This window comes from Magnolia sinica, chromosome 15 (assembly GCF_029962835.1).
Source record: "Magnolia sinica isolate HGM2019 chromosome 15, MsV1, whole genome shotgun sequence".
Classification (NCBI taxonomy): Eukaryota; Viridiplantae; Streptophyta; class Magnoliopsida; order Magnoliales; family Magnoliaceae; genus Magnolia; species Magnolia sinica.
Window position 1 is genome coordinate 37,847,078 of NC_080587.1, and position 72,089 is coordinate 37,919,166.

A 72,089-nucleotide genomic window follows, 5' to 3' on the forward strand; every position below is an offset into this window, starting at 1 on the left:
CATTCAAGTTATGAACCAAAACTTTGTACGACTGGATCGTTTTGACGGTCAATTCTTCTCAAGATGGCAGTAGAAGATGCTTTTCTTTCTGACAACTCTGAAGTTATCTTACATCCTAGATGATGATCTGCCTTCTCTGACCGAGCCAAAAGACGATGACTCAGAACAAGTGAAGGCAGAACGGAAGAAAAGGAAGGAGGACGATTTTCTATGCAAAGGTCATATCTTAAACGCCCCCTCTAATTCCATCTATAACTTATACCGTAAAATATCCTCTGCTAAAGATCTGTGGACAAAATTAGATGAAAAATATAAAATTAAAGAGATCAGTACTCAAAAATTTCTGATTGACAATTATGTCCACTTCAAGTTTAAAAATGATCAGCCAATTCTCTCCCAAGTAACCGAACTACAAAACTTGGTTGATGAATTGAAGATTGGTGGGATAGATCTTCCTGAAGAATTCTTGGTCGGTGTAGTAATTACAAAATTACCCTCATCTGGTTTGATTATAAAAAGAAACTGAAACATGATGAAAGGAAGTACACTCTTGAAGGGCTTCAACGACATCTTCGTATAGAAGAAGAGTCCAGAAACCGAGACAAGAAAGAAAGTGCTTCGAAAAATCATTTCAAAAGTGCTTTGAAAAATCATTCCAAAGCAAATATAATAGAAGATGACAAGCAAAAATCTCAAAACTTCAAATCTATTCCCCTAAAGAAAGATACAGAGTTTAAGAAAAAGGGCAAGTGTCACTTCTGCAATAAGCCAGGACACTACATAAAGGAATGTCGACATAGGAAGAAGCAACTGAAAGCTCAGGCTAACATGACAGAAGACCAACTTGTAGCAATGGTTACTGAAGCTAACACAGTAATATCCGATGGTGGATGGTGGATAGATACTGGTGCAACCATTCACATATCGAAGGACCGAAACATCTTCAAAACCTACGAAGGTGTTACAACTGGACAAGACGTGAAAATGGGTAATAACGTTCGTGTGAACGTTATTGGAAAAGGAACAGTCGAGCTTCAGTTTACATCAGGCAAAAGACTGACACTAACAAATGTATTGCTTGTACCTGACATGTCTAAAAATCTTGTGTCAGGTGATCTTCTCAATAAGAGAGGATTCAAAATAGTGATTGAATCTGATAAGTTGGTTATCACCAAGAATGGTATGTTTGTTGGCAAAGGATATTCATGTAATGATATGATTAAAGTAAATATTAATAATAATAATGATATTTCCGATTATATAGTGGATTCAGTATCTTTATGGCATGCTAGACTAGGTCATGTTAATTATCATTCAATGAAAAGAATGATGATCTTGGGACTTATACCTAAATATGAAATATAACAAGAAGGGAAATGTGATGTGTGTGCCCATTCTAAAATAACCAGAAAACCGTTTGGAACTGGCATGAGAAAAACACAACCCTTGGAGTTAATTCATTCTGATATTTGTGATTTAAATAATACCTTAACTCGTAGAGAAAAAATGTATTTTATCACATTTATCGATGACTTCACTAGATTTTCATATGTATATTTGATAAAATCTAAAGATGAAGCATTTGAAAAGTTTAAGCTTTATAAGGCCGAAGTGGAAAATCAGTTGAATGTAAAGATTAAAGCCCTCCGAAGTGATAGAGGAGGTGAGTACTCTTCTAATGAATTCAATGAATTCTGTGAATCAAATGGTATAATCCATGAATTTACGACACCTTACACACCTCAACAAAATGGCCTAGCGGAACGCAAAAATAAGACATTAGTTGAGATGATCAACTGTATGATATCAAATTCTGAATTACCACTGAATTTGTGGGGGAAAGTATTATTAACAGCAAACCGTATTTTAAATATTATCCCACAAAAAAAAAATTGGATATCTCCCCATATGAATTATGGAAAAAGAATAAACTATATCTTCATTACTTCAAAGTGTGGATAAGTATATCAGAAGTCAGGATTATTGATTCTAAGAGAGTAAAATTAGGTCCTAGAGGAATCTGGTGTGCCTTTGTGGGTTATGGGATTAATAGTCCCGTATATAGATTCCTGGTTCTAGAACAAACTTCTTTAGCTGACAAAAACATGATTATAGAGTCTAGGGATGCTATATTTTTTGAAAATACAGTATACAAAGACTATATGAATAATTATACAAAAAGAGAAGTTGATGAAAATATAATAGAACCAATGAACGAAGAGCTTAATAACTTTCATGATAAATCTAATACTCATCCAGAAGGAAATGAACCAAAGAGATCGAAAAGGGCAAGAAAAGAAATATCTTTTGACCCAGATTTCTATATGTTCCTTATAGAAGGGGATAGAAATGAAATAAGAAAGGAGATTACTCTACCACTAAGTATTGAAAGTGATCCATCAACACTTAGTGAAGCTCTCTCATCTCCTGATGTACAGTTTTGGAGGGAAGCCATTGACGATGAAATGGATTCCATAGTCTCCAATAACACATGGTGTTTGGTCGATCTTCCACCAGGTTCAAAGCCTATAGGATGTAAATGGATTTTTAAAAGAAAGTTCAATCCTGATGGAACCATAAATAAGTTTAAAGTTCGATTGGTAGCCAAAGGATTTAGACAAAAGGAAGGTATCGATTTTTTCGATACATATTCTCTTGTTGCTCGAATATCTACCATTAGGACTTTAATTACTCTTGTAGCAATTCACCACCTAGTAATCCATCAAATGGATGTCAAAACGACATTCTTAAATGGTGATCTAGATGAGGGAGTCTATATAGAACAGCCTGAAGGGTTTGTTCAACCCGGGCAAGAGAAGAAAGTGTGTAAACTGGTCAAATCTCTCTATGGGCTCAAGCAAGCTCTTAAACAATGGGATGATAAGTTGGATCAAGTATTACAATGTAATGGTTTTAGAGTAAACCAAGTAGATAAGTGCATATATATTAAAGGTCAAATAATTATCTGCCTATACGTAAATGATATACTAATATTTGGACCAAATGAGGACTGTGTGAAAGAAACTAAAAAGTTTCTAAGTACCAACTTCGACATGAAGGATATGGGCAAAGCCGATGTTATATTAGGTATTAAGATTTATAATCTTAATGATGGAATAGCCTTAACACAATCTCATTACCTAGAGAAAGTGTTAAAGAAGTTTAATCATAATGATGATAAACCGGTTTCAACCCCATTTGATCTAAGTATTAAATTGGTTAAAAATACTGGTAGATGTAAAGCACAACAAGAATATGCAAGTGCTATTGGGAGTTTAATGTATGCAATGAATTGCACTAGACCTGATATAACATTCACAGTAGGAATGCTAAGCAGATATACCGATAATCCAGGATAAGTATACTAGAATGCGATTTCGAGAGTTTTAAAGCATCTAAGAGAAACCATAGACTATGGACTGCATTATAAATCATATCCCGCTGTTCTTGAAGGGTACAACGATGCAAGCTGGAATGTAGATAGCATAGAATCTAAGTCTACAAGTGGCTGAATATTCACTCTTGGAGGAGGAGCAATATCTTGGGCATGTAAGAAACAAACGTGCATATCTCACTCTACAATGAAAAGTGAGTTTATAGCACTTGGTGCTGCTTGTAAAGAAGGTGAATGGCTAAGATATCTACTATTAGAAATCCCGTATTGGCCAAAACCTACTCCTACCATATCTATCTTTTGTGATAGTCAAGCTACTCTTTGTTGTGATATGAGTAAGACTTATAATGATAAGTCTAAAAATGTATGTCTAAGGCATAACTTTGTTAAAGGATTGCTCAGAGATGGGTAATCACAGTGAAATATGTTAAATCTATCCTGAACTTAGCAGATCCCTTAACAAAAGGTTTATCTAGAGATCAAATAAGAAGAACCACTAAAAGAATGGGACTAAGATCCATAAAGATGTAACTTTCACTCTTGATGGCAACCCTACCTATGTTTTGAAATATAAGCTAGGTTCAAAGGGAAAAACAAGTCAAGTATGTGACTGAAATATACACTAGAAAAAAAAATTGAGTCTCATTCCTAAAAAGTCTAGTGTTTAGTTTCTGCATTTCATAAGAGGCTGAGTACTAACTCTTAATAGATGTAAGCCCCGTATCCTAAACCGTACCATTCCATAGACTTCCGCGGTCTTTCCGGTCAAATTCCGGCAACCTTCGACCCTTAACCGGTATTTACGCGTGACCCTGATTCACATGCCGTCAACCTGAATCGACTCAACCCAGGATTTGTACCTTAGCGACCGTGTCGTCGCCGCGGTTCCGATGCCGCGACTCGCGCGCCAAGGCGATACCGTGGTTAGGAGATGTGGGCCAGCGTTCGGTGTGAGGAAAACCCCCCGCGTGTGAATTTCGAGAGAATCTCTACAAGATGTCACATCAATCAATCAACCCATCAATCCCATCATGTCAAGTACACATCACCTTTCACCTATTCCCAAGCAACCACAAAAGTCAAAAAGATCTTACAAGCCCATACCTTTCTTACACCAAAAACTCCTAAAGTCAAAAAGTCTCTTACACACCCATCCCTCTCTCTCCCATCCATCACTCCATCACACATCACCTATCTCTCTTTACAACTCTCTCTTTCCTTCATTTTTAAATTTTAATCCAAGCAATCCAAGAGCACCATCCGTCCAAGCCTCTCCCATTCCTCCCAAGCTTCAAGTGTGGCCCATTTCCTACCCTTTCATCTCCCATCTCAACCATCCAAACCTCATCTCCTCTGTTGGAATCAAAGCTAAGGAGCTAAGGAAGCCAAGGGAGCAAGAAGATCAAGTGGTGGGGTGCTTTGATAGGATAGTTTTAATCTTTTTTTAGATGGGCCAAGTGAGGCCAACCGATCAATAGTTTGGATCTCACTTTGGACCCTAAGATGTGGCCGATGGCCCACTTGGATCATCATGATCATTCCATGATGGGGCCATTCTCCATGGACCCCATCATGATGTTTATTTTCCTTGCATACTTAGGGTCATCTAGACCGTTTATTTTAGTGTAGAAGGGATCTCCACCTTTGGATTTTGATTTAATGGGCCCATGTGTAATGGGACCCACTTGATGTATGTTTGGTTGCAAGGGAGGGCCCATAGTGTTGGGGTCCCTCCATCACGCGTGTCCCACTCTCTCTTTCCCTCTCTTGTTTCTTTTTTTTCTCTTCTTATGTTAATATGGTCTTGTGGCCCATTAGGTTGGACCCCACCATGAGGTAGGTATTTTATCCAAACCATTTATAAGTGGGGCCCACCTTATATGTGTAGCACCCACACCATCCATCATTTGGTGGCCCACCTAAGCAGGGCCCACCCCAATGCATGTGGACTGCCAAACCGTCCAGCGTCCCTGGACGCTGGACAAAAAAAAAGGGAAAACACATATTTTAACTTGTTAACAAGCATTTGGGGTGGCCCACTCTTATAGGCCCCACCTCGATGTATGTAATCAATCCACGCCGTCCATTCCTTTTCCAAGCTTGTTTTAGGCGTTGAGCCGAAAGATGGAACCAATCAGACTTTCAGGTGGGCCATAACATGGCAAATAGCGGGTTTACCGTTGAAATACCCCCTGTTGTTTCTATACACCGAAACAGGCCCAATATTGGGCTTGTTTTGTTTGTTTTGAGTCGTGGAGGGCCATTGGACGGGGTAGATTTACCTAATGTGGGCCCCACATGAGCAAAATCGTAGAAAAACCAGAAAAAAAAAATATATAACAGCAGCAGCAGGCGCTGCTGCTGTGTCAGAAGGCAGTAGGTGCTGCCTGCGCACCAGTGGGGGGGTGGAAAGCAGGAACCCACAGCCCCTGCCGTGGGCCCCACCATGATGTATATTTTATATCCACTCTGTTCATCGTGTAGGCCACTTCCTGAAGTGGGCCTACTCCAAAAATCAACCTGATCTAGAGCTCAGGTGGCCCACACCGTAGGGAACAGTGGGATTAAACATCTGCCCTTGAAACCCTTTTTGGGTCCACAGAAGTTTTGGATCAGGGTGAAATTTGTTTTTACCCTTCATCTAGGTCTATGTGACCTTATCAACGGGTTGGATGGCGTATCAACATTATGGTGGGCCCCACGTGGAGCCCACAGTGATATATGTGTTTTATTACCACCATCCAGGCGGACGGTGGAGCCCACTGTGATATATGTGTTCTGTCCCCACCGTCCAGGGAACGGTGGGTGTGTGAGTGTGCGTGTGTGTGCGTGTGCGTGTGTGTGTGGGTGTGTGTATATATATATATATAATATTATATTATATATATAATATTGTATATACTATATATAAAATATATATTATATTATATAAAATATGTGATGGTTGGCCTTCATGTGGACCCCCCACCATGAGGCAGGTGCTGCATCCAATCTGTCCATCCATTTTAAAAAAGTTATTTTATGGCATGGGCTTAGAGAATGGGCCAGATCCATAGTCCAAGTGGACCCCACCTTGGCATGTTGTAAGGCCCATTAGATGTATTTATGGCCCATGGGTTAAGGCCCATTAAGATGTATTGGGGCTTATGAGTTGAGGCCCATTTGATGTACATATAAGGCCCAATTGGTGTGGCCCATTTGATACACATAAGACACATGAGATTAGGCCCATTTGATGCATTCTAAGGCCCACGCGTTATGGCCCAATGCAATGTACATAAGGCCCATTGGTGTGGCCCATTGATGTGGCCCACTTGGTGAATATAAGGCCCATGTGATTTGGCCCATTTGATGTATTTAAGGCCCAATGGGATGTACCTAAGGTCCATTGCAATGTGTGATCCCAACATGGTTTAGGTAATGATGTTTATGACGGTCGTGCCTTGGGAGCAATGTTGGTTTGACGTCCACATTGCAAGTATAATGTTGGTTAAATATCCACATTACAACTCTCCCTAGGGCCCATTGTTTGGCCCATACTTGTTGTGTGTAGGCCGTCTAGGCCATCTGCGTTGTAAGGATAGTGTATTATTTTATAACATGTGTAGTATAGCTACATAACTCATGATCATACGCATCATATGTATGCTTGATATGAGAAGTGACTGATCATAGCATATGCCTTCGGGCAGATTATTTAGGGGCTCCCGGATAGGGGGTGTTGCCCTACATGAGCACATGATATGCGCAAGATTGCTGTATGACTGGATAGTATGATTCATGCATTCACATCGTGTGATATGGTTACTGTACGCCCTAGTGACATCAGGGCCGTAGCCTCCACTGACATATCATGGTTGGCTGGATTGGATACCGAAAATATTGTTCTACATGGGGTGCTATAGATATCCTTGGGTGAAAGTCCCTAAACCTTTATTGTACCAAGAGGTTGCTCCAACGTCTAGACCGAGTGGGTGCATGAGCGCCGAGTGCCGATTACCAGATGGTTGCGCTTTCCACTATGTCGTGGTCGATTGGAAGGGGGTGCGGCCTTACCCGCCCGAGAGTAAGGGGTAATGCTAGGCTGAGTCTGACTAGCTCGAGGAATGGGTCTACTATTGACGAGCTGAACTTGATATTGGCAGGTGGATAGTGAGGTCTTTTCCACTCACGTTATTGCATGCGATGGGGCGGCAATCTAGCTTGGAGTGTACTAGACCCCGGTGATATTCCAGATTTTGAGCTGTATCGATATGTGGACTTAGATGAGGATTTGTATGCTTGAGTTGTATTTCGCATTGCATGGCCTTGGTATGGCCGACATCATTCATGCTTTGCACCGCATGGCCTTGGTACGGCTATGGTATTCTTAGCTTTCATCAGCATGTTCCGCATTACTCTGATACTGCATAACTACATTACCACCTTCAGCACACACTTTCACCACCCTCTAAGCTTTCTATAAGCTTATGCACGACTGTTGCGTGTAGGTGACGTTGGATCGTAGCAGCGCTGAGGCTTGAGCACGTGGCAGATTATTTTGGAGTTTTGTTCATCATCATTGTATTTCCCTTTATGCTCATTGTACTTGTAAAGTTTTTTATCATAGTGAAAATGTGATAGAGTTTTTGGTTGTTGTTTGTGGGTTATGCCTTTGGTTATGCTTATTATGAATCAAACTGATGTTGAAAATTCTCCTCGTAGCATCCCAGGATCGGAACCTGGCGAATGGGCGCTGGGAACCGAGAATGGGGTTCTACGGAGGCTGTCGGCGCCAGATTCGGCGATGGGGAATTTTGTGAGCCCGATTTCTGAGTTTGGGGCGTGACAATAGATCTATAAGCAGACTTTACTAAGATGAAGCAAAATCATCTTTGATAGATCTACCTATATGAGTAGAGAAGTGAGGCCGCTTTTGAAGAGATTGGGATCGTCTCTAGAATACTCATGAAATAAGGATACGCACAAGACTAGAAATGTGCGAACTTTTAGATCTCCAGTTATATAGGAATAGATGTGTGTTATGTGTCCGGTGAGTCATATAAGGTCTTTAGTTCAAGACTAATGGGTCACTAAGTACCTGGCATAACTTTGATACATATACACTAAAGTAAATGTTTAAATCCAAAAGATACCTTTACTTATGCACCTATTTATACTGATATGCCATTCGTTCTAGAATCTGATTTTATTTTTGAAATTGTGGGGGATTGTTGTGTTTTTTAGAATAAAAATAAATTTCAAAAATAAAAATTATTTTTAGAAAGTAAATAAATATATTAATTATTTAAACTTTCCATAAATAGTGTGTATAGCCAGTCGGTAAGAGAAGGAGTTTTTGCTTATGCAACTAGGGTTCAAATCTCCTCGAGGACGGTGCGAAGCACTGTTCGCGCACGCGCGTGGCGTGGGCTGTAGGGCTGCTTGGGCGCTTTTTGGCACTTTATTAGGCGCACTTAGCACTTCGCATCGTCGCAAGGAACAATAAGAGCCTTAGTCTTTTTGGCACACGGTTCAATTTTTTGGGCCATGGTACCCTGATGTTTTATTACATTTTTTGCTAATTGAGAGTAATTGTGACATGATTGTACATGTGGCACCTATGCCATGTGTCGCTTATGTGGATACAGTTTTTCCTGTTGGATAACTGCTCCTGTCTGAATGGGTACAGAAATAACTGCCATAGGACAGAGTCATGTCCTTTCATGGAAAGGTAATTATTTGCTGTGAATGGGTATGGATTTCTTGAAGAGGCTCTTTAGCACCTCTTCAGGAAGAAATCCATAACCTTTTAGTTAATATAAATCCTGGATACTATAATCCAGAAGAACAAACTCTTAATTCTTAATATTATATCATCTTTTGTGCAATTACTCTCGATCTTATCTCTTGTTGAGTTTTTTCTGAACATCTTCAGGCATATCGGTGTCAAAACTAGAGATCTGTTCAACACTTAAATGTGCAAATTTTCATGTTGAAAATTGGATTGAGAGTTCATTGTATCCTGAAGACAATTTGCAGATTTCCTTCGTTTGCACTTGCTGAAAATTCCAGAAAAAGGGCAGCAAATCTGTCTTGAGAAATTGACTATTCAAGTCGAGCCTTGAACCCGATAGAGCTGATTGTTTTCTTCTATCCTCCGTTGTGTATTGGATTTCTAACATGGTCCACCCCATATTTGGATGTGGAGAAACGAATGAGGGTAACACATAAGCCGCTCCCCAGGTTTCACAATGATAGCATGGTTAGTGCTGGACGAGCACGGTAACCTATTCATCTATTTTGCTAGCTCATTTAAAAACATGAGTTCAAGAACCAAGCCAATCAAAATCTCTGGTGAACCACACCATAAGAAATAACAGTGATTGAATGTCCACCATTAAGAATTTTCTGGGGCCACAAAAGTTTTATATCAAGCTAATATTTGTGTTTGGATTATCTATTTCTTTGTGACCTAATCAATATGTTTGATGGCAAATAAACATTACATTACAAATAAACATTACACTCCACCATTAAGAATAGCAAATAAACATTACACTCCACCGTTAAGAATTCTCCGAGGCCACAAAAGTTTTATATAAAGCTAATGTTTGTGTTCCAAATATCTATTTCTGTGTGACCTAATTAATATGATGGTAAGAAGTTTTTAATGATAGGCGTTCAATCACCAGTTCACCCCTACTTCATATGTTGTAGTAATTTGCCTTGATTTTCAGCTCCTACAATAAAACGATATGAAAATTTCATATACGTGATGATATGGTCTACATATCTTTTTTGGCACCGACCTTACGGACTTGGTATTAGAAGGGTCAGACGGGATGTCCATCTAAGGAGCGAATGGTGTAAATTGTAGCTTATTTATAATCGGATGTACTGGATGAACGGTTTGGATCAACGAATGTGGACTGCATCTACCAACTGCTGAGTCAAGCAAGCAAACATCACGTGATCATGCCCATTAGATCCGTGCCATTCATCAGGTGGACCGCCCCACCCATGCTCTGCCTGAAAGTCAGAATTTGCCCATCATGAGATGGAACGTACTAGCAAAAGATGAACGAATAAAAACTGCTCGGCGGTCCAAAGTGCCCCCACCCCATCAGCAGTTGGGCCTGATATTTAGGCCAGTGCGCTAGACGATTGGGAGTGAATTAGATATTGCCCGGGTAACCATGGGCCCACGTTGATATATGGTTTGTATATCCACACCGTCCAAATCTCAAGTGGACCACACCTTAGGAAACCACCATGATTAACCATTGAAAACTTATTGTAGACCACAGAAGTTTAAGATCAATATGATATTTGTGTTTTCCCTTCGTCCAAGTATGAGTGACATTTTCAACAGGTTGGATGGAAAATAAACTTTACTGTGGGCCTTAACAAGTTTTTAATGGTTAGTGTTCAATCACCAATGTTCTTCATGGTGTGGTTCACTTGAGGTTTAGATCTGCTTCATTTTGGAACCATGCCCTAAAATGAGTTGAAAAATAATGGTGGACGAGGTGAATATGTAATATATATATATTGAAGGTGGGCCCCATGGTCATAAACATTTCTTGCAATGTTCTGACTATTGATAACCTCGAATACAACAGTCTACTCGCCCCATTTATATTAACATGACATACCCAGAGCATCAGAAAACAAGCAAAGCAATTCTTCTCTACAAACGAACATGAATTCTATCTTCTCTTTTGACAAGTTAATAACAATTTGAGTTTATAACTCACTAAGTTTCTCAGTTCCAAAGCTCACTGAGTCCACCGGATACTAACTACATTAGCCAAGTTCTTATAGTGGTCCCTTCGTGAATGTTGCATGCAGTACCAATAAAAGGCCTATCATATTCTGTAAGAAATTTGTCAATAACCTGTTAGTGATCTTTAATATGAGAGGAGAAGTGGCAAATCACACTTTAAGAACAACATATCTAACACGTATTTTCGGTCTAATTGAATTATTTTTCTATTTTTTTTCAATATCCAATTTATCATTTTTTTTTCTCAACAATCTTAGAGCGTAATTTGGAGGATGAATATTGAATCCGTTGCATCAATCAACTGATGAACCAGGACCTAGTATGGCTTGACCGGTTCGATAGCACAAACTTCACCAGATAGCAAGACAGGTTGAAATCCATTCTCAATGCTTTTAAGATATTATACATCTTAGACCTGTACCTACCATCACTTTCAGAAGTGACTTACAACGATACTGTAAAAACAAATAGTTGCCAAAACCAAGCAACGAGAAGATGAGTTGTCATGTCGCGGACACATCCTAAACGCCTTGTCCAACTGCCTCTATGACTTGTACACGGAAAAATCTTCAGCCAGAGAAATATATAACGAACTAGAATTTGAATATAGGGCTGAAGAAGAGGGAACATCGAAATTTCTAATTGCCAGGTACTTCGATTTCACGATAGTAGACAATAGGTCACTTTTGACATAAGTCTAAGAATTGCAATTGATCTTAAGTAAGATAAATGTCTAAAAAAAGACCTGCGTGAATCTTTTTAAATTGGGGTATAATAGCCAAATTGCCTCCAAATTTGAAAGATTACAAGAAGAAACTATTGCACAATCTGAAAAATTCAATTTGGAATATTCAAAAGCATATCTGAATTAATGAAGAATCTTGCAATCGAGACAAGAAATATGATGCAAATGGTATATCCTTATACAAAGTGAATGCAGTAGAAATGCCATTCCAAAATAATAACATTGAGAGAATGAATCCTTAAAACCCAATAAAGATAATGAGAAATTCAAAAAGTCCAAAAAGAAAAAGAACAACAAACCCAGTGGTCATTGCTATGTCCGCAGAAAGACCAGGTATTTCACTTGAGTCTATAGGGAACACAAATGACCTAAGAAAGAGGCTAGTGCAGTGGAAGACAATACTATTGCAAATGATCACTGAGGTTAACATGGTTCAAGGAAAAGTCCCCGGTTGGTGGTACAATACAGCTGCCACAACCATTGTATGTTATAACAAATTTGTATTTAAGACCCATGAAGACATAATCAATGGTTAAGATGTCCAAATGGGGAACGAAGGTCGTCGACAAAGGAAACATGGAACTTATGTTTGCCTTTGGAAAGTAAAATTGCGCATGGTGGGCCCACGAGCTATGCATGTAGAAGCTTAGCAGAGCTAGAGAATTAATGGTTATGTCATAGAGGGGTGAGGTGAATATAATGACTTAAAAAGTTTACCAATTAAACAATAATTACTTAATTAAACTAATATTTCAATTTAAAATAAAGCAAATAATATTAAAGCTTCTAAGCTATAGTGGGTCCAATCACATAAACTATAATAGATATGTCAACGAAGCAAGTAATATATAATTAATGGTGTGCTTGTGTCTGCTTTACAAGTTAACTGGCTTAACATACAATCAAATTCAAGTATTCAACTGATTTAACTAATTAAACACATAAGCATGAATTAAACATGTACGCAATTCACGATCTCAAACACAAGCATATATGGTGGTTTTGTTTTCTTGCTCCACTTTCGGTGGATGTACTCTCACTGAGTGTATCGATATTCACTATCAGATATTTTAAATAAGGTTCATCTATGACGTATACAACTATACACTCCTGCTAGAGGCCTACACAAAGACTTGTCAAGCATACACTCCCGCTGTCAGAGGCTCCCACAGGAGACTTTAGTTGGTTTTTCATCAACTAACCAATAACCTCGATCATAGTATAAAAACATACGTTAACTCCCACTGAAGACTCCCATTGATATTAACACATACACACCTATGTCTGGTGTATTCAGCAATACACAAAAGCCCAGGTCCTACACAAGAATCTATCAAGTTTGGGTCACATACTCTTATCCTCAATCATACACAATGAGAGTATGTATTCATACATGTCACTTATCGGATTGAACTCCATTGATGCGCCTTCTTGGGTTGCTTTTCAAAGCTCTCCCATGATTGAATCCGCTCCCCTTTTGCTCTCCTGATTGTTGATGTCGATGTTTGCCAGTGCTTCAGCTCAAAGATCAAACACCTTGCATATGATTCTCCATTACGGTAACGAAGGTTATGGGAGGGTTGAATCTCGTACAATACATGGAAAGGTTGTAATCCTATCGGATTCACCTATATGCGTCTTATAAATTATTTAAATAAAGGATTTGCCAAGAGGCTTGCGTCTAAACTCAAAAAAAAATATGATCGAGTTCAATATCATATTCAAAGTAAATATTAAATTCTTATTATGGTAAAATTTTTAAAGAAGATGGCTTGAAACTCATGGGATTAGAGGTATAAGATGTGTAGTATGATTGAAAAAACTACGCCCTAAAAGATTATTATAGGTGTTCTGTTTAGGAATACTCCTGAAAGATTACAGAGGTTCACTTTCGTATTTGAAATTATTTTGAGATTGTTGGATTTTAATTACTTGTTTACGCGATTTAGTGAGATATTACTTATAATGAACTCCTTTCGTTATATTGAAATTGTGGTTGGTATTGATGTAACATTTTTAATTTGGAACAATATGACCCTACAAGTCATCACATTCACACACATTTAAATTGTTTTGCAATGTTTGAATATGAAGAGCCAGCTTGACAAGACCGGAGGTTTTCTTTTTGTTTATTTGAGAATTAGTTGATTTTTAATGTATTTGTTGATTAGGTTAAATTGAATTGAATTTCAATGTAATGACTATGATTGGTGATAGTTAATAATAAATTTGTGAACATTTTGTTAATGGTTGACTTCAGTTATTTTCCATATTAGTTTGGATATGATTCATATGAAAATGAATGAAAAACCGTGTGAAATGCAATTAAATATGATTTAATATACATCGTTATTTCAGAATTCGAATTTGGGTCTGGCCAACTCAGGTACCGAAATTTGGGGTGTAACAGCCTATAACAGCAAATATAATGGAAATTCAAGACACATGAGTCCGAGACATAACGATATAAGTTAGTTGATTCGAAATGGAATCATTGCAATCTCATATGTGAAAAGTATTGGGGGACTGTAGAAGTATACAGAGATGGATCAAGTGAAGTAATCCAATTGCACCAATCAAGCACAATGTAAACACACCGAATTTAACGTGGAAAAACTCTTTCGAAAAAAAACCACGACACAAAGCGACAAGTAATCACTATGAAAGCATAAATTACAAGACTTTAGAGAATACCTGATCCGAACAAGCCTCGAATTACCCCAAGCTACGCCATTGAAACCCTAGGAATGAATTGGAAAAGTTATGAGATACACCCCAATCCCGATTACACCCATATGTATAACCTTAGGAAGAATCACAACCGAAATCATAAATAAAGTCCGCGGATACGCAACTCTGCGATACGTTCGATGACTCATTCGATGAGACTTCGATGTCATCGACAAACCGTCAATGGCATCGAACCCACTTCGATGACATCGAAATAACACCAAAACAGTCTGAAGACAAAACATATAAAATTAGATTTTATCTATTGCACTTCAATGAGTCTCGATGGCATCGAATTTAAGTATCGATGTCATCGAAACTAAGCTCAATGGCATCGAACAAGTACCCAAATAGTCCAGCAACCAACTGGAGAAATTATGAATTTCTTCGATGGGGATCGATCAACTATTCAATGGCATCAAATGATCTGTCGATGACATTGACAAATCCTGATTCTGAATTGATTTGAGACATTAAAAACAACAAAAAGTAATAACTTGATTGTTCATTTCACTCAATCTATAATAAAAGAGGTAGTAAGGATGTCGTCTTGAAGAATGAGGTTAAAATTATTCATTAAAAGTTCCACCAGTGATGGAAATCTAACATAGCATTAGAAAATATCAAAATTCGAGTTCAATGAATGAGAACAAGTCACTGATAAGTGAAAAATTTCAGTACCAAGTACAATTAATACCTTCATCCGCAATGAATAGTACTGGTCGTTAAAATTTGAGGGATGAGTTATAGAACTCTTAATGAAATTCAGTTTAAAGAATAAGTGTTTTAATTATAACAGGGCCACTAAAAATATTTTCCTTATGTTAACGTAAAGGCGGTACCACTTCTCATGAGAGTTAGAGTTTCTATAGGGATCGCTCATGAAAAATGATAAGCATATAACCATTAAATGTGTTAAACGATAAATATGAGGGAGACCATATAACACAAATGTGATTATATATGTGGTATCTCTGAACTCTGGTTATGTCATTAAGAAATAACTTGTTCAAGGTTACAGCTATCGGAGATGTTGATAGAATTCTGAAATACTTACACTATGGGAAGATTCAAATTGAAATATATATTCATTCATGCATAAGAACTATATTTATTCTCTGCTAAGATTTTCTATTATTTAATTTACCCAAGTAGATGATTGTTGAGATTTTGGTTAAAATCAAAATAATTGAAAATTTTAATTTGTTTTTCATTTTCCTCCCCAAATGTTTTAAAAAACTATAAAAAAGCTTCATCCCACAACGCTTAGAGATGAAATTTTTTTTCCCTAGCTTATGAGTTATCTTGTGGTGTGTTTACTTAGAGAAATGGAGAGAGAAAACTTAGGTTGCATGTTTTAATGCGGAACTCTAGAACACACGTATGCGCACATGCTCGTGATGGCGCGGTTGCTAGAGCGGACGAGGGTATTGGCAGTAAGGCGGTGTAGTTGTAGAGGCACTAGTGGCACACCTGCATCGTCTCACAAGTGAGCGCTCCCTTACGAATAGTTGCGAGAGATGCTTAGTATGAGAAGTGCAATCACGGTGTGAGAGGGGCTAAGTATGAGAAGACAAGCTTCAAGAAGTCGTTCCCTGACGACCTTATGCAAACCATCGTGAGATGGTACGATCGTGGTGAGAGATGTGCTGAGTTTGAGAAGACTAGCTTATATAGTCTATGTCAAACAGTCAGATCCGTCAATTGCAGAGAACAACTAGAAACTGACGTTGGTTAATGTTGACGGTAGAAAAAAAGAAGAAGAAGGCTAGCCATTTAGTGATCCAAGTGGTTGGATCAATGATCCAACAGATCTAAACGGATAAATGATTGATCCAACGGTATGGAACGTTTGGATTAATGAGCCAATGGTTGGAAACATTTCTCGCAACATTATAACCATTGATAGCCTCAAATACAATGGTCCACTTGTCCTATCTGTATAAACATGGCCTCTCTAGGTACAGAGCAACAAAAAATCAGCAAACCAATCATTCTCTATAGAAATACAAGCTCTCTATTCTCTTTTGATAAGTTAGTAACAAATTAAGTTCTAGAACTCCTGGAGTTTCTAATTCCAATAAGTCACCAAGTCTTCCCAAAACTGACTGCGTTAGCCGAATTCCTACTGAGGTTCCTTTAGGATTGTTGCACACAAGACCATTAGAAAGCTTGTAGTATCCTAAAAGAAATTCATCAATAACCCATCAACGATTTCTACTTTGAGAGAAGAGGGGGACAAATCACCCTTCAAGGACAATGTATCTAATATGTGCCTGATTGAATTAATTTTTTAATATTATTTTTGGTATCTATGTAATCATTTCAATTTTTTCCAACACTGAGCTAATTGGATCTCGCATTTGGGCTTCATATCAGGTCACTAAGCCTATTTGGGCGGGCAGTAGGGCTGCAACTCAGGTAGGTTGGGTTGTGTTGAAGGTCAATCCAAGCTCAACCAGCCCTTAAAATGAATCCACTTATAAGCACAACCCAAAATCCAAATCAAAGTGACCAACCCAGATTCCTTTGTATTTATAAACTTAAACTCGTTCAACCCGATGCATTTTTCAATCCAAGCTTGGCCCGAGGACTTAAACAACCTTACCAGACTGGTCAATTAGGTTAGGGTTGACCCAAACCTAAGTTATAGCCATACGCCCCGACCCTACCTCAGTCATTTTAAATACTAAAAAATGGAAGTATATTAGGTGAGACCCCTATCCACTTGGGTGAGAGAGACCCTTAACTGCGGGGTTCATAGTGATGTATGTGCCCTGTCTAACCATTTTAAAAGATCATCTTAGGGCATAATTCCAAAAAATAAAGCAGATTAAAATCTTACGCAAAACGTACCACATGAAACAATAGTGATTGAATCCCCACCATTAAAAACTTCATGGGGCCATCGTGATGTTTATTTTCCATAAAGCCGGTTGATAAGGTCACAAAAATCTGGATGAAGAGACCACACAAATAACTATTTGATCCAAAACTTTTGTGGCCCATGAGAAGTTTTTAATGGTCAATTACCATTGTTTCCTATGTTATGGTTTACATGGTATTTAGATCTACTTCATTTTTTGAATCATACCTAATTTGAACTTTCAATATGGATGAATAGTGTGGATGTAATCACATATATCACAATGGGCCCTATGGGCTCCCCTAGAAAATAGAGTGGATTAGGTGAGACCCTGGCTTCACCCAAGACGGTGTGATCCTCATCGTGGGCTATCGTGGAGTCCACCATAATGTAGGAATTATGTATCCACATTGTCCATTCATTTTTCCATATCATCAAGGCATTTTCTCAAAAATGAAGTTGATGCAATTATTAGGTCGACCATACCATAGGAAACAGTGGCGTTCGACCGTCATACCATTAAAAACTTCTTAAGGTGTACCTTAATATTTTAGTAGGGTTTATTTACCATCCAATATGAAGATAAGGTCATAGAAGCCTGGATGAACTAAAAAAATAAACATCAGCTTGATCTAAATCAACACTGTTTGTTTTCCATGGTACAGTTCACATAATTGAATCTATTTTTTTTGGACAATGTTATAAGATGATTTAGAAAAACTGATGGACAACGTGTATACATGATACATACATGAAGGTAGGTCCCACAATAACCCCATTTTAAGGGCTGGACTGTCTTTGGTGAGGCCGGGTTCTCACCTAATCCACTCTCTAGAAAAGAAGAGTGGTTTCGTGGAAAACCATGCTGAAGGTCCCACAGAAGGAGCCCGGGAAGGAATCTAAAGGTGTATAGTAGATAGATAATATACTGTATTATTTGGTCCTCGGAGGGTTTTGATGGACACAACCCAATTTTAGAGGGTCCACACCCATTATTTAGGACCCATCAAATGGGTTCAGATTCAGGTCCACTTCATATGGTGTGGTCCACTCAAGCCTTTGATGCCTCCTTTTTGGGCTTATCCCCTAAAATGATATTTCAAAATGGATGGACCGTGGGGATAAAACACATAAATCACAGTGGGCCCCACAGAACCCCTATCAGGACCATCCGTCTCTAGCCAGGTCCTAGTGGGGTAGTATCCATGTCTGTTAATATGATCACCAGTCCACATCAGCACACACGTGTAGCTTGCCAGTGGGAAGACCAGCTTGGGACTTCCTAATCCAACCGTTAATTGCTCGGATCTTGCACGGATGAACACCGCACACAGCCAAGGGCGTGCGCGATATGGCCGCACGTGCAAGCTCACTCTCGTGAGTCCACTTCCACTTCCTGTTCCCCGTTTTACCCAACCATACCAAGCTTTCGCGCCATCTCTTATTGTCATCTCTCTTCTTTCAAATCTGCATTTTTGTCATTCTAGAAAAAATCAAACCCTAACCCTAAAACCTCAATCCCATGCCTCCTCTTTTCCCCACCAAAACCCTAACCCTAGATTCTTCCACCCTCTTCATCTCCTCTTGCAAATCCTTCTCCGCCCTCTCTTCCCAAACCACCCCTCCTATCTCCTTCAATCTCCTCTCTGTCGAATCCCCTCTCCCTCCAATCCCTCCCAACTTCCCCCAATCAAAAATCATCCCCAAAACTCGATTCGTGATTGACAGCTTCAAATCATCTAGGGATTTCTTCGTCTCCTATTTCCTCTCCCACTTCCACGCTGACCACTATGCAGGCCTCGGCCTCACCTAGTCGAAAGGCATGATTTTTTGCTCCGATACCACGGCCTACCTCCTCGTTGAAATCCTCAAAGTTACTCCTCTCTTTGTTGTCTCACTGACTCTCAACGAAAGCATCAAGATAGACGGCTGTGATGTCACTCTCATCGATGCTAATCACTGCCTAGGCACTGTTCAATTCATGTTCAAGGTTCAGGGTGAGAGGTATGTTCATACTGGTGACTTCCGTTTCTGTAACTCAATGAGAGCAGACCTAGCTCTCAAGGGTTTTGTGGGCGCAGATGCGGTTTTCCTGGACACGACATATTGTCATCCGAAATGGGTTTTTCCATTGCAAGATGAATCTATTGAATACGTGGCAAAAACGATAGAAAGAATTAGAACTGAAAATAAGGGGCTGGGCAATTCTATCTTGTTTCTTGTCTCAACATATGTTGTTGGGAAAGAGAGAATTTTGCTTGAAATCTCACGTCGGTGTGATTGTTTATTGCATGTAGATGGTAGGAAAATGGAGGTTTTGTGTGTGTTGGGGTTTGCAGATTGTGGGTTTTTTACAGAGGATGCTTCTGGCAGTGATGTTCATGTGATTGGTTGGAATCTGTTGGGCGAGACATGGCCTTACTTTCGACCCAATTTCGTGAAAATGAAGGAGATTATGGTTGAGAGAGGATACTCAAAAGGCTGTGGGATTTGTTCCCACAGGGTGGATGCATGGAGCCAAGAGAGACGGGTTTGCAGTGAGGGCGAAGGATTCATGTGAGATTCATCTCATTCCGTATAGTGAACATTCAAGCTACGATGAGTTGAGAGATTATGTGAGGTTCTTGAAGCCGAAGCGGGTCATTCCTACTGTGGGTTTGGATGTTGAGAAGCTTGATAGCAAGCATGCTGCTTCAATGCAGAAGCATTTTGTGGGTCTGGTTGATGAGATGGCCAATAAACATGAATTCTTGATGGGCTTTCATCGGAAGTTACAGGAGACTGATGACAAGGAAGTGGATGTTGGCGTCGTTGATTCGAACAGGGGAGTTGATATGGAGAAAGAGGATAACACACCTTCAACAGATATGGAAAATGTCAATGGTTTGGAGGATTCAATTGCACTGAATGAGAAATATATAGGATTGTTAGAAGAGCTTCAAGATTGTTTGCCGAAATGGGTCACCCGGGAGCAGATGTTAGATCTACTTACTAGATCTCGTGGAGACATTGTTGAAGCAGTTTTTGACTTCTATGAACATGAAACAGAATTACGTGAGCAGGCAATTGCCAATACTATGTCTGTCACCAGCTGTCAAACAAGCCTGTGCAAAGATTCCTCTTCCCTTCCTGAAATAAAATCCATCAATGGCACCCCTAACGAAAACATTACCACAAGTCAAAATAACAAGTCACCTAACACAACTCGCTCTATAAAAAGCACTGTTTCTCTGAGAAAAAAGGGTATGAGCACTGAACATAAACTAAGGAAGAAAGCAAGATCAAGTTCAACTTCAGAATCTAGTGGATGCAAACAATCTACCATAGCAAGGTTTTTTGGTAAACTTGTACCTGATACTTCTCAGGTTGATGGGCTTTCTAGTGCTGCAGCCAAGCAATGTCCTAATAGCTTAGACTTGCCATTGAGTGATGCTTTGGGATCATACAAAGAGTTGGATCAGTTTCTTCAGATAATAAATGGCAATATATTGAGAGATGATGCAACTTCTATATTGGAGAAGGCAAAAGGAGATGTTATTCTGGCACTGGACATTCATTACAGTAATCATGTTGGTGTATCTGACAATAACGAGGGGAGTTCAAAGCTCTGCAGCACATCAGTTCAAACACAATGCGATATTGCTGGGAATGGAAGCAATCGCCCTAAGGAAACAGCAAATGTGCCTAATGTATTTGCACAGGGCCTTTCATCACGAGATATGAATGCAACTTTTGTATCACTACCACTTGAAAAGTATTGTCCTGTTGAGAATGGTTGGTGCTCCCACTGGATTAGCAGTTAGTTGAGAGTGTTGTCTGTAATTGCGTGTATACTCCATAGTCCATAGGTTAGGACTTCCTGTTACAAACCTTGCATGATGGTGTGATGCATTTGCAGCATGCTGGAGGGCTGGACAGCCTGCTCCCTATTTACATCTTGCTCGGACATTTGATTTGGTGGAGCGAGAAAGAGGCAAGATAAAAGCCACTGGTATGCTGTGCAACATGTTCAGAAGGTTTGTCCTGATGGGTTGCTTTGTCATTTTTGACCTAGTTGTCTTATTTGTTGATATGGAAGTCAATCTTTTTGTTTTCAAGGGAGTCCAATGTAATATTATTGATGTATTTTAAGGCAACGTGTTTGCTGCATTGCCTCATAACACAGCTTGCTTGCCTTATCGCCTGAAGATGTGCTACCTGCCGTGTATCTGTGCACAAATAAAATTGCTGCAGACCATGAAAACATGGTTCGTTTACATCCATCCTAACATGTATACTATCGTTTGACAACAATGTTTTGTTTTCTTCCTTCTTTTGTATTCCATGTCAATTATTTTCTTTCTTTTGTATTCCATGTGAATTATTTTCTTTGACAACACCAGATTTCTTGTGCACATGCTATTAAGAGCTTCGTTTTAGGAGCTTGTATGGTTTTTTTTTTTTTTTTTTGTACCAAGATGACTGTGTGGAAATTAAATAAAAGTTTACAAATTTAAATGGGAATTAGCGAGTTTTTTTATACATTACATTGTTTTTTCAGTTAATAATGTACAATTAATGCTCCCCTGCCTACTTTTTCAACTGGATTTCTGCATTTATTCCCTTGCATCTGCGGTATTTTCAGATTGCTGGTGTCTTTTATTTTATCGTTATTTATTCTTGACTAAATTGACCTTCCAATTTTTATTTTTATTTTTTCTTGTCTGAATTGTCATTTGACTAGTGATTTTCACCATCACAAGTTTTTGGAATTCCAAATCCACATGAAAGATCAGAAGAAGATTCAGAACCAAGATTTTTTTTTTCTTTTAATGATAATCACAATCAAGAACCATACATGTTAAAATGTAACCCTAGCAATCCTTCAAAACCTAGCAAATTACAATTCACATCATCTAGTACTATTTGCAAAATATCAACAATCAATCTTAAATTAAGTCAATGAGCAAAGGTACCCTGGAGAGCTGGAGCCTTGCATTTTGATTATAATCCACACGTAGTGAATTCTCATTTAGCCAGAAATCAATTTAACTTATCATGTGTCTCCCCCGTCTAAGATTTCTGGGAACTTTGAGTCAGCACCAAGAATTATAACGAATGCGAATAGTTACCTTTTCCAGCCTTACCGAATTACAGTTCATGTTATTAAGGCGCCATAGCCTTGCCATTCCCATTTCAGATGCCTATTTAGCATAAGAAATCCTAGTAACAGGAGCCTCACATTTAAAGTAAGAGTGTTTTTGAATCGATGAGTTTCTTAGCTGCCGTCTATTATGGAGCAGAGTTATACCTATGAGGCTACTGATTGAAGAATACCAATTGCTTGTTGAGTTTGGAACTAAAATGTATGTTATGAACAAGGCAAGAGATCTACTATAACTTGAACTGTTATGTTGCTGCTCTAGGTCAAAACATTCTCTTAGCAAGAAAGAAAGCAATGCGATGCTCCAAGATAATTTTGTTGCATCTTTTTATTTATTTATATATTTAAAATTTATTTTTAATTTTCATTTTCGAGAAGTAAAGTTTTGTTGCAGTATTTATAAGTACAGAAATTAGGACTATAATCTTATCAGTGCAAGTGACTAGTGCTCACTCAATGCGCGAAGTTTTTTTTTTTTTTTTTGGAAGGATCTCAACGGTCAAAGGTTGTAATGTACTTTATTATTATTGTTGTTGTTGTTGTTGTTGTTGTTATTGTTATTATTTATATTCATATTTAATTTGACCGTGGTGTCATGTGTATTATTCCCAAAATTGCTCTTCAAGCCATCTGAATCCCGTCCCTATACTAGTTTTTAATTGATTACCATAATGCCTTCTTTATATATCTTCAGTTCAATAAAATCAGTGTGATTATTCTTTCATAACATGCTACTTAACTTTTTGACGATTAAGGAATTCGAAGTTTTCTCCAGTTTGAGCTTTGTTTATTTATTTCTTCATATTTATCACGAGCTGTTAAACTGTAGTCGAGGCTGTTTGTTACCAAGTTTGTTTCTTTCTTTTGTTTTTTCCTTTTCTTTGGGGAGTTCGTTTTCTGTTTTATGTAACTTTTATCTGGCAGACTTGTAGTTAGACCACTGCCACCACTTATTCTTCTTCTGTATTCTTGGGAATGGTGTTAAACCACTTTGTAATATGTAATCACAATTCCAGGAACTGAACATTGGTGGAAGCCTGGTCTCAGCTGCACTCGAAGAGGCATGTGGAACAAACAGGTCCAAAATAAGAGACATGTACAATAACTTGGGTGATCTGGGTAGAGATGAATAGTTCTCTGCAAAATCTATTTCTTTTTCTTGTCTACATTCTCTTGAATAACTTACTGATGGTCTGTGATCTTTAAAGGTGATGTTGCACAACTATGCCGGCAGACACAATCATTACTTGCTCCCCCTCACCCACTTTCAATCCGAGAAGTATTTGCTGTGCTTCGAAAGATAAGGTATTGAATTATTTTAATTTCAATTCAATTTCCAGCACTAAACCCTGCAGTCTGATGCTGTGTTGGTATATTGAATGTAACCTGTTTTTTAATCTTTGGTAACATGAGAAATTCCACTATTTATAATTTCCTTCTTTCCAGGTGTCCACTTGAATTGGTGAATTAGGCTTATACCTCTGTTTCTGGGTGTTAATGCACGATAATTTTTTATTTGTTTAATAATTGTTATTTTATGAGGACACTACCATCAAAATTGGGAGAGACGAGTATACCTCTGTTTCTGGGTGTTAATGCACGATAATTTTTTGTTTGTTTAATAATTGTTATTCTATGAGGACACTACAATGAAAATTGGGAGAGACGAGTAACAAACAATAACATGGGAGAAGTTTCTTGGTTTGAGTAATTTATTTGTTTGGGTATTATTTGAGACTGGAAACAAACAATCAAAAGGCGGTTAAGAGTATTTTATCTGTATTGGTGTATGCACTATATGCTATTCCTTTACTTTTTCCGATTATGTTGGTCCATTTTTTTAAAAAAGGCAATTGTATGACAATTTTGACATTCATTATTGTTCCACGCTTTTGTACGAACCAGCAAGTCATCTTCAGCTAACACTTGTCTACAAAATGGACCAAATTTAAAGCTCAGCTTGTCGGGTCTGAAGTTAGAAAAGAACTTCAAGGATCCGAAAAATCGGGATGACTAAGATGAGTCACATGTCTGACTCACTGAGCCAATGTGATGACTTGCCTGCCTCACGACTTCTTATATTTCCTCAACCTAGAAAACAGTGAGATGGGAAAAAAGAAAAAAAATACAGAAAGCCTATAGGTCTTCTCACATTCTCTCAAAACGTCCATGGCTTTGGGATTATCATTTTATTTTGCCAGGTAAAAGGAGACATGCTAGCTAAGAACATTCAACTAGGAAAACCTCAATGATCTCTTCTGCATCTTTATCATCATTCATAACGAAAATAACACTTATGTATTTGATGTTTGAGTCAACAAAATTTGCCTCCCAAAAGCTGTGATAGTATGATTTCTTTAATCAGAACAAAATTATGGCATAACCAATTGAACATAAAATTCATATCCGATCAGATCTGGTCAAATTCTGAAGCAGAATGTACATTCTTTTCTATATTCATCTACATTTGTAACAGTCGAAGAAGGTTTTTAGTCGAAAAAGGGAAAATGAGAGTTCCACAAATTTCCATCTATTCATGTTTCCTCTCCCTTCCCTTTGCTCATATTTTCTGTTGCCTTCAATCAGATGAATTGCCATTTTCTTTTCTTTTCTTTTCTTTTCTTTCCTTTCTTTCTTTCATTCTTTCTTTTTTAAATCATCATCATGTGAGCCTTATACCAACCCAACTAATTGGGGTCAGCTACATTAATCCTTTTCCATCATTCTACTCTTTTGAGGGCCATAGCCTGAGTTAGAACATAGGTCATCAGGTCTTTCTTACCACCTCCACTTATGTCCTTTTGGGCCTTTCCCTTGCCCTTTTAGAGCCTTTATCTTCTACCAACTCACTCTTTCAAACCGGTGCAATTCTTAGTCTCCATTGCACATGAGCAATCTAAGTCTACTTTCCATCATCTTATTACCTATTGGTGCTACTCCTATGTTCCCTCATATGCATTCATGTCTAATTCTATCCTTGTCTTGCCACTTATTCATCTCAATATCCTCATTTCAGCTATGCTCATCCTGTGAACATGTTGTTCCTTAACTGCTCAACATTTTATCCCATAAAGCATGGCTGGTCTTATAGCTATCTTATAATATTTCCCAACAGCTTGAGTGGTACATGTCATCACATAAAACTCCCAAGGCATATTTCCATTTCTTACACCCTGCTTGAATTATGTGGATAACGTCCTTCTCAATATCTCCACTCCACTCTCATGAATTATCGATCCAAGATATCCAAGGGGTCATTTTGGGTAAAATTTGGTCAACAATCTTAACTAATTCCTCGTTCCCACTCTTATTGTTACTAATATTGCTCTCTATACACTCTGTTTTAGTGTGTGATTAATTTTAAATTCTTTAAGATTCTAAAGCAACCCTCCATAAATTTATCTTTGTGTTTACACCTTCCTCATCTTGTCAATCAAAACTGTCATCTACAAGCAACATACACCATGGCATCTCTTCCTACAAATGCTTTGTCAACCCATCCATAACCAATGTGAAAAGGTACAAGCTCAATGCCAACCCCTAGTGCAAGCCTATGTAATTGGGAACTCAATGGTCTCTCTACTAGTGGGCCTCACATTTGTTAGTGCTCCTTCATACATATCCTTAATCAAGTCAATCTATCCTCTTGAATCTCCTTTCCCAACACCCATTAGATTAATTCTCTAAGGACCCTATTATAAGCTTTCTCTAAGTATTAAAAAAGAAGAAGTCGGGATCCTTCCTCTCCCTATATTTCTCCATTAATTGTCCAAGTAGAAAGATAGCTTCAGTTGTAGACCTCCCTGCAATGAAAGTAAACTGATTTTCCGATACGTTTGTCTTATGCCTTAGGTGTCGTTTGATAAACCGAAAAATAAGCTATGAAAATAAGTAAAGTGCTGAATTGTAATTCTGAAATAATTTTAGGGATATTTTAGTCAAAAGTGATTTTTTTAAAGCACCATTGCTTTCAGCATTCAGCCTTCAACATTGAGTGAAAGGAGGGGAGCTGAAAAAATGACCCATATTTTTAGTGAAAATTAATTTATGCACTTAATAATTGTGATTCGATAAACGATCTGAATCGTATAAAATTACTGAAAATATCAAATTTCAGTGATAAGTACTATAAATAATTTTTATCAAACAACCCCTTAAGTCTTTTCTCAACCACTTTTTCCCAAAGTTTTATAATCTGGCTCATAAGTTTAATCCCTCAATGATTAGTGCAGGTTTTTCTTATAAATAAGTACCATTGCACTTTTCCTCCGTTCATCTAGCATTTTCTTCGATCTTATAATCTTGTTGAGCAACTTTTAATTTTTATTTTTATTTTTATTTTAGAGATCTAGTTGAACAACTTTATCAACCAAAATATCCCAATATCTCCTATACACTTTGAAATATCTATTAGTATACCATCTGGTCCAAGGGCATTTCTTATTTTCATCTTTCTCAAAGCTTCTTTCACTTTAAATATCCTAATCCTACGGAAGTATCTATGGACTCTTGCATCATTCAAGTTTATGGTTCATTATATCCCTATGTTCTCAAAGTGATTGTCATTAACAACTTATGAAAATAACTTCTTCACCTTTTGACTAATACACTCTGATCATCCCTTTTAATGCATCTCACATGATTCGGGTCCCTACTTTTCTCCTTTCTCATTTTTGCAAGTTTGAAGACATCTTTCTCACATTCTCTTGTTTCTAATTTATTTGTAAAGATCATTATAAGCCTTAAGTATAGCCTCGCCACTTTCTTGGCAATCTTTTTGACAGCTCTATATTGTTCAAGATTTTCATGGTTTCTAGTCCCTTGCTAGGCTTCGAAACATGAACACTTCTCGTTAATAGCTTTTTGTACATTGTCATTCCACCACCAAGTTTCCTCATATGATTGGCTTTTCCCCCTAGATTCTCCTAAAACTCCTCTCTCTCTTCTTCTTCTTCTAGTTCTTCTTCTAAATATAACTAAAAACTATGACTTGATGATTGAATCATAGGGATCAACTTGAATCGAAGTCACGACCTCAAATCAGACACATGAAAAAAGCTTGTCATCTCATAAATGTCTGTAGTTTTTCTATAGAATAGTTTTCTTATTGAAGGGTAACTTTAGAACTGCCATTACCTCTGGTATCTATAATCCATGACATAAAGAAGAGATCAATGATACTAAATGATTCATGTGAATGAGGTAGTGTCTTTTGCAACAAAGATCAGTTAACTATCTTTTAACGATGGTAACCAGGGGCATCAATGTAATCGTCAATATTGATTCATTCTCATTCATTCTCTAGCTGCCTTTTTCAATTCAAGTATGCCTCACCTCATCATGTGTTCACTTCCTAGTCTTTGCATTTCCATTCAATGTCAGTGCGTAACATTCTACCATCAGTTTCGTACCCATTCTCCGTAGGAAATGTGTTTTTTTCATAATTTCTTGTTAGGTAACTATCAGTTCCATTTTACAGCGGCAACTTGCTGGTCTCAATTTCACCAAAAGTTGCCTCTAGGCTTCCACCTATGTCAATCCTTCTAGTTCCCCATCAGTTCTAAAAGTTTCCAATTCCATATCACCGTCTTATTGCTCCTTATCTATCCCAGTCAACACCTTTTCCCTCTGGTCACAAGTCACAACCATTATCATCTGTTTTCTTTTTGTCACTGAATCATTTGACCATACCAAGAGAGAGGAAACTAGTACCCCTGTATCTTCCCAGCCATCAGATCTCTCTCTTAGCCGGTCAGTCTATCGGATGTCTTTTTCATCATTCATCTCCCTTTTATTGCACCAAAAAAAAAACACACACACACACGCATTACACACTAAGTAATACATGCCCTCCATGCAAATACAAGAGAACGAGCATAACAAAATACCCCCACTGGATTGTCCATAATGTCTGTAAAGCACCTTCTGTTTCTTTCCTTCTAGATGGCCCACAACCCCGCTAATAAGAATAATCTTCACTCCTTAGAAGCTTCCCCACCTATACCCCCCCTCTGCCGGTGCCAGAAAAAATAGTTGATGTGATCCGGAAGAACCCAAGCGATGCCAAAGAACTGAAAGTTGAAAGACCACACCTCCTTGAAGAAACTGCAATACATGAACAAATGTGGAACCAACTCCTCATCCTTCAGGCAAAGAGGGCACTCATTGGTAAGGAAGTGGGCCCTCTTAAGAAGGTTGTCAATAGTAAGCACCTTATTCCACCCCACTAGCCAAGCAAAAGCCACCACTTTAGATGGAGCGCCATAGGACCGAAGGTGGAAAGTGTGTGCCTTAGTTACCACTCCGCTTTGGCCAGTAGTAACGAGGGAAGAGTGGAAAGATCTCACTGAAAATATCCCAGACTTGTTACTAATCCAGTGCACTGAATCGACCCCATCCGAAACCGAGACCCCTTCCAACAGGATAAGGAGTGCCAAAAACTCTTGAAGCTCTACCTCTCGGAGGGCTATTCCGCATTACGGATTCCAAACCCCATTGCTACCTATGAGCGAGAAGCAACAGCTGATTGAAATATCTGTATCCAAAGCAGCGAGGGCAAGATTTGGGAAAATGTTTTGCAAGGCTTGCTCACCAAGCCAGATATCCTTCCAAAATCTGACCCCCACCCCATCCCCCACTACCTAAACCACTTTTTGAATTATTGCTTGAGTATTTTCTTAACTTATTAATTAATTCTTCATCCTTTCTAGATATTATTTTTTGTGCTATAACCCACTTTCTTTTGGAACATGTTTTTGTTAATAGTGTTATTAACTGACGGCTTAGTTTATGCTAGTTAATTCATTAACACCTGTGTATTTATCTCGGAATTCATCAGTACTGAAGCAGGCAGTGGAAGTACTGTTCGTAAGAAGAACCTCATTGTAAATCTCATGCGTTCTTGTAGAGAGAGGGAAATGAAGTTCCTTGTTCTAACTTTGGTGAGTTACTCCTGAATTCATTTTATTTGATTTTTAGTGATTCTTTATATTGGCTTACTTGTATAGGGATCCTTACAAACTTTTAAGTAACCAGCTTGTTCTTACTCTATACACTATGGAACAATGTTAAAATCAGTAAGTCAACTTGTCATAACTATTAAAAAAAGGAAAAAAAGAAAAAGAAAACAACTTGGAACTGGTGGCAGTGTACAGGTGGACTGATTTGCCAGAGGTCTCAGGGCTACGAATATGCTGAGTCATTCAATGTTTGAAAGATGGTAAAAAAATAGCACCATAAAGAATAGAAGAGGTAGAAATTTCTTCTTTAGTACCATTTGAAACATGCTGAATTTGTAAATTTTGATTGCACATAACAATAGCACAGTACTGTAATCATACTCCAGTGAGTAAAAATAGATGAAGTATCATTAAATGGGGCCCTTATCTCTCGCTTGTTCCATTGCAACTCTGCTTCAAGTGTGCTTAGGGACTGGTATCTATCAGTATGGCAATGAGTGGGAGGTACTTTAAAAGGCGAGGCCCCATCCCAAGCAAATTTTGGTGGCCTTCCTTGGGCAACCTGGGGCCTTCAGGCATCATATGGTTGCGAAGAGATGACAAGGGATGGTACGAGGTGTCTAACCCTGAACCATGGGAACTGTTTTTCTGTTTAGTTGTAGTGAGATATGGCAGATAGCCTCCAGGCTACTTTTCGTTTACCCATGTTGTAAACAGCTAAATAGTATATTGCTGATTTGCAGATGTGTTGGCTGAGGAAGGCATGAGCAGCCCTACTCTTTGTATCAGGGATTCATTCCTTATTTTAGATTTTTGTTTCTTTCTCATGAAAAGAAAAAAGGAAGATGAAGCACCATATCTTCATTTCATAGTTGTCTTGTGAATTATTTCCTAATAAGAATATGAATCATATATTTCAAACCTTGAACAATTCGTCTTAGGAATTGTGAAATAGGGCATCACTGACATCTTAACCCTTGTCACAAGCACAAATTCACGAGGAGAGGAAGCCAAAAGCCTTAACTTTTTCATCAACGAGTACTGGAGATTTCTTGGACAAGGAATATATAACTTAGCATTATACACGGAAATGATGCAACAAAAACAACAACAAGAATAAATTAAGTTCATAATTTGACCTATGACCTAATAATAATCGGAAAATCCCCTACCACTGTTGGAGGCATATATGAGGAACCGAGGGAAATATGCAAGCCCTATAAATCACTCAAGGCTTTGTTCTCATTTTGGTAAGAATAACTGCTAGCTGATCACTAGACTGAACATATGGAATACAAAGCAATCCAGACAATATCTTCTCATGCACAAAGTGACAATCAACCTCAATATGTTTCTTCCTCTCATGAAAGATCGAATTGAGGGCAATATGAATGGTGGTCTGATTGTTATAATGTAATAGAACAAGAGAGGACATCTCTATGCCCATGTATTGAGGAAGAGTGGAGACTAAAGCCAAACAACTAGTGCTGCAACTTGGTTTCAGGTAAGGTTGTCAGGTTAGGGCTGAAAAAATCCTACCCGACTTGAAATTGGGTTGGGTCTGGGTTGAGCAAATTTGGATCAAGTTAGGTCGGGTTGGGAATAATCATATGTATTTGGGGTTGGGTCGGGTTGGTTCGGTTTAGGGTAAGTATAGAGGAATTTGGGTTTGGGTTCGTGTGAGGCACCTTGGCTTGTAATTTGGGTCAGGTCAGGTTGTGGGTTGGGTCCTCTTGAGGTCTGTCGGGCTCGGGTTGAGCATTAATCCGATCCAAGCTGCCTGAGTTGCACCCTTACAAGTAGTTTCACTGCAACATGAGCCATGGAACAATATTAAACTTTTATAGGCAAGTGAGCGATGGCATACTGCTTCTTGTTATCTTAGAGACAAGATTGCCTCCTATCAATGTGCAATAACCAATTGTGGACCTCCTATCATCAGAAGACCCGTCCCATTGCGTATCACGAAATGCCTAGACGTGAAGATCACCATTATTGGCCTCACAATAACTAGTTGTGGATTTATATTAATTTAAAATTTTAAATAGATGGTATAAAATGAAACATTTTAACCTCTAAATGATTTTTGCATTAAATCGTTATAACTTCCCGAAATCCACCAGAAATCCCGCAGTATCTACTATTGGGACTGGATGAAATGATACCTCAATTACTCCCAACCTTCCTGTCGTTTCCAAACACTGGATGGAATTTGCATGGGACCAAATGCAATTCCATCCCACCTAATCCCACGTTCCAAAAAGCCCCTTAGTATTTTTGGGTATTCGGACTTGCTTCAAATCCACGGATTTATGGAGGTGTGAATATCGAAAATCCATGGATATGGCAAATCCCCAACACAAACAACTATTTAAGTGAGGGATTTGAGGTGGGGATTTGTAAAATCGATGGATTTCAAATCTCCTCTATTGGTGTTTTGATGAGGATTTGTCAATTCATGGATCTCCAAAACCACACCCACATAAATCCATGGATTTGGGGCAAATCCAAATCCCCCAACATACTAAAGACTTTGCAAATCCACAAAATGGGAGACTTGCTTAAAACCAATAAAAGTTTTTCCATTGCAATAAATGCTTTGACATCACCATAAATGCTCTCAAATACAAGGATTTATTGCTTGATTTTCGAACAGTGGATTTTGGGATTTGCCAATTCCAAACGCAATGTAAATCTATGAATTTGACAAGTTCATGGATTTATCAAATCCATAGTCTCATTCCATGACCCTAAACAGGGCCTTAGAGTTTTTCGCCAGCCACTAGCTATTAATGGAACCTTCCACCAACACAACCATATAGTGTATCTCATGATGCCATCTAGCAGAAAGTATAGTCAGCCCAAATTTGAGCACCCCTGGAATGAGACTACATACCTAGGCAACTATACCAAAGCTCAAGTACTTGAACACATTGACAGCATGCTTCCCTAGAGAAAAAAGAACATGCCACTGCAACAGGTATGTAAATTATCAAATTGATCTTTCAATTTCTTAAAACAAGTACACAGCAACTCCATGGTGAGAAAGTTTAAAATGAGTTAGCTATAGGTGAAGGTAGCAATTGAGCTCCTGCGGTAATTATCCATAACAACAAATTGAATCCATCTCAACCAAGCTACACAAAGAAGTTCGCAAGACTTCTCTTCCTAAACCATAACAAACCATGGACCTTGGTAGGTCACTTAACTTTTGAAACTACTAACAAACGACCCTGTTGGTGAACACCTCAAACTAAAAGACATATCCAACAAGTACTGCAACTGCTAAGGCAAGCTCTAACCGGAATTACTAACTGAAGCATTTTAATTCAAAAAGGAGACAAACCTCAGTCATTTGTTTGTGCCCACAAAGAACTGCACCAATGGACAAAGGGTTAGATATTTGTTTGGTACTAGCAAAAGCAACCTGCAGATATTTACTCAAAGATAATTAGCATGATGTAGAAATTATGATTTGCTTCTTATAAGTAGAGCCCAAATGTCGATATCAACTAATAAATTAAAAGATTAAAAATACAACTTGCACATAGCCACTTTTGCCTTTCCAATTATCATCCGGTTGTGGTAATACGGGTACGATTCAAACACCATAAGATTCCTAATCCTTGAACCTATCCTATTGTCAGAGAAAAGTGCAAGAACCTATGTTAGACCTGTAAATAAATAAACATGTATATATATATATATGTAGTTTTTCATGGCTTGCAGAAATCTGTAAATATTTAAGGAATAAATTTATAATATGTTGAATTCTATCTTCCGAACCTGATAGGCCATTCTCTAAAGGTTTCTAGCCCCATAATAAAGCCGTACATCTGATCTCTTATCAGCATTGAAACCTGTCTCGATAAGAGACCGGATTGGACTGCCAACAAGAAATAAAAATAAAAACCAGATCATGAAAGGATGAAACAGAACAGTTACATTCCATGTGTCGGATTCTAACATGTTACAAAATCAAAAGGTTGGAGACATGCCCACATATCTATTCAAACACTATAAGCCCACTAGATAAGAAATACATATCGGCCCCTTTACTTTTATGAATGGTGAAATCTTTTATGAATAACTCTACCAGGTAGCAATGTGTCATCTAGTCCCAGCTTGGATAGAGGAGGGTTGATGTAGGGTAAGCAGCTATCATTTAAATTTTGGCAAGAAATCAAAACCCCAACACCTAAAAGTTAGGACAACTCTATGATGATGAGAATGATGTGAAGATGAGAAGGATACATCAAGGAAAAGATTCCCCAATACAAACCACACTTCTCAATAGACCCTCTCTTCTCTAAAGTATCAGCTATCATGTTAGCGTCTTCATGAACTTGGCAAAAAAGCAGCTTTAGTCCGGAGGATATGTTTGTATGTCATGAATCACATGGAAAATGAATGTACCTCCATGGTTGAGAACCCATGAGAGAACCCAGGAAATGAACTTACTGCAGTCGATAAGCAGGAAACCTCCAAAGGAGGTTTTACTTCTGCCTCGTTATAATCATCATGTACTCGGGCTGATCCAGATGAAGTTTATGTAATGGTGTTTGGAAATGTTGACAAGACAATCTCGAACTTTGGATCTTGCCTCTTTTAGTGGTGGACTGATGAGATAAGAGCTCGATCCAAATGCTAAATAGGATATAACAGCAGGACTTTCCAATTCTTATTCAACTTGAAATTTGATGTGGAAAAAGGTGGAAAAACAGAACCCTTCATAATACAGTGCCCGTTTTCACGCCATATGCGGATACATATTGATTAGGAAGAACAAATTGGTAAGGGAGAAAGACTTCGGCAACAGTTTATAGATAAACTTTAATATGGATCCTTGGAACTCTGCAATGAAGATTCCAATGAAGCGTGTGATTACATACTCTCAAAATTCTAAGGTGAAGATAGTTATGTCAGCTACTGAATTAACTATTTAAGAATGACTGAAGAGGTTATTGAATGGCTGCTCATTGCATCAGACACTGTGCTATTAACTAAATTTATACACCATTTTTTCCAAGATAGTTAGTCAAGCAAATATTTTATTTTCTGACTAAAATACCCTTTTTCAACACCCCGGTGTTGTGGGTCGGGCTAAAGATGGCTACTAAGATGTTGGATCTAATTCTCTAGAAATGTGTTGTAGCGGCTAGTGCATGCAAGCTCTTCATTTAGCTAGCCTTCTGTGACAGTACCATGGCCCAAAAATTAGGCCACTTTGGCTATCAGATGGACCACACATGTATTGAGAGAAATGGATGGCTGCCCAAAGTCCAAATTTACACATGCATTGTACAGATCAGATGTCTTATGTCTGGCCACATGACCACATGTGCTGATCTTTCATCTTTGTAGGACAACATCAGGTAATCCCCACTGTATAGGTGATCTGGCACAAAAACCTTAGGTGAATCCCAAAAATTAGGCCACTTTGTTTTATCAACGCCGTCCATTATTTTTCCATCTCTATTTTTGACATTATCATAAAAGGTAAGTAGATGCAAACCTTAGGTGAATCCCAACACAGGAATCCGTGGTGATTGAAGGCCCACTATTAAAATCTTACTAAGGGTTAAAGAAGTTTTGGTTCAAGCCGATATTTGTGTTTTCCCTTCATCCAAGTCTGCGTGACCTTTTCAATAGGTTGTATGACAGATAAATGTTACAGTGGGCTTTAGGAATTTCTTAATGGTGGCCATTTAATCACCACTTACTTTCCTGTGGCATGGTCCACCTGAGATTTGGATCTTACTCGTTTTAGATTATGCCCTAAAATGAGATGGAAAAGTAAATGGACGGTGTGGATAAAAAAATATTCATTATAGTGGGCCCATGGAATACCGTCCAGTAGCCAGGTGGCTATTGGCACTGTCGGTAGGCAATGTGAGACCCATATCCTAGGCCGTACCATTCCGTATGCTTTCGTGGTCCTCCCGGTCGAATTTCGGTGACCCGTGATATGTTATCGGCATTTGCGCGCAACCTTGAGTCGTATCCTGTATTGCAGAGTCTGCTCAACCCGAGACTTGTACCCTTGCGATCGCGCCATCGCTGCAGTTCTGACGCCGCGTCTCGTGCGCCGAGGCGATACCCGGGCCAGGAGATTATCATGGCCGATTACCGATTCTGAATTGTCATGGCCGATTACCGATTATCGATCAAGGCCGATTATCATCGTAGATTACCGATTCTGATTTGTCATGGCCGATTGCCGATTATCGATCGAGGCCGATTATCGTGGTCGATTACCGATTCTGATTCGTTATGGCCGATTATTGATTATCGATCGAGGCCAATTATCGTGGCCAATTACCGATTCTGATTTGTCGTGGCAGATGACGGGAGAAACTAAAGGTTGAAAAGATAAACATAGCCTATAAGATGAATGATCTAGTTCGCTAAGTGCGAACAACATTACAATGCAACAGTTTCATCTAGTGCATGTTTTGAAAAGAAAACACCATGGTTATGTTTACATCTGGACTTCACGCATTTTTATTGCTTGGCTGCTTCATACAACATTTGCTGTCACACAACGGTCACAACAAATGCCAGGCGTAAGATACCCATTGGACCATCTGGTTCAGCCAAGCTATCACCATCACCCAGCTACAAATCAAGATAAGGAAATCACTTTTCCTTCCACAACATGTGGTGAGGCACGCATCTCATCCGTAAGGTAAGGTCCAACCTCGATGAACCACTTGGCCAGGTTATCAAAGTTTCAATACCCTCACAAGGCAAACATTCGCTTGAAACAACGGTCGGAATCTATCAGATTTCAACACAACAGATCTTGATGATCATAGACCATCCTGAGATGGGCCATTACATGAAAGGATGGATCACAACCTTGAAAAAGATGCAAACCTCCCTGTTAAACCTACTACGTAATAACGAATTTCACAAAAGGTTTCAGCATATCTCAAATGGAAGCTGATAGTAACATGATTGACTAGCTGGGCCGTTGACCTGCAATAGATGTCACTGGGTGGCCTAGCCCCAGCCCTTTCTTTGCATTGTCTAAATTGTCAACAGAAATCAGTTATGCTTAAAAAACCAATTACACCAATAAAACATCCAACCGACTGGCACAAAATAAAAAAGGCACCAGAAGCTAATGTATATGAAAGGGATTCAATGATCCAACACAAGTACTTATGAACATGTCCGCTTCTTTTTTATTAAGATAAAAAGGAGGCGCCCCTGAGGGCCAGCCATCGCTTTTTTCCTGAAACTAACACAATCCTGTCAAAACGAAAATGGAAAGCCAAATAGCAGTGACCTCAAAAATGCAAATTTGGATACAGGCATTGACTGTATCAATCAAATTATTCATTAAAACAGGAAAACTAGCCCATTAGGTCATAGACTCCTTGGCAATCTTTTCAGCCTTAGCGACCTCCTTAATTCCTCCCACCATGTAAAATGACAGTTCGGGAAGATCATCAAATTTCCCATCCAAAACACCCTGTCAACCATGACAAAACCATGTGCATTAAAAGACATGATAAGAAGTGAAGAGCCAAGTGTTAAATTAATAGAATCTGTATGCTATGTATGAAACAATTTGACCAGGAAAAAAAATAGATTCAACACAAGTCTGTGAAAGGAAAGTACTTGTCTGTGGCCAACACACTAACTGATAATTTACTAATAAATTGGGAATGCAAAGCATCCAACACAAAGTGCCAATATATAAGCTCATTATCTGTCAGGCCTACACTGGCTACTGTCAGGTGTGGTCAAAAAGCAATTGCTACAGCAAAAGTGTCACTGAAGCTTAACATTAAAGCTCGTATACTTTAAGCTAGTCATCAAGCACTCTAATATCCGTACATTCAGTCCATTCATCTGGAGGCCCTATTGTGGATGGTGCAGTCACAGAACTAAATAATTGTGGCCAAAATCAGGTTTGGCTACAATCTAAGTGCCACTAAACATAAAAGGTATTGTTGCCACCATCAGAACGCAATGCAGGCGGGACCTACATTGTGTTCAACAGTCACTTAGCTTGCCAGCTACAAATCTTCAAAGGCAATTAAGACACCACTTTTAGCAAGAAATCCTACCCGAGTAACTCCGAACTTTGAGAGAAAAATGTTCCATGGATATGACTAGTCATGGTGATGATGGAGTATGGACCCGACTTGGAGCTACTTTAGCATTTGCAATATTGCTGGTGTGACCCATCATCACAAAATTTAGCAGTGACATTCTTTTCATTGCTATCAAAAAGAGCCACATCGGAACTTTATACTCTTCTTTTTTCTTCCTTTTGTCTTATAGGTAATTGTATACCTCTATAATGCACATACAATGAAATTACAATGCTTCTACAAGTAACATTTTAGAACAATATATATGTTAAATGTAGACAACAGAGAGGGATGAGGATATGCTAATGCTATCTGCCAATCTTCCACTGGTCCAAATTTCTTAATATTCATATTCTAGACAGAAAAAGAAAACTTGAAAATAAATGCCCATTCAACGAGGTAGAATTTCTTTATTCCTTACCTGGAAGCTGACAACAGATTCTGTCAGTTCAACATATTTTCCAGGAGCACCTGTGAACACTTCAGCAACATGGAATGGCTGACTCAGGAACCTTTGAATTTTACGGGCATGAGCCACAGTCAACTTATCATCTTCACTGAGCTCATCCATTCCTAAAATTGCACTAATATCCTGAAGACTCTTGTAGTTCTGGAGAACCTTTTGGACACCACGAGCAGTATTATAGTGCTCTTGTCCTAAAATACGAGGGAAAAGCATACGAGAGGTTGAATCAAGAGGATCGACAACAGGATAGATACCAGGCACTGAGATCTAGGCACAAGTAGAAAATGACCATCAGTGTCACATAGCCTTGTCCCAGCTATTTGGGTCAATTAGAAGATAGCCATAAAATATGGGGGGCCAAACATAGAAGAAATCCTTCAGTGAAACAGCAGCTTAGGATTAGTAGAGAAATAAACAAACCTGTCGTGATGACACAGTCGTGGCGTCAAGATGAGCAAAGGTAGTTGTAGGAGCTGGATCTGTCAAGTCATCAGCGGGCACATAAATAGCTTGGACAGAGGTGATGGAACCTTTCTTTGTTGTGGTAAGACGCTCTTACAGGCCTCCAAGATCAGTAGCCAATGTTGGTTGGTAATCGACAATAGATGGGATACGACCCAACAAAGCAGACACTTCAGAGTTTGCCTGAAAAAGAAAATTCTCATTATGATAATACCATGCAGAAGGATGACCAGATCTTCAATAAATTCATAAATAAGGCAACTTGCTTGGCTGAAATGAAAATGTTGTCAATGAAGAGAAGCACGTTCTGCCCTTCAGCATCTCGAAAGTGCTCAGCTACAGTCAGCCCGGTAAACCCAACACGAGCACGAGCACCAGGGGGCTCATTCATTTGCCCGTACACAAGAGCACACTTGCTTTCGCTCTGCAGCATATGAAACAGAGATGAAGAGAATGAATGCATAACCTATGAGAATAACGAACAGCGGATGGATGTGCCAATCATAACAAATCATGAATAAGATGTAATGATACAGACCTGTTTGTCTCCAAGCTTAATAACACCACTCTCAATCATTTCCCTGTATAGATCATTACCCTCACGGGTACGTTCACCAACACCAGCAATGACAGAGAAACCACCTGATGCGATGAAATTAATTATTTTTTTAAAAATTTTAAAGTAAGCAATAGAGAAATCAAAGAAGCGTTCAAAATGGGCTTCCCCATTATTCCGTGACCCACCATGAGCTTTGGCAACATTGTTAATCAGTTCCATGATAAGCACGGTCTTCCCAACACCAGCACCACCAAACAACCCAATCTTTCCACCTCTCTGGTAAGGTGCAAGCATATCCACGACCTGGGCAGTTACAAAGTCAGATTCAAAGTCATTGAAATAGGCACTAAGATCCAACAACACCGAATGCCATGCTTGTGAAACATGCAAAAAAGGGAGTCAACTACTTGGAACTCTCCAATACGTGCAGTTTTAAGAAATAAATAACAAACATTCAATATATCAGATAGAATATAAAAAAATTGTCAAAAGAAAAGCACACCTTAATTCCAGTCACAAGAATCTGTTGTTCAGTTGCCTGTTCAACAAAGGAAGGAGCTTCACGATGGATGGGCAGAAAGTGGTCGGTCTCTGTTGGACAACCAAACAGCAATATAAAACATGGTGTGCATGAAGCAAAATTACAATAAATAAAACAGCATTTTCCAATTAATAAATGAAACTCAGCAAGGGCACAAAAATCTTACTTATTTCACCCCTCTTATCGATCGGCTCCCCAATGACATTCATGATGCGGCCGAGGGTAGCCCTACCCACAGGCACCTAAACAACAATTAAACATAAACAAGAAAAGGAAAAGAAAATTCATCATTGATATCCCAAGAACAGATGAAGCAAATACAACACAAACAACACATAAACAGCCAGGAAGTCATAAAGTAAAAAACTAAAAGAACCACATCCACACATATCAACAAAGAAAATCAAATAAAAAACTACAGATCAACAGTTTCAAACCTATGAAACTCATGAAACCATTATGTACTTTCTAGTAACAACTTAAAAGGCATAGATCTTTGCCAACATTAAGCCCAAAATTGAAATCCTAAAAGTGTGTTCAGACCGCCTCACATTTTGGACAACAAATGCATCACTGTCCAAATACAGACAATAAAACTTCAAGCCTGAACATACTTTTCTGCGCACTATTTAGGACAGAATCATGTTGACTACCCTGTCCAGATGGCATTTTCTAGACAAATCAAGTGGATTCCATGTGATGGGTAGTGGACATTGAGGGCCCTGCATAAAGGTTGATGGTGGGCCCCACATGATGGATGACATACATTAAAGTGGCCCCAAATAATGGACGGTCCACGTCAAAGGTCAACCCCTAATGATGAATGGTCCACATCTAAGAAGAGCCTTGCATGATGGACAACCCACTTTAAAGGTTTGGCTCACATGATGGACGATCCATTCAAAGGCGGGCTCCAGATGATAGACAATTCACATCCAATGTCCAACATAATGGATTGCACAAATGTCTTAAAACATGAAGATTGTAGCCATCCATTCTTTTGCCATAGGGGGCATGGCCAATCTATGATGAGATCCACTAAAACAACAATCTAGATTGCTATTATAATGGAGTTGTTGTAATCTCTAAAAATGACATCAATTACTTTTTAAAAAAGTGCTCTTATTTGGATTTATTTTTTATTTTTTTATTCGCTTGGACCAAACCAAACAAATCCACTACCAATAAGGCCAACGTTTTGACCCGATTGTAAAATGGGTTGCACCCGAAACTTCCCCTGATCCAACTCAACCTATTTGCACCCCACCCTTTTATTTTTATCCTTTATTCTAGAAATGCACTAGTCAGGTCCTATTTTCCTCTCCCCATGGGCTAATTGTCTTTGTTATATGTAGAATGGGTCTTTGAGATGTTTCAAATAGGGACTTGTTGGTACCATTTACTGAAATTATAGTTGATGGGCTCCATCCAAGTGTTCTTTTGGACTGCATGCTTTTTCCAATTGCAATTTCTGTGCAAGTGGAAAATCACATTTCCTGGATTTAACAAATTTGTGTGTGGATTCGAATTAGGTGCGACCCCCGCCTCACCCAAGACTGTAGCCCTTACCATGGGGCCCACCTTGATGTATGTATTCTATATCTCCATGACTCCATCTATTTTGCCATATCATTTTAGGGCATGAGCCAAAAAAGGGCCCACCTAATGTTTCCATAATGTTTATTTTCCATCCAACATGTTGATAAGGTTACAAAAACCTGGATGAAGGGAAAAAACAAATATTAGCTTGATCAAAAACTTTTATGCCCTGTTAATGGTCAATCACCACTGTTTCCTATAGTATGGTCAACCTGAGGTTTGGATATTCATCATTTTTTAGCTCATGCCCTAAAATGATCTGACAAAATGGATGGACAGCATGAATATAGAATAGATACATCAAGGTGGGCCTCATGGTAAGGGCCAAACCTAATCCGCTCCCTATTTTTTAAGGAAAAAGGTCAAGAGCAAAAGTTAAAAAGAAAATTCAGAGCGCAAAGAAAGGTGATCCTCCGAATGTGTTTCTAAATTGAGGGAGCATACTCTACGACTGTTTTATATCTACTTCCAAAACTCATCCATATGCCTATAGAATCATCATGTTTTAGGTGTTTATCCATTATTTTCTATGGAATGGCCCACCAGATGATTGAACCTGATGTAGAGTGAGTCGCAAACACTTTCATGGCAAAGATAGACTAGAGAAGGCCCAATCATAGGCGGAAACAATTTAGGGTAGGAGAAGCCACTTTAGCCAACCAACCCCACTTCGCCGGGTTGCCCACGGCGGATTTGTGAGATTCCATCATATCAACGGTCAAAAGTCCAATTTATTTTCGTTTTGACTATAAATAGTAAGTTTTAGTTCAGTTATACAAGTTGTGCCCAACATGAAAATGACTTAGAAAAATTAGGAGAATAACATGGTTGGGCCAAATTGGACACTTACTAGTTACTATTTTTGGCCAAAAACCATGAAGTCTAGGAATGGAGGCCATCTATAAATAATAAGTTTAATATTTATAATAAATCATGTTTTTAGGGTGTTTGAGTTGGAGTTTGAGTCTAAAACTCCTTCCTAGGTTAGAGCTCATTATTTAAGGATTGTAATTTCATTTTTTATAATCAATCAATTTATTTTAAAATTATTAGAAATAATTTCTACTTTTATCCCTCATGGATTCGAGGAAGCTCTGTGAAGGGTCCAAAGAGCTCCATGGATTCGGAGTAGTAGATATCCTCTGAGGAAGATCGACCTCATCATGTCCCTCCATGCGTCAAAACCAGCCTGAGTTTTTGGGGCCCTCACTTTCAGGGTTGGCTGACCCTGCTGGACATGTTGGCACATAGCTAGTTTCATAGAGGAACCAAAACCTTGAGAAGAAACCATGCATTCCAAGTGTCATGCAATTGAAAGATTGAAAACAAGGAAATTCATTTCACTGGATCAGGCCCAATTCACCAAGATCAGCAAGTTTCAACCCAATGGCTTGGAATTAGGCTTTAATCAAAAAGTTCTTAGAGACACCAGATAGCCCGACCCACCACGATGAGCAAGTCCCTGACCTAATAGCCTCATATTAAGGCTTTAATCGACTGAGTTCATAGAGATACATTAGATTTGGATATAGACACTCGTATGGTTCTGTGCACTATCTGTTATAGTATGGAAGCCGCGGATTCACTAATGAGGGACCCAGATCAACTTTGAATGGGAATCATTAGCAGTTATTTAAGACCACCCATTCTTTTGATGTCCACATAGGGGCATCCCACCTGGCATGACTAGACCTTACCTGATTTTTATGTAAGAGAGAGTACATATGCAAGGCTAGCAAACCTCAAATCTCAATGTCTAAGAGTGTTGAATGGTGCATGTATATTAATAGAAATGCTTGAAATGCTAATTTACTTCTAAATGGTGTGCCTGGAATGGCCAATACTTGATGATTTTATCGTCCCACAAGCTCCTAACTCTCACATTCAGCATGTGTATAACATCCCACATACCCGACAGGTTAGCCCCACTATGAATAACACATCTAACTCATCTTGTGGTCCCGACCACATAAAACGTTGGATAACCATCAATCCGGTTGGAGTACATGTTCAAACCAGCTGATTAGTGGATCAGACTGATTTTTGCATCATTTATTCCTCAAGGTGAGCCAACCTGTTCAATGTCATACAGGTGAAACCTTGATAATTAGGCACTTGTTGGACGATAATATTACCATCCTGACCGAGTGAGACAACACTTTTGCAATAAAGTTTGGTCATCCAAATAGAGTCTAAAAGCAATAAATAGTCCAGTATCATGAGAAACACTGTTAATTTAGGTGAGTAGAGATTGTCCACTCCAGTACTAGTGAGATTCTCCTTTCATTTTGAGGCTCAATAGAAAATGTATGAAAAACTTTGCATTTAATAGCATACATATTTCATGACAATTTTATTGACAGTTGGTCTCGCATTTAATAGCATACGTATTTCATGACAAATTTCTTAATTTGTCGAACATGCTCTTGTGGCAGGATATTACACTACATTTTCTCCACTTTCTAATATATGATTTTTCATTTAAATATAAATGAATTTAAAAATTAAAAATAGAGAAGTACTAAGATATTGGAGTAAACCAAAATATCAAATCTGGGGCCGCAATAGATTCAGCATTCAACTTATGTGATTGATTTCCAAGGCATGTTGGGCTCAAGCTAAATGGAAAATGTATTAGATGGCTACTAAAAATAAGCAGATAAAGCTCACGTGTAACCTACCTGACCGAAACCCATCCATATAACTAGGTTTATTAGTTGTTACCCAAACTGGCAGTATCTGGTATACCCAAATTATGAAAGAACAGGTTTAATTGTATTCTTTTATGTCCGATTATATAAATCAGGTTGAGCCGATTCTAGTAAATCAAAACCATTTGAAAATCAGGTCAGGTTGGATGCTGATACGTGTTGGGTACTCAAATACCACTAAACGGATCAGGCCCAGTCGTGTCGAGGCAGGTTCTACCGGATTAGTAGGTTATACTAATAATTAGGAGGCACATTGCTGTATAAGTCCTATATTGATAACCTTATTTTACAATTGATTCTTATATAAGTCTTGTTGTGAGTAACCTTATTCCAACTTCGTTAGAGATATCCGATATCTTTGTAACTCACTAGGCCCTATGCATGTAAAGTTAGCAAATTTATTCATTTTGGCATAAAAGTTATTCACATGATATTCAGTTGTTATCTATCTTACCTATTCACCTATTTCACCGGAGCTCACTATGTTATGTATACTCCATTTAACTGAGCATTGAGCCCCACCATGATGGTGTAATACTCCAAAAATCAGCCCTATACAATCATTAGGCAGGCCACAACATAGAAAACAATTGACAACCACCCAAAAACCTCTAAATTCAAGCGGTGGCCCACATGATCGTTGGATCAACCTGACTTGTACCCACGCCCAAACTTGAAACAAACCCAACACAAATCTATTAACACTCTATCCTTACTAGTTCCCAGGTACGGAATGTCAAGTTTAGCACTTAGACATTGTGGGACCGAACCACAGCACGAACTAGCCGGTATGGGTACCCCTTAACCGACCCGCTGACAAACCAACATATAGCTTATCAATGGGCCAAATGAACCAATGCATCCCGACCGAAAATTCAAAACAAATTAATAGACAAATGGCAATAGGTAGATACATTCACATGATGGAGTTAACTTGGTATGTGTTTACTAATTGGATTGTGCCAGCATACCCTTAGCCCCATATACCATTCTTAAAACAAGTGCGGTCGTGCCAGGTCAAGCAGGGTCGGTCAAGCTCGACCCATTTACAATTAAATGGGTTGGTTTGATGAATTTTTAAGTAGGTGGGATCAGGCCACAAGGCAATGGGTTATCAATCGGGTTTGGGTTAAAAGTCTTGGCATGTTTAGTAAACATGTTAGCTTTAGGTTAACCTTAACCTCACCCATACCTGACTCATTGATCCCCTAATCAAAGCAAATGAAGAAATAAATCTCTATTTATGTCTATCGAATGCATACTATAAAAATGTTTACTAACATTTATTTAAGGATAGGTATAATACATTTATTTGTTAATCATCATGAATTGACTGTGTATAATGATATCTGGTGTGTGAAATTGAAAGATATCTTACGTATGGATTTCATCTTCTTCTTCTTCTTCTTCTTTTTTTTTTCTTTTGGGTTAGCTTGTTAGTACACACCCATGTCAGTACACACACTCCATGTTAGCCACCCCCGCTAGGGATCGATACCAAGACCTCAAGTGTTGAAACGAGGTATCTCCACTTGAGCTGTGGATTTCATCTGTTTTTCATTGTAGCACATGAAATGTAGTTAGACCTACTTGGCAATGAGGATCATCACAAATGAACTCATCTCTATATTATAAATTATACTTGTTTTTAATATAGAATAATTGCATATAGTTTCACTCCATGATAATAGTTAGAAAGTTGAGTTATTGTGGCCCATTTTGCATGTGCATGCCAACAAGTCGATACAATCATCAAGTGGGTATGGCCCAAAACTCAGTCAATCCAAGTATCGGGTGGGGCACACCATAAGAGAATAATGTACAACCATCAAGAAGACTCCAAGATAAATGCAACGCCTGTTGTGGTGTGTATGCCATCCAACTCGCCTATCATTTTTCATTGTTTTGTATATTGTGGCCCACCTGATGTTAGATCAAGCTAATTTTTAGGTCATCCGGTCATCATGGTTGGGATCATTTGCTAGATGTCATCCACACACTCGAGGTGCTCCATGACAACTCAAGACCATGATAATTACCATGTAGTGCACTCTGCGTGATCATTCTCCTTTTCAAGGTCATATTGTTCAGATCCATGATGAAAGTTATGGCATAAGTTTGAGGCCAGCTGCTAACCTGATGCAACCCTCCTCTATCCAAGTTGGGGACCAGCAATGAGAGCACAAAACTCCCACATGCGCAATGTAATGGACTCTTACATAGGTTGATTACAATCAAGTGCTATCTAATAGTCTATTACATGAGTTGATTACAGTCAAAGAGTTATTCTCATTTTCAAAGTATGCAAGAAAGATATGCCACTGTCAAAATATGTATGCAAGAAATACAAGTAAAATATCTTTTTTAATCTTGAAGTATCTCATTTTTCAACAGTAAGGCCCTGCTTGGTATACGCCTAAAAATGATTTGTCTCAATTACATTAACAGTAATTAATTGTGTATTAGAGATCTTGACCTCTAATAAGTAATTCTTGAACTCATTAGTGTATTAGAGATCAAGATCTCTAATACATAATTGTTGTTAACTAAACATCTCTAATACATAATTGTTGTTAACTTAACAAAGATGAATTCAGTTTTTGGTGTCTTCAAAACTGGGCTTAAGGATGTGTGAGAACATTTTTATATGGTGCCCAATGACAATTTCTAAAGTCTGATCTGTATTTTTATTACACAAGTCCATGGTTTACTAATCCAGACCAACAGTATGATGGAACCCACTTTGGATATACCACGCACAAAAGAAGTTGTTCAGATGAGAAAATACATAGAATATTTCAATTGATGGTAGAATATTTCAATTGATGGTCTAATACATGGCTAGGAACAGTCTCCTAAGGATAAGACCACCCATATTATGGACGCGGTTTGGCTAGTGACGCTGCCAGTAGCCAAGTGGCTAGTGGTCAGTGCTCTGTGGGCCCCACCATGATGTATGCATTTTATCCACGCCGTCCATCCATTTTTCCAGATCATTTTAGGGCTTGATCCCAAAAATGAGGCAGATCTAAATCTCAGGTGGACCACACCACAGGAAAACAGTAGTGATTGAATGTCCACCATTAAAAACCTCCTAGGGCCCACTGTAATGTTTATTTGACATCCAACCTGTTGATTAGGTCATACAGACCTGGATGAAGGGAAATATTAGCTTGATCCAAAACTTTTGTGGCCCCCAATAAGTTTTTAATGGTGGGTGTTCAAAAAATGATTTGGAAAATGGATGGACAGCATGGATGAAACACACATCATGGTGGGGCCCACAACACCGACTAGTAACAACTGGCTAGCAGCATTAGCGTCACTTTATTTTGAATATACATATAGCCACCTACACTTCAAGGGTGCTTTTGAGGGGTCCACGTTCATTTAAAAAAATTAAATTAAATTAAAATTTTTAAATAAATAAATAAATAACTGTTATTGTCGAGTCACTCATGTAATGAGAGAAATGACCTTATAAAAATTGGAATGGCATAGCCTGTTAGTGTAGTTCTCAAAAGAATGATAAGTTCATCAATTTTAACTTTTACAAGCCATTTTCATCATTTTAAATGATGGACGTGGTAGTTTTTTTATTTTCTTCACATTAGGTATTTTTGATACACTATGGGTCCTCTAAAACACCTTTAAAATGTGAGTGGTCATAGCTAAAATAAAGTTGTGGTTTTATCCAATCAAGCAATAATGCGGGTGGTGATCCAAAAGGCCCAAAAATCGATGCTAAGTTGCTAACATCATTCTGCTATTACAAAGTAGTGGGTTGAATTCTTAAGCTGCTCATACTCTCTTGTGGCTCCAATAGCAAGGATGTATATTAGTAACAGGCTGATCATGAATTTCTCAACCCCTACTCTCAATTGTGCTTAGGCAATTCAGCACACACAACATGCCTTCTATTAAAGGTGGATTGGACCATAGTGACCAACATGCATAAATATCAACAAGATGTCCATTGAAGTGTGTTAGTAATCAAGAAAGACCATCTGCTGGGTAGAACGGGAGGAGAACCTCATTCCACACACTTTCGGCTTAGCTTGCCATAGAAATATAAGGATGTGATAATACTCAAATTCCAAAAGCAAATTATATTTTAAGTTTGATGGTGGTAAAGAATACAAGTGGATTATCTTTAATAACTTGTCACCTGTGTTGTGTTGCAAGTTGATAAATACTATTATATTGGGGAATCTAATTGGTGATAAGATTGATGACTTCACTATATAAGTAATTCAGAGTTCTGAATGCATCTATTGAATTTTTTTTTTGTATTTTCCATTGTATCAATAATTGGAAAACCTATCAAATCAGATACCAATCAAATGAATGCATTAATTGCATATACTCAAAATTGTGTGAAAGATTACAGCATTAGTGTAGTAAGAGAGAGAGTAAGAGAGTTTATGCTTAAGAAAGAATATAAGAGTATTAGAATGATGAAAGAGGGTACGAGAGCAAGAGAGTTAAAGAGAGAATGAGAATATGAGAGTATTGGAGTGATGAGAGAGTTAAGAGAGTTGAGAGAGATTGAGAGTATCATCATGAGTGAGAGCGAGAGGCTTTAGGGAGTTGAAAATTGTTGTTTGGGGGTGTTCGATACTACGACACAAATGTCTTCAAGTTCATATTAATAATTCTAGAAACTTTGTGTAGTTGTCACAGGATCTTCTCCAAACAAATCTGTAATTCAAAATCGATCAAGCCACTTTCCTAGCGTAACGAAATCCGACCAATCTAGGGACCTTCATCATTGTACACTAAAATAGCAATACTCAATCCCATCCTCATATATACAAGAGGATAGCTAAGGACACAAAGTCACCTACAGGACTGGCTACTTGCACAATGCAATGATTAAATCAAATCAAAGCATTTTGTAGGTAACAAGTCCACACAAATGGCTACAATCCACATCGTGAAATAGACTATACCAGGCATATGTTGGGACTACAATACATAAGTCATCAGACATGAGTCATGACTCATCTCATATCCTCACATATGATGGGTGAGCCCACAACATCTAACAGTATCTACACAATCTTTGGGGCCTTCGCAAAGTCGAAGATGGACGGCTCATGCCCAGTGGTCTGCCTAACTACTACAAGATTGAAAAGAATCTAATCACCTCTCTGATTTTACAGTCAGGATAGTCCTAAGACACGATCAACAGTTCAGACCATCTAGAAGCAACCTAATGGACAATGGTTTGACTCATTATTCTTCTTAAAATTCTATCTGGGATTCTCTTATACAGGGATACATATACCGAGGCAATGCCTCCCTTTTTATAAAGGGAGGGAGGGATGGAGAGGATATGGGAGCAGTTTGGATGCGATAGGGCTTATCCCTATCACAACTAATCTCTCTCCCTTATCTCAATCCTCTTCTTGTTTGAATTTGATGTTCCAGAGAAGAGGGTTAGAAAATGGATATTCGGCCAAGAATCTTCTGAGTTCTAGCCGTGGGACCCACCCACTAGTGATTGCTCACGAGCGGGCCCCAGAGACCCATATCCAACAAACAACTCAACCCGAACCCCACCAAATTTCAATTCAGGTCAAAGTTTTCCAACCCTAACCCCACCTGAGGACCCTAACAACCTAATCTAGACTTGGGTTTGGTCACCCAAACCCAATTTGCAGCCCTATTATGTAATAGAAAATCAACCTTTACACACACATGATAGTTGATACCCTGACATAATGTCATGATTCTTGTAAGAACATCAACATTAATCTCACATTGACATTAGCAATACAAAAGCTATTTAATGTGACAGGCAAAATAACCTATGCACAACACAGACAAGAACCAATAGAGCAAACCTCAACAAACACGACGAATCAAATGTGATCTAATAACCTCTCAGGCCACAGGGACTTAGTTGCATGATCCTTCTAACTGGGTGCCACTCCCACTCAACCTTTACACACACATGATAGTTGATACCCTGACATAATGTCATGATTCTTGTAAGAACATCAACATTAATCTCACATTGACATTAGCAATACAAAAGCTATTTAATGTGACAGGCAAAATAACCTATGCACAACACAGACAAGAACCAATAGAGCAAACCTCAACAAACACGACGAATCAAATGTGATCTAATAACCTCTCAGGCCACAGGGACTTAGTTGCATGATCCTTCTAACTGGGTGCCACTCCCACTTTCAATCATACTTCCAATTCCAGCTCCCACTTCCAACTTGCTGATACTTGCCAACATTCTGAAACTGATGCTTCCCCGCTCTCACACCCAAATCCTTTGCCACTTTTATGTCACTCTTCGTACAACTATAGCACAAATGCCATGTTAATGTTTAAATACTTGGACTCAGAATGGAATGCACCCAAGTCAAGTCAACTGCCTTTAAGTCACGATTGACCTACCTAAGTCAAATGAATTTACAGGCCCAAATCAGATCAGATTTTACTAGGCTTGGTTAGGCCAAAACCAAGTTGCTTCAGTTAATCAACAATTGATCGGAGCAGCTTTTGGACTCTGATTTAGAACATTAATGGGCAACCAGTGAGGCATATCCTTCATTTACTATGGTAGCCTTCAACCGCCAATCTTTCTTTGAAAAGAAAATGCTACGATAATTGAATTAACTTGTGAAGATCAAAAGGGGAAGAATACATGTTGATTTACCATCTAACTCATCACCTCATTCCATCTGTCCACCAAAGGAATAGATCCTAACTCATCCTTCTTGAGAAAGCTATCGCTGTTCTAGTAATTTAATGAACATGGCCTTCCACCATATCTAGAAAAAGCTCCTCAAAATAACACCATTTATGTGTTTTTTTAAAAGCTTAACACCATTTGTATGTTGATCTGTCTTCCAAAAGAAACAATACTGACAGGAATTATTGACCTCCATTTTCCTAGGGTAATTCATGTTTTCACTCATACAAGGCGCTCAAGAGCTTTCCAAAGACCTCTCAGGGACAATAAAATAATATTTGTCCATACCATCTTAGCACAAAAGCTGCATAATTCACTTTTTAGAGTGACAGTTCAGTAGTAACTCAGGTGTTCCAGCAGTTTTCATCCATGTCATTTGATTTCCCAACCACGTGCCATTCTCGACTACAAGGAAAATGTTCGCTATACTGCCATGTCTAAAAGTCACAATGAACGAAACCAATGATGTGGACCAATTTGGTGAACACTGATGCTATGACTCAATTTGTTAATCCTCAAAAACTTTGGGTAAATAGATGTAAGAAGATGAAGAAGAGTTGTGAGAGTTAACCAAGAAGACAAGAAATGGGAGGAGTCAATCCGAGTTAGAACTAAGAGAGCTTTAGCCATATTAGCATAATTTGGTTTTGTTATGTTATTACATAGCATTTTACATAACATTTTATGTCCTACTCTTTTCATCCTCAATTGAACTCCATTAACTTTTACAGTACCAATATCCAAAGGGCTCATCCTTTATTTGACTAGGCTTGAAGTCAATTTGCATCATGGCTACTTTTATAGTAGAGTTGGATTATTATTGGAGGTAGTTATCTTCCTTGACTTTTACTTCTTGCATCTCACTCGCAGTTCCAAATGCCCTTATTTACATATATCCAACAATATTTTAAACCACGATCACTCTGGTCAATCAAAAAAAAATTATGACCACACCAAGCCGAATAGAAAGGAATGAGCAGCACATAATTAGTTGAGGAAGTCTCTTCATTTCCATTGAAGAATCTGAGGGTTGGTTTACAAATCATGGGGTGGTTCTTCATTACCATAATTTATTTGGAATCATTAAATAAATAAATAAATAAATAAAAACTCATCACGAAAGAACCTCCTCCCTAACTGATTTGTAGACTTTTTTTTTGTTAGCTTGTTAGTAAACCCCACTGTCAGTTCACACTTCACTGTTAGCCACCCCCACTAGGGATCGATACCAAGACCTCAGTGTTGAAACAAGGTATCTTTCACTCAGTCTACCACTTGAGCTATGGATCAGGGTGTAACTGATTTGTAGACATGCATTCACAGAATTTATTCATAAAGAGCCCCAAAATGAAGGATCTTTTTTATTTCTTATTCTTTTCCGAACAATGATCCCAAGGTAGAAGGCATTTATCAAAATCAGAAATGCTTTATCTTCCACACAAGAAAATGAAAGAATTAGATTCCAATTGTTTGTTGAGAATGCTACACAACACATAAGACTGCATGCATAACAGTCATAATTAGAAGTTCATCAATATCTTGTCTCTTGAGACTCCATCTGTGGTGAGAACAGATATAACGTCTCGCCAAAGTGCAGATATTACCAACATGAATTCTCAAAATTTGGATTCCCAAAATCATAGGAAGAAGGTAGCACTAAATTTTCTGATGTGTCAAGTACTAAAAGCAGTTGAAATTTATTTCAGTCCTTTTCATTCACACCAGCAGCTCTAAGAGGCAAGTAGTAAAAGTTCTTTTAGTGCCTTAGACAGCAAAAGTAATAATTCGCACCTAATTGACTAACAAAACCATGCTACTAAAATTTAGAAAAGCCATCACATGGAAGAACTAAAATATAATTTAGTTATCAAAGATTTTATAAAGAACCAAAACATTCAGCAGATCATCATCATCTAAGCCTCACCCAACTAATTGGGGTTGGCTACACAAATCCTGTTCTGCTGTTAAGAATTATGATAATAGTGGCAGAAGATGTCGGCTCCCAACCTGACGCAACCCTCCTCCTTTAGCAAGACTTCTGATCGGCAATGAGAGGGCAAAAATCCCGCCGGCACAGTTAGATTAAAAAAATAAAAAGAACAAATTGAAAAACACGCGGGATTATTGGCTGTGAGAAGGGTTTTACACGCATTATTGGATACACTATCATTTTCCAGATTGTGCATTGATTATTTAAGTCCAATTTGTCTTAACTCTCCATCACAACTCATAGGTTGAACCAAAGTGTTTTATGTTTCCCCTTTGCTGGCAAAAACTAGTTAAATTAGGGAATAAAAGGAAATGTTCTGGGACTAAATGCCAATGTAGCCAAAAGTGAGGTAGCACATAAGGGAACTCCAGACTCCAACCAGTGAAGCAATGAAGCTAATAAAGTAAGAAAATACAAAATAACAAGCAAATAGTTAAACCTAGTAGCATCCCATCAAAATTTGGCAAGAATATATCGGCACTTAACACTCAATTCATACTGCGAAAAAAATGGTGTTCATGCCACTTTATAGAATTAGCTGAATATATGAGATAAGCGATCGGCAGCAGTCATTTTCCTCGGGGAACAGTTTATATTTATCAAGATTAGAAGTTCATTATCCCCTCCCTCTCAAGCATTGGGTAATCACATGCAGGTAGTGGAGGTATATTTCCGGTTGTGGTGATGCATGTGGTGCACCTCATGAGGCACTAGATCATTGGCTCAGAAGCTATGCATATCGATGCAAGATTAAGGATCAGGATCAGATGTCATTTTTGGGATGGTTGGGGTGAGCAATTTTCATGTCTACAAACGTTGTTCACATAGCAGCTATCGTGTAGATTCAAAGCACTTGTGATTAAAATTACCCAGACTTTCCAATAAATTTTCTACCAAAGTCTCATCTCTAAGATATTAAAGGACTCACTTGGATGCTGTTTGGGATCAGTAAACGAGAACTTGACTTTGGCAAAGCCATAAACTTGTCAAATGCATGGATTTGCATTGGATTTGGATTTGGCATGGTCCGAAGTCCACTGTTTGGGAACCAAACTACAAATTCATGGATTTGGGGAGCATTTAATGCAATGGCAGGCAATTTATTGCAAGGAAATACCATAAGGGGGTGTTTGATTTTTGATTTCCCCTGGTAAATACAGGGAATTACCTGATTATTGCTTACTACACCTGTTTGAAAGTTGACAGGAATTACGTTTCGAAAATCGGTCCATACAAACGTTTTTATTGCTGATTTAAATATGTGGGCCCCACCATGATATATATGAGTTATCCACACCATCCATCCTTTTAAAAAATACATTTTAAGGCATGAGCCCAAAACTGAGGAAAATAAAAAGCTCAACTGGACCACACCTGAGGAAATAGGGATCATTAAAACGTCAATGGTTGAAAGTTGTTTTCTCCCTAGGGCCCACAGTGATGTTTATTTGTCATCCAACCCGTTAATAAGGTCACACAGTCATGGATAAAGTGGAAACAAAAATATCAGTTTGATCCAAAACTTCCAGGGTCTTCAAGAAGCTTTCAATGGTAGGAGTTCAATTCCCATTGTTTCCAGTAGTGTGGTCCACTTGATGATTGGATCTACATATTTTTTTTGGCTCATGCCCTAAAATGAGTTGGCTAAAGGGATGGACGGTGTGGATAATACAAAAACATCAAGGTGGGCCCCACAATTTAACTTTTTTTCATCGGGTGGCGTGAGAAGTGCTATAAATGAAAGGCGGCGGTCGAATCACCACGGAAAATCAACCGGAAACACAGGGGTAAATAATTATTACCCATTTACCTGGAATTACCTCTGTAATTCGAAAATCAAACAGGCCCTAAAGGGAAGGTCTCATATGTGAGTTGTAGATGAAAAACAGTGCAACTAGATGCACGTGGGGCTCATCATGGTGTATGTATGACATCCAATTCATCCAACAGGGTTGGCCCATCACGAAACTAGGATGACCCAAAGATCACGTTGATCTAATCATCATGTGGGCCACATGATAGAAAAGACTGGACAACCACCCAAAAACCTTGAAATTCACATGGTGGCCACTTGATGGTTGGATTGACACAAGTTTGTGGGCATCCAATTTTCATTATGGGCATATGAATGAGGGATTAAATGGTATCGGTATGGAATTGCATTAGATGGAATTAACACCATTATTGCACAATGATTGCATGTCTGGAAATACCATGGTATTTTGACCGTCCAATCCCCCGTTTGGGATCAAATTCTTCATTTGCAAAAAACACCATACACAAACTGACATTTGGTGGACCATGGAATTGTAATCAATGGACCAGATTTCACAACTGATGCCGGTCACCTGTATGCATATGCAACTCAAATGTCACATTGGAATGACGCATATGGATGGACGGCGTGGATAAAACACATGCATCAACATGGGGCCCATATATGTAGTGGATTTCGAAATCCACCAGAAATCCTACAGTATCTACTATTGGGACTGGATGAAATGATACCTCAATTACTCCCATCCTTCCTGTCGTTTCCAAACACTGGATGGAATTTGCATGGGACCAAATGCAATTCCATCCCACCTAATCCCACGTTCCAAAAAGCCCCTTAGTATTTTGGGGTATTCAGATTTGCTTCAAATCCACAGATTTATGGAGGTGTGAATATCGAAAATCCATGGATATGGCAAATCCCCAACACAAACAACTATTTAAGTGAGGGATTTGAGGTGGGGATTTGTAAAATCGATGGATTTCAAATCTCCTCTATTGGTGTTTTGATGAGGATTTGTCAATTCGTGGATTTCCAAAACCACACCCACATAAATCCATGGATTTGGGGCAAATCCAAATCCCCCACCATACTAAAGACTTTGCAAATCCACAAAATGGGAGACTTGCTTAAAAGCAATAAAAGTTATTCCATTGCAATAAATGCTTTGACATCACCATAAATGCTCTCAGATACAAGGATTTATTGCTTGATTCCTGAACAGTGGATTTTGGGATTTGCCAATTCCAAATGCAATGCAAATCTATGAATTTGACAAGTTAATGGATTAATCAAATCCATAGTCTCATTCCATGACCCTCAACAGGGCCTTAGAGTTTTTCGCCAGCCACTAGCTGTTAATGGAACCTTCCACCAACACAACCATATAGTGTATCTTATGATGCCATCTAGCAAAAAGTATAGTTAGCCCAAATTTGAGCACCCTTGGAATGAGACTACATACCTAGGCAACTATACCAAAGCTCAAGTACTTGAACACATTGACAGCATGCTTCCCTAGAGAAAAAAGAACATGTCACTGCAACAGGTATGTAAATTATCAAATTGATCTTTCAATTTCTTAAAACAAGTACACAGCAACTCCATGGTGAGAAAGTTTAAAATGAGTTAGCTATAGGTGAAGGTAGCAATTGAGCTCCTGCGGTAATTATCCATAACAACAAATTGAATCCATCTCAACCAAGCTACACAAAGAAGTTCGCAAGACTTCTCTTCCTAAACCATAACAAACCATGGACCTTGGTAGGTCACTTAACTTTTGAAACTACTAACAAACGACCCTGTTGGTGAACACCTCAAACCAAAAGACATATCGAACAAGTACTGCAACTGCTAAGGCAAGCTCTAACCGGAATTACCAACAGAAGCATTTTAATTCAAAAAGGAGACAAACCTCAGTCATTTGTTTGTGCCCACAAAGAACTGCACCAGTGGACAAAGGGTTGGATATTTGTTTGGCTCTAGCAAAAGCAACCTGCAGATATTTACTCAAAGATAATTAGCATGATGTAGAAATTATGATTTGCTTCTTATAAGTAGAGCCCAAATGTTGATATCAACTAATAAATTAAAAGATTAAAAATACTACCTGTACATAGCCACTTTCGCCTTTCCATCTATCATCCGGTTGTGATAATATGGGTACGATTCGAACACCAGAAGATTCCCAATCCTTGAACCTATCCTATTCTCAGAGAAAAGTGCAAGAACCTATGTTAGACCTGTAAATAAATAAACATGTATATATATAGATATATAGTTTTTCATGGCTTGCAGAAATCTGTAAATATTTGAGGAATAAATTTATAATATGTTGAATTCTATCTTCCAAACCTGATAGGCCATTCTCTAAAGGTTTCTAGCCCCGTAATAAAGCCGTACATCTGATCTCTTATCAGTATTGAAACCTGTCTCGATAAGGGACTGGATTGGACTGCCAACAAGAAATAAAAATAAAACCAGATCATGACAGGATGAAACAGAACAGTTACATTCCATGTGTCGGATTCTAACATGTTACAAAATGAAAAGGTTGGAGACATGCCCACTTATCTATTGAAACACTATAAGCCCGCTAGTTAAGAAATACATATGGGCCCCTTTACTTTTATGAATGGTGAAATCTTTTATGAATAACTCTACCAGGTAGCAATGCGTCATCTAGTCCCAGCTAGGATAGAGGAGGGTTGATATAGGGTAAGCAGCTATCATTTAAATTTTGGCAAGAAATTAGAACCCCAACACCTAAAAGTTAGGACAACTCTATGATGATGAGAATGATGTGAAGATGAGAACGATACATCAAGGAAAAGATTCCCCAATACAAACCACACTTCTCAACAGACCCTCTCTTCTTTAAAGTATCTGCTTTCATGTTAGCCTCTTCATGAACTTGGCAAAAAAGCAGCTTTAGTCTGGAGGATATGTTTGTATGTCATGAATCACATGGAAAATGAATGTACCTCCATGGTTGAGAACCCATGAGAGAACCCAGGAAATGACATTACTGCAGTCGATAAGCAGGAAACCTCCAAAGGAGCTTTTACTTCTGCCTCGTTATAATCATCATGTACTCTGGCTGATCCAGATGAAGTTTATGTAATGGTGTTTGGAAATGTTGACAAGACAGTCTAGAACTCTGGATCTTGCCTCTTTTAGTGGTGGACTGATGAGATAAGGGCTCCATCCAAATGCTAAATAGGATATAACAGCAGGACTTTCCAATTCTTATTCAACTTGAAATTTGATGTGGAAAAAGGTGGAAAAACAGAACCCTTCATAATACAGTGCCCGTTTTCACGCCATATGCGGATACATATTGATCAGGAAGAACAAATTGGTAAGGGAGAAAGACTTCAGCAACAGTTTATAGATCGACTTTAATATGGATCCTTGGAACTCTGCAATGAAGATTCCAATGAGGCGTGTGATTACATACTCTCAAAATTCTAAGTTGAAGATAGTTATGTCAGCTACTGAATTAACTATTCAAGAATGACTGAAGAGGTTATTGAATGCCTGCTCATTGCATCAGACACTGTGCTATTAACTAAATTTATACACCATTTTTTCCAAGATAGTTAGTCAAGCAAATATTTTATTTTCTGACTAAAATACCCTTTTTCAACACCCCGGTGTTGTGGGTGGGGCTGAAGATGGCTACTGAGATGTTGGATCTAATTCTCTAGAAATGTGTTGTAGCGGCAAGTGCGTGTAAGCTCTTCATTTAGCCAGCCTTCTGTGACAGTACCATGGCCTAAAAATTAGGCCACTTTGGCTATCAGATGGACCACACATGTATTGAGAGAAATGGATGGCTGCCCAAAGTCCAAATTTACACATGCATTGTACAGATCAGATGTCTTGTGTCTGGCCACATGACCACATGTGCTGATCTTTCATCTTTGCAGGACAACATCAGGTAATCCCCACTGTATAGGTGATCTGGCACAAAAACCTGGTCAGTTACCTCATTACTCATTAGGTGGGCTAATACTAAAATGGATTGTTTTAAAAATTTTGCCACTGATCCACATTCAGTAAACGCTTTCAGCTATCCAGACGTGTGGATTGATCTTATTTGAGCCAGGCCATCTACATAGTGTGAATCACCTGACTCACGGTTCAAATGCCATCTCCATTTGTAGCCACACATACAGGTGCATGCACCCTAGAAAGACTCCTTGGTATTGCTCAATTATGCCATTTTATCGTCAGAACATGTGCCATCTAATATAAGAGCAGGACAATTGATTTCAGGGGGTCCACCATGGTTAGGTCAAGGACTAAAAGTTACACCTTTTGCATCATCATGACCATCCAACTAGTGACCTTCAAATGGACTGCAAACAGAATTAAATAAGAAACAGCCCACGCTCCACTGGCGATCAATGTCACCATCAACTGCGAGCAGATTACTAGCGGATTACCTGCCTCTGAAGGCATAACATTTTTGTGCCTCTAGATTGTGTAACACACATGCGGAACATGCGTATAATGATCTGAACCAAGCGTCCTGTAGGCTCAGCCCTTAATTGGCCCCTATATAAATTTTCCTATGATTGGATTATCTTGACCATCTAATAAATTGACATTTCCTTGCTTAATGGGAGCAGTTTCTGATTTCCATCTTTTAGTGTTCATTTGTACACCACCAATGAAAGGGCCTGTCCAGACACTGATTTTTAAACCATGGCACATTGGAGATAAAATAATGAGGGTTTCAATCCCATTCATCTGTTCCATGTGTTTAGATACACCCCGATCAGGACTAGTTTGATTTGTGTTCAATGGCCCTGTAGAAAATAATTGGTCCGAATCTTGTGTCCTATGTTGTATTGCATTATATAATGCTTGGACAAAGAGTATGTATATCACCATTTGGGTTGTTAGTTAGTACAAGTGAGATAGTGGCCCAGTGATCAAAACCACTGACATTACCGGTCCCACTAAGGTCGGCCATGCACGATACTCCCTGGAATGGAATATTTTCAAACCTTTAAGATCACCAAGATCGTCAAAGAGAACAAATCAATGGTGGACATTCAACCCGCAACGTTAAGGGGAGAGTAATTAGAAGTAAAATATGAACAAATTTTCATCTTGAATAGAATGTTTGCTTGATTTATCAATGTATAGAAAAGTAATTATCTCGAAAAAATTGGTGTGTATCTTTAATTGGAAGAGAAGTAGGCATATCAGTGTAATTACACAACAAATACAGAGGTACATCTGAAATTTTCCATAAACAAAACCCAGATTGGTTTTCAATCTGACATACCTGATTTCGGACCCAGTCGCGAAGATCAGCACTGTCTGGAACAACTCCGGCTGTGATATCGCATCGACGTCAAATCCCTTCCCCATCACCGGACTCAATTCAACCACATCTCCTTTCTGGAGACTGCACAGAAGCTCGGCAGTGGAACCCGCGACGGTCTTCACCAGGAACTCGAACTCGCCTTTCGAAGCAGCGAGAGAAGGCGGGGAGGCGATGGCGAGGAAGGCAGGCTCGGCAGCATCAGGGACAAGGAGCTGCAGGTACTGCCCGGGCCGCGAGTGGGATGCAGCAAGATCGGGAGAATCCGAGACGTCGATGCTGACGTGGAAGAGAGACTCGGCGGCAGGGGAGATGAGGGTGAGAGGGGCTTGGGTCCAGACAGTGGTGTCTTGGCGGACAGCGGCGGAGATTGAGGAGAAGGTTCGGCGGCTGCGCAGGTTAAGTCGTGGGTGCAGGATAGACATGGAGGAGGCATGAGGGTGGAGAGGGGAGAGCGAGAGGTGAGCCGGTGAGAGTGTGAGAGCCATTCCTTTCTGAGTAATGGATTTGGGGAGTGGTGAGTGACTCCGTCGTCGTCGCGCTAAAATTGGGGCAGCTGAAATTTGGAGGGAGTGGATTAGGTGTGACCAGGGTAACACGTTAGTTAGCCCTGACCGTGGGGACCACCTTGATGAATGTGGTGTATATCCACGCCGTCCATCAGTTTTTCCAGCTCATTTGAGCACATGTTACCTAAAATGAAGCAGATCTAAATCTCAAATGGACCACACAGAAGGGATTTGAATGCCCACCATTAAAAACTTTTTGGGACTACAAAAGTTTTGGATCAAGCTGATGTTTGTGTTTATGGTGACCTTATCAAAACATTATGGTGGGCCTAGGAAGCTTTTAATCATGGGAATTCAATCATCAATGTTTCATGTGGTGGTGTCCATTTGAGATTTGAATCTGCTATGTTTTTCGGACCATACCTTTAAAATTAGCTGGAAAAACTGATGGACGGCGTGGATATACATCGTGTACATCAATGTAGCCCCATTAGTGGTAACAACTGAATCGCTCCAGGGAACTGACAGGAGTTGAAATGAACCCGGCTACGATCGTGGTTGATCTAGCCCGGCCCTATTGGTTAAGGAATAATGTGACCAAAGGGTTGAAATGGGCCAATCTCTTGGGGGGGCGGCGGGGAGTATCCCTTCCATGCAGAATCGCACAATATAAAATGATTTTAAGTAAGCATGGGAACATTACTGCAAATCTAACCGTGCTTTCAAACTAATTAAATAGGAGCCACCCAAAGTGTCTTTAAATCATCCATTCTTTCTATGCATATGTGGCCCCATTTAATGATTGGACCGGTAAACTGGGTGATTTATAGTTGATCCAGGCCCCACCTTAGGTGATGTTTAGGACCCCAAGCCCCGACACTAGTTAACAAGGTAATCTGATCTCCCATGCACCCTACCATAAAAAGGGCCTGAGCATACCCCCAATAATCTAATATATGATAATAACCTGCCTAATTGACACCACGGAAACAGACAATTATGAATATCCAATCAATGCAAGTTTTAAATCATAGCCTACACATTGGATTCCACGGTGCAGATGATGGGAGAAACCAAAGGTTGAAAAGATAAACATAGCCTATAAGATGAATGATCTAGTTGGCTAAGTGCGTAACAGCATTACAATACAACAGTTTCATCTAGTGCACGTTTTGAAAAGAAAACACCATGGTATGTTTACATCTTGACTTCACACATTTTTATAGCTTGGCTGCTTCATGACAGTGTTTGCTGTTACACAACGGTCACAACAAATGCCAGGCATAAGATACCCATTGGACCATCTGGTTCAGCCAAGCTATCAACATCACCCAACTGCAAATCAAGATAAGAAAATCACTTTTCCTTCCACAACATGTGGTGATGCACGCATCTCATTCGTAAGGTAAGGTCCAACCTCGATGAACCACTTGGCTAGGTTATCAGAGTTTCAATACCCTCACAAGGTAAACATTCACTTGAAACAACGGTCGGAATCTATCAGATTTCAACACAACAGATCTTGATGATCATAGACCATCCTGAGATGGGCCATTACATGAAAGGATGGATCACAACTTTGAAAAAGATGCAAACCTCCCTGCTAAACCTACTACGTAATAACAAATTTCACAGAAGGTTTCAGCATATCTCAAATGGAAGCTGATAGTAACATGATTGACTAGCTGGGCCGTTCACCTGCAATAGATGTCACCGGGTGGCCCAGCCCCAGCCCTTTCTCTGCATTGTCTAAATTGTCAACAGAAATCAGTTATGCTTAAAAAAACAATTACACCAATAAAACATCCAACCGACTGGTACAAAACAAAAAAGGCACCAGAAGCTAATGCATATGAAAGGGATTCAATGATCCAACACAAGTACTTATGAACATGTCCGCTTCTTTTTTATTAAGATAACAAGGAGGTGCCCCTGAGGGCCAGCCATTGCTCTTTTCCTGAAACTAACACAATCCTGTCAAAACGAAAATGGAAAGCCAAATAGCAGTGACCTCAAAAATGCAAATTTGGATACAGGCATTGACTGTATCAATCAAATTATTCATTAAAACAGGAAAACCAGCCCATTAGGTCGTAGACTCCTTGGCAATCTTTTCAGCCTTAGCGATGACCTCCTCAATTCCTCCCACCATGTAAAATGACTGTTCGGGAAGATCATCAAATTTCCCATCCAAAACACCCTGTCAACCATGACAAAACCATGTGCATTAAAAGACATGATAAGAAGTGAAGAGCCAAGTGTTAAATTAATAAAATCAGTATGCTGTGTATGAAACAATTTGACCAGGAAAAAAATTAGATTCAACACAAGTCCGTGAAAGGCAAGTACTTGTCTGTGGCCAACACACTAACTGATAATTTACTAATAAATTGGTAATGCAAAGCATCCAACACAAAGTGCCAATATATAAGCTATTATCTGTCAGGCCTACACTGGCTACTGTTAGGTGTGGTCAAAAAGCAATTGCTACAGCAAAAGTGCCACTGAAGCTTAACATTAAAGCTCGCATACTTTAAGCTAGTCATCAAGCACTCTAATATCCGTACATTCAGTCCATTCATCTGGAGGCCCTATTGTGGATGGTGCGGTCACATAACTAAATAATTGTGGCCAAAATCAGGTTTGGCTACAATTTAAGTGCCACTAAACATAAAAGGTATTGTTGCCACCATCAGAACGCAATGCAGGCGGGACCTACGTTGTGTTCAACAGTCACTTAGCTTGCCAGCTACAAATCTTCAAAGGCAATTAAGACACCACTTTTAGCAAGAAATCCTACCCGAGTAACTCCGAACTTTGAGAGAAAAATGTTCCATGGATATGACTTGTCATGGTGATGATGGAGTATGGACTCGACTTGGAGCTACTTTAACATTTGCAATATTGCTGGTGTGACTCATGATCACAAAATTTAGCAGTGACATTCTTTTCATTGCTATTGAAAAGAGCCACATCGGAACTTTATACTCTTCTTTTTTCTTCCTTTTGTCTTATAGGTAATTGTATACCTCTATAATGCACATACAATGAAATTACAATGCTTCTACAAGTAACATTTTAGAACAATATATACGTTAAATGTAGACAACAGAGAAGGATGAGGATACACTAATGCTATCTGCCAATCTTCCATTGGTCCAATTTTCTTAATATTCATATTCTAGACAGAAAAAGAAAACTTGAAAATAAATGCCCATTCAACGAGGCAGAATTTCTTTATTCCTTACCTGGAAGCTGGCAACGGATTCCGTCAATTCAACATATTTTCCAGGAGCACCTGTGAACACTTCAGCAACATGGAATGGCTGACTCAAGAACCTTTGAATTTTACGGGCACGAGCCACAATCAACTAATCATCTTCACTGAGCTCATCCATTCCTAAAATTGCAATAATATCCTGAAGATTCTTGTAGTTCTGGAGAACCTTTTGGACACCACGAGCAGTATTGTAGTGCTCTTGTCCTAAAATACGGGGGGAAAGCATACGAGATGTTGAATCAAGAGGATCGACAACAGGATAGATACCAAGCTTTGAGATCTGGGCAAAAGTAGAAAACGACCATCAGTGTCATCATAGCCTTGTCCTATCTATTTCTGTGAAGCAGCAGCTTAGGATCAGTAGATAAATAAACAAACCTGTCGTGACAACACAGTCGTGGCGTCAAGATGAGCAAAGGTAGTTGCAGGAGCTAGATCTGTCAAGTCATCAGCGGGCACATAAATAGCTTGGACAGAGGTGATGGAACCTTTCTTTGTTGTGGTAATACGCTCTTGCAGGCCTCCAAGATCAGTAGCCAATGTTGGTTGGTAACCGACAGTAGATGGGATACGACCCAGGAAAGCAGACACTTCAGAGTTTGCCTAAAAAAGAAAATTCTAATTATGATAATACCATGCAGAAGGATGACCAGATCTTCAATAAATTCATAAATAAGGCAACTTACTTGGGTGAAACGAAAAATGTTGTCAATGAAGAGAAGCACGTCCTGCCCTTCAGCATCTCGGAAGTGCTCAGCTACCGTCAGCCCGGTCAGCCCAACATGAGCACGAGCACCAGGGGGCTCATTCATTTGCCCGTACACAAGAGCACACTTGCTTTCACTCTACAACATATGAAACAGAGATGAAGAGAATGAATGCATAACTTATGAGAATAACGAACACCGGATGGATGTGCCAATCATAACAAATCATGAATGAGATGTAATGATACAGACCTGTTTATCTCCAAGCTTAATAACACCACTCTCAATCATTTCCCTATATAGATCATTACCCTCACGGGTACGTTCACTAACACTTTTAAAAATTTTAAAGTAAGCAATAGAGAAATCAAAGATGCGTTCAAAATGGGCTTCCCCATTATTCCGTGACCCAACATGAGCTTTGGCAACATTGTTAATCAATTCCATGATAAGCACGGTCTTCCCAACACCATCACCACCAAACAAGCCAATCTTTCCACCTCTCTGGTAAGGTGCAAGCATATCCACGACGTGGGTAGTTACAAAGTCAGATTCAAAGTCATTGAAATAGGCACTAAGATCCAACAACACCGAATGCCATGCTCGTGAAACATGCAAAAAAAGGAGTCAACTACGTGGTACTCTCCAATACGTGCAGTTTTAAGAAATAAATAACAAACATTCAATATATAAGATAGAATATAAAAAAATTGTCAAAAGAAAAGCACACCTTAATTCCAGTCACAAGAATCTGTTGTTCAGTTGCCTGTTCAACAAAGGAAGGAGCTTCATGATGGATGGGCAGAAAGTGGTCGGTCTCTATTGGACAACCAAACAGCAATATAAAACATGGTGTGCATGAAGCAAAATTACAATAAATAAAGCATCATTTTCCAATTAATAAATGAAACTCAGTAAGGGCACAAAAATCTTACTTATTTCACCCCTCTCATCGATCGGCTCCCCAATGACATTCATGATGCGGCCGAGGGAAGCCCTACCCACAGACACCTAAACAATAATCAAACATAAACAAGAAAAGGAAAAGAAAATTCATCATTGATATCCCAAGAACAGATGAAGCAAATATAACACAAACATCAAATAAAAAACTACAGATCAACAGTTTCAAACCTATGAAACTCATGAAACCATTCTATACTTTCTAGTAACAACTCAAAAGGCATAGATCTTGGCCAACATCAAACTCAAAATTGAAATCCTAAAAGTGTGTTCAGACAGCTTCACATTTTGGACAACAAATGCATCACTGTCCAAATACAGACAGCAAACACAGAATCATGTTGACTACCTTGTCCAGATGGCATTTTCTAGACAGATCCCAAAAGCTCCCGAAACACCATTGGGGGAGAACAGCATTGTACAGACTGTAATGCCCCTCAAAATGCATCTAGGTTTACACCAGTATTAGGACAGAATTAAGTTGTCCCCTCACAAATGGCATTTTTATACAGGTTGAAAACAATAAAAAAAACAGAAGACTTCATTAAGGGGTCATTTGGATGCCTGTAAATGGGGCCAGTTGTAAATGATTTACAGGGAAGTCATTTACAGGAGGTGTTTGGATGCTGATTTATGCCTATAAATGATTTCTAGGCTTTACCCTTTAGATTTCCAAGGAAAAAATTGGGATTTCATTTACAACTTTTACCTCCTCTTTTTTTTCTTCTTTCTTTTATTTTTTTTAGAAAGATGCTTTTACCCCCTTTTGAATATCCAATTATGGGATTTTTTTTTCTTCTTCCTTTTGTGTTTTTTTTTTTTGAAGGATGCTTTTACCCCTTTTTGAATATCCAATTACAGGATATAAATAATTTACAGACTATCCAAACACAGACAATCATTACGTGTAAATCATTTACAGCTTAAAGCCAAACACGACAGGTTGTAAATGATTTCTGTAAATCATTTACAACTTAAACAATTTACAGGCAACAATAGCAAAACAGACTGCAAGTCCCTCAAAAATGCCTTGGGAGGAGACCTTATACCTCATAAATCTTACAATTTACTGCTACAATTTCAATCCAAATACAAACACTACATTGTACAGACTGTGATACCCAAAATGCCTCCAGTTTTGCAGCTGCAATTTTAGGACCGAATCATGTCAGCTTCACTCACAAATACCATTTTTCTAAATATGTCCCCCAACCATTGTCGAAACACCATCCATGGGAAAAATGCATTATACATACTGTAATTCCCCCAATATGCCATTTGAGGGGACATCCAAACACCTCAGAAATCTTAAAATCTACGAATTTCGATCCAAATACCAACATTAACATTCACTGTAAATATATCCATGAATCATCAAATCCATCAAATCCATGATAAATCAATACTAATAGCAATAAATCTTAATCCCGATTTGAGATCTACATACATCAACACATAATCTAGGAGATAAGCACAATCAAAGTGATGAGTCAGCAGAAACCCTAAATCTCAATCCACATTTGCAATCTACCCGACAACATGATCGGCCAGTCTCAACCTACATTTCAAATCAACCTTAGACGCCGTAAAGCCATACATATCATTATAAATGCAACCGATCGAGGGAGCAGGAATAGAAAAACTCACACTAATAGGTGACCCAGTGTTCAAGTCCCGCTGCCCGCGGACAAGCCTGTCAGTCCCATCCATAGCGATCGTCCTCACCGTGTTCCCCCCAAGATGCTGGGCAACCTCTAGCACCAACCTAATCGAATTGTCCAAGACCTCGAGCGCCGTCAGGATCGGCGGCAGCCCGTCGTCGAATCTGACATCGACAACAGCACCGATGACCTGGCAGACTTTTCCGACCGACCTGGCGCTGGTGAACTCATCAGTGATCTTGCCGGTGGGCCTTGGAGTGCCTTTCACCGGGGGCGCCGATGGAGGGGCAGGGGCCGCTGCCGCCGTCACGTAGTCGACGGCACGGGTGAGGAGGAATCCAGTGGGAGAAGGGCGAGAGATCGGAGATGGAGTGTTTAGATGGAGAGCGACGAAGGGAGGAGCGAATGAGGGTAGATAGTAGCTTACGAGAAGCCATAGATCTCTGTATGTAGATAGATAAATTTCAGAGGGAGAGAGAGAGAGGCGCGTTGATTTGTTATGGGGTAGAAGATGAGAAGAGAGCGAAGATGAGAAGAGAGCGAGGGCGGATGTGATTGGGTTTCAGGATTTAGATTTCAGTGGCGTCCGGAGAGTGAGTATCGGATGCGGATTTCCTACGCTGGAAACTTAGGTGGGGCCTACCGTGATGTTTGTGAGAAATCCAACCCGTCCATCCATTTTTTGAGATCATTTTAGGACTTGAGAGAAAAATTGAGAAGGATCCAAGACTCAAGTGGGTCGCAATAAAGGAAAATGTCTACAGGGAAATTCTTGCTGTTGAAACGTTCCTGGCGTAGACAGTGATGTTTATATGCCATCTACACGGTTTATAACATCAGTAGTCATACTGGGATGAAATGAAAACAAAAATATTATCCTGATTCAAAGCTTCTGTGGCCACACAAATATTTCAACCGTTGACATTCAATACTTACATTTTTGGCTCACCCGAGTATCAGATACGGCTCATTTTTGTCCATACGTCCTAAAATGAACTCAAAAAATGGATGAATGGAGTGGATTTCTCACAAACATCATAGTAGGCCCCACCTAAGTTCCCGGCGCAAGAACTTCCTGTGAAAGTCTTTCGCACAGAATCCCCGTCCGTGAGTATCGACTAGGGTTTGTTGAGAAATTCTCTAGTTCTCTTAGAACACTGTAAGTTATAATCCTCCTTGGTTGTATGTGGAAACTTTTATAGTTCATTCAATTGATCTTAACCGTCTAATAGGTTTATAATATATTTTTGAGCTAAAATTTTCAATGATTTATAATCACATATGCCCTTATTTCGAATATAATTATTTTAGCCATTCGTTTTGCAGCAGCGTATGAGATGACGAGCATAGGACGCAGGTTACCCGGATTGGATTGCCTAGGATGCTCTGTGGGCCCTACCATGATCTATTTGTTTCACCCACGCCGTTCATCATTTTTCCATCTCTATTTATGACATTATCATAAAAGGTAAGTAGGTCCCAACCTTAGGCGAATCCCAACACATGAATCCGTGGTGATTAAAGGCCCATTATTAAAATCTTACTAAGGGTCAAAGAAGTTTTGGTTCAAGCCGATATTTGTGTTTTGCCTTCATCTAAGTCCGCGTGACCTTTTCAATAGGTTGTATGACAGATAAATATTACAGTGGGCCTTAGGAATTTCTTAATGGTTGCCATTTAATCACCACTTACTTTCCTATGGCATGGTCCACCTGAGATTTGGATCTTACTCGTTTTTAGATTATGCCCTAAAATGAGGTGGAAAAGTAAATGGACGGTGTGGATAAAAAATATTCATTATAGTGGGCCCATGGAATACCGTCCAGTAGCCAGGTGGCTACTGGCACTGTCGGTAGGCAATCCACGTCCGGTCTCCCAAGATCCCTGCAACGACAAGTGCTATATATCAACCCCTCTTGTGTTATATCCACTCGGTTGATGGGTTTCAGTAGCTCATCTTAGGACGAGGGCACAAACAGAAGGGAGATCCATTACTCAAGTGGGCCACACCAGAAGAATAGTGAGCCCACCGTGTGATTCTTTGTAAATATAAAATAACTGGTGATGATCCCAATAAATTGATTGCTCATCTTGTTGATTAGTCCCACTTTCCATGAGTGATCTTAGACGTCCGTTTTACAATGCTTTGATCAGATCGTTGCAATTGTTCGACTGGTGTGACTTTGATCCAGGAGTCTGGAATGTGTTTGGACCTAATGGACAGCTCAGATTCGTCATCTGAGAGTTGCAGATCATTCTCGATCTTGTTACTTTGTGGTTCGTGACCAGGGCCCACCGGCCTGCATGGACAGATTAGTTGGGACTGTTTATCTTGAAAGAGTATTGGGTTTTGCCCTACCTTGACTAGGGGCTATGTGGGGCCCACCATGATGTATGGATCTAATCCACTCCATCCATCTATTTTTTTAGTATCATTTTGGGATATGAGCCCAACCAAAATATGAGAATGGCAGTGTCAATGGTAATGGCACCTATAGTTGAAACCTTTTTAGGACCACCCTAATGTCTATTTGCAGTTCAGCACATTCATAAAGTCACATGGACCTAGATGAATGGAAAATGCAAGTGTCCGTCAAAACTTTGGCTGCTTCTATAAAGTTTTTAATGGTGGGCATTCTGTCCCACTGTGTGGTCCACTTAAGCCTTTGATTTACTTCATTTTTCAACTCATATTACAAAATGATTTAGCAAAATAGATGGAATGTGTGGGTAACCATGTCTTGAAATGTATTGAATTTCAAGTCACACGTCAAGTTGATTTTGAATTCTCAGCTATGTTTGGTAGCTTATATTTGGAACACACTGATACATTTATAGGCATTTGAATTTGATTACTAAAATAACTTTAAAAAATCCTAATTAAAGTACATATGTTTGATATAATAATTGTAATAACTTAAACCAAACAAATTAGAAAACACAATATAATGGTGTATTTCAAATACATTCGATTCCAAAAATTTATAAATTCGCATTGCCAAATGCACTCAAATATGATCAAGGCTTTGGTTTTCTAATTACAATGATAAATAGATGTGAATGGATGATGATTGTTCATTCGTATAATTATGTAGTCTTGTAACTTATACTTACTGTATTGATAATTTTGCTACATTATTTGTTTCACCTATAAATTCTTGAAAATGTAGTGATTACTGTCACGTCCCAAACTCGAAAAACGAGCCCACAAAATTCTCAAATGCTGAATCCGGCTCCGATAGCCTCCGCAGTGTCCCATTCTCGGATTCCGGCACTCACATGCTAGATTCCGATCCTAGGATCGGGAATTTTGGGATCGAAAAAATGAGTGCCGAAATCCGAGAATGGGGCACTGCGGAGGCTGTCGGCGCCGAATTCGGCGATCGGGAATTTTGTGAGCCCGTTTTCTGAGTTTGGGGCGTGACAATTACAATTACTTATTTTATTTATAAATATATTTGACTCTAAATTATGAACCATAATATAAATTTAAATGACCAACTATAAATAATAGCAGTGGCTTGATTACCTTTTATTTAAAAAAATATTGAAAAATCAAGCAAGCTCTTAAATCCATGATTCCAGACAACTCCCAAGGGATTCCTACAACCTTAAGCTCCATGGGGCATTCAACTCATCATATTCACAGCTTAATTTTAGCCATGAGCCCAAACATGTGATATATCCAAATCTCAAAGTAGAACACACCAGGTGAATGAAGATTGAACATCTACCATTCTTTTAATCTTTTTTAACACACTAACTATGCTCGGGACCATGAAAGGTTGAATAACAAAAATAAAGAAAATGAAAAAAAAAGAGACAAAGCTTAAGGAAAGATAAGAAGAGGAATTTTTTAAAAATAAAATAAAAGAGAGAGATATAAACAGCCAATCAAGACACCCAATCCCTAAAACAAAGATTCAACTTATCAATAATCTTAAAAGACAAATATTTTTATTCTAAGTAATGATCATTCCTCCCACATAGTACTAAAGAAGAGCAAGCACAGCCACACTGCATCTCCTCTCACCCTTCCAATCATCCACGTACCATAAATGAAACAACTCTTTGATAGAATTCGGCATCACCTAAAAGATATTAAAAGTCAAAGATGAATAAATTAGTAATCCAGTAATTATACATTCTTAGAGAAGAAAAAAAAATTGAAATGACTATAGCCCATTAAAACCCTTTTTAGGCCATGAATGAATGTCCTGGACTAAGTTGAAATTTGCGTGTTCCCCTGTATATGATCGAAATCCACCTTAGAATAGGTCACATGGCAAATAAGCATCAAGGTGGGCCTAAGGAAGGCTTTTGAGTTATTTTCACAGTTGTTTCATATGGTGTAGTTCACTTAAGATTTGGATTTGCCTCATATTTTCCTAAATTGAACAAACCCAGCAAGATAGATATAACACCGTGGACCCCACAAGCTTTGGGCTGCAGAAACTTTTATGCAGATCGGCATTGCCAGTGGAAACCGATTGGCTACTCCCCTTGCCACCAGCCAATGGCTGATGGTCGGTGCTCTGTGGACCCACCATGATGTATGTGTTTCATCCATGCTGTCCATCTAATTTTCTAGATAATAATATGGTATTAGACCAAAAATGAGGTACATTCCAATCTCAAGTGGACCACATTACAGGAAGCAGTGTTGAATGAACTTTGACCATTAAAAACTTTTGGGGGGCCATAAAAGTTTTGGATCAAGCTGATCTTTGTTTTATCCCTTCATCTGGGTCTATATGATCTAATCAACAGATTGGATATCAAATAAACAGTACAGTAGGCCTTAGGAGGATTTTAATGGTTGATATCCAATTGCTATTGTTTTCATGTGGTGTGGTTCGCCTGAGATTTATATACCTCATATCTTTCGAATTAAGCCCTAAAATGATCTGTAAAAATGGATGAACGGAATGGATGAAACACACACATCATGGTGGGGCCCACAGAGCACCGACCACCAGCCACCGGGCTGGTGGCAGGGGGAGTAGCCAATCCATTTCCATTGTCAGTGATCCACGTTGGCTTCTTTTGTGGTCTGATGGGACCTTTGCTGGATTGAATGTGCATTGGTTGGATG

At 38.9% G+C, this 72,089-nt stretch overlaps 1 protein-coding gene and 3 pseudogenes across 1 annotated transcript; 1 reads left to right on the forward strand and 3 right to left on the reverse strand.

Moving 5' to 3' along the window:
- Positions 1-18,996: 18,996 nt before the first annotated feature.
- On the forward strand, positions 18,997-29,971 carry LOC131227073 (DNA ligase 6-like; annotated as a pseudogene).
- Positions 29,972-38,843: 8,872 nt separating this feature from the next.
- Positions 38,844-45,252, reverse strand: LOC131226914 (ATP synthase subunit beta, mitochondrial-like). Its single transcript, XM_058222618.1, has 5 exons — positions 45,244-45,252; positions 39,908-39,983; positions 39,703-39,791; positions 39,180-39,503; positions 38,844-39,065 (listed from the first exon to the last, which is right to left on the reverse strand). The coding sequence occupies exons 1-5, from the start codon at positions 45,250-45,252 to the stop codon at positions 38,844-38,846; spliced, it is 720 nt and encodes a 239-aa protein (XP_058078601.1).
- Positions 45,253-52,780: 7,528 nt separating this feature from the next.
- LOC131227076 (fruit protein pKIWI502-like) lies at positions 52,781-60,456 on the reverse strand (annotated as a pseudogene).
- A 1,916-nt stretch (positions 60,457-62,372) lies between these two features.
- On the reverse strand, positions 62,373-67,761 carry LOC131227077 (ATP synthase subunit beta, mitochondrial-like; annotated as a pseudogene).
- Positions 67,762-72,089: the final 4,328 nt, after the last annotated feature.

Bases quoted from the DNA above. Each gene is read 5' to 3' on its own strand.
- LOC131226914 (XM_058222618.1), bottom strand. The intron at 39,504-39,702 runs GTGTGCTTTTCT...GTAACTGCCCAG, and splicing joins TTCTTGTGACTGGAATTAAG to GTCGTGGATATGCTTGCACC. The intron at 39,066-39,179 runs GTCTGTATCATT...CATATGCTGCAG, and splicing joins TTAAGCTTGGAGACAAACAG to AGCGAAAGCAAGTGTGCTCT.